This window comes from Lytechinus variegatus, chromosome 15 (genome assembly GCF_018143015.1).
Source record: "Lytechinus variegatus isolate NC3 chromosome 15, Lvar_3.0, whole genome shotgun sequence".
Taxonomy (NCBI): Eukaryota; Metazoa; Echinodermata; class Echinoidea; order Temnopleuroida; family Toxopneustidae; genus Lytechinus; species Lytechinus variegatus.
In genome coordinates, this window is record NC_054754.1 from 32246857 (window position 1) to 32318945 (window position 72089).

Below are 72089 nucleotides of genomic sequence, written 5' to 3' on the forward strand. Positions count from 1 at the left end.
GAATGTGATAACTTTCTTATTTTCCCTTATTTTGCATCCAATTTAGATGAAATTTTCAGTGTTTTGTCGGATTTTTTCTATTCCGTTCTAGTCAATTTTTTTTTTGGGGGGGGGGTGTGGAAGGTACAACGAAATGAACAAGACTACATAGTTTATTAAAAAATATGATTGTATACATACGCATCTTGTTCAGGGTCACAAATAATTCCAGGACAAAGGACATGAAATGTCACCAAAAAAAATTAGCTCGCGCTTCGCTCTCATGCTATTGGGCTAATGGGATTACCCGGGTGGGATTATCGCATATTTATGTAGTTTTATAATAATGAAGCTAAACAGTTCATATCTGTAGGATTTCCCCTTTAAAGAAGATCAACTTTGAGGGGCCGATCGGGGGAAATAAAAAAAATCGCCCCCCCCCCGCCCCCATTTGCGAAGCTAGATAGGCTGGATCCGTCCCCTGGAGCACTACCTAAAGGTTGTTATATTCATTTGCTTAAATGTTAATTGATGCTGAAATTATCCTAAAATGATATTTTATTTTCGAGGCGTCGGCGAGCGAGACAAAAAAAAACGGAACTCGGACATTCCAAGAATAGACGTTCGGGGTGAAAAGTTCAGGCGGACTTCGAGGCGGAGCATGGACCTATTACGGACAATTTCGCTGTTCCCACCCACCCCAGTCCCAAATGATACGCTAGCTAGCGATATGCGCTAGCGAGCTACGCGCTGCGCGCGCTTATCAAAATGACCAGAGTCAGCGAAAATATATGTTACCAAGGTTTCGTGAACGCTTTCGTGAAGGAAAAGGTGAGCTATTGCAGTATATTTTTTTACTTTTATAAACCACAACGTTAAAATCTATTTGATCATAATAAATGACATACTCCAATTAAGTAAAAATGAGTGATTAAAGTATTTTTCTCTAGATTTTGGTGTAGAATTTGCAAAAATGTCCAGCATCCCGATCTCGATCCCGCAATCCGACGACTGGGCTGGGCAGTGCGATCGCGACGAGGTCTGAGCTAAGTAACGGACCGGGTCGTGCGGGGGAAGGGCAGGTGCATGCCGTCGCTCTCCAATTCCACTAAACTCTGCTCAGCACAAGTCAGGAGTTTCCCCGCCGGAACTTTGGGTTGGCCTTGCTTTCACTTATACTTGTTCCATCGTATGCTATATGATCACAGAGATGCCAAGACCAAGACCAAGTTCAAAGACCAGCTATGCATGAGATTTTCTGTGAATCTGAGACTGAGTGAGATCACAGACATTGTGTACGGTACAAAGTACGGACCGTATGATAGGCTGTGATAGTTGCGTGAGCGTGAGACAGAGTTTTTGGTCACCCTGCCCAGAATTTGGTCACATGACATTTTGTTGTATTTTTGTGTAAAGCAATTTTTTGTATCCTTAAAGTTCAAGTCTGCCCTAGAAAAATGTTGATTTGAAACAATTTGTCAATAGACAAATATCCAACAAGCATATTCCTGAACGTTTCATCAAAATCAGATTTAAAATGAGAAAGTTATAACATTTTTAGATTTTGCCCATATTTCACTAAATCAGTTCTATGTACAACTCGACATGAAAGAGTAAGCTCATTACGAAAGAGTCTATGATATCCATTGTATCTTGTTTTTTATACAATATTTCCATTTTACAGATTTGAGAAAAATGACCAACTCGACTGAACCAATAAATGTTAAAACAATGGCAATTCCACTAGTTCAGAAAGGATTTTTCTCTGTACAATGTGGAGAAAATCAGAATATTTCATATTTTATATAATAAAATGCATAAGAAAATTGTGAGTGGGAGATGTCATCAGTTCCCTCATTTGCATCCCAACCAGAATGTACATACCAGTATCACTGTTTTGTGCAATTGGAGTGAAACTTAAAAATGTCATAACTTTCTTATTTTACATTTGATTTTAATGATTTTTTTCTCAGAAGATGTGCCTGACTAGGCCAGTTGTGCAATGGCCAACCAAGAAGGCAGAGAGAGAGAGAGATCAATTCAAGCCCTGAAGTATATTGAGAGATTAAATTTTAAAAAAATCATAATAAGATCAACATTTTAGCTATATACAGTGCGTATCAGAAAAAAGTTTACACTTTGAAAAAGCCCTGGGAATTTAAAAATATACAACATGTGGGTAATTTTTTCACATACAATCCTGGGTTTGGGTCTCATCTATCCAATGAAAGTTAAAGTTTTGACAGAATGTTACACTTGAGTGAGCACTGCCCATTTTTGTAAAGCTCGCTGAAATCTGTTTGCGCAGAAATGCCCGTTTGTACGCTGTGTCAAGGGGAAAGGGTGAAATCAAACTTACCCTGCGAAACATTTCTCATACATTTCCCTTGCACTTTTAGTCAATTGAAATAAAACGGATACATTCAAGCATTTTCTAACAATTTCGCCACCCAAATTGATTTTTTTTTCACTTAGTATACACAAATTTTACCCTTTTTGTGCCTGCTGGATCTGAGGACATAACTGAATCTGAAACAAAGTTTATATCAGACATCTCTAGCACTTTTTCACTAAGTTTTTATCATTTAAAGTGGGTTTACATTTCATTTTTTATTTAATACTTGTTTCTCCACACTTTTTCCAAGCTTGACAATGATTAACAAAATGAAAATCAAGCCTAAGCCATTTCATGTAAATCACAGCTCAGTGTAAAGCAAATATCGTCCCGATGGCCTTGGTGTGTGGGGGATAGGGGGTGGCGCAATGCACTCCTCGAAGTGGTTTGGGCAAAGAAACAAGTTAAATAGGTAAAAGATATCTTCAAATCAATTCTACTAGCTAAATTCCATGTGTTATTCATGAGTAAGGTCTAATTTTATTTGCATAACTATTTCAAAGTTCTGCGCAAATCATTTTTCACTAACTTTTCAAAAGTAAGTGGTGCTCACTCAAGCGGAAGTATTTTTCGCCAGTTTTATCGTCATTTGCTTAAATGGACCTGTACCAATGTTAAAATGTGGAAAAATCTTCAGGATATTACAAATATAAAATTTTACAGGATTTCTTCTGAGTGTAAACTTTTTTTGATACGCACTGTAGTTTTGTAAAGCAGATGAGACTGAAATGGGTATTCTACTTTTTTTTTATTTATTAAATCTAGATTTAGACTAATGGTATTTTTTTATTGTAAGCATACATTCACATTTCACAATTGGTTTTGCTCACTGCTCGCTCTATGTATGAATGACTTGATGACAGACCTGATCCTTTTCCTTTCAGATGAATGTTTTACATGAATTTGCCAATAACTGGACTGATGATTTTGAATTCTGTTGGGTTAATTATTTTATGAAAAAAATCCTTCTTTATTTCTTCAGGTGAGAAGGCGTCTAAGGCTATGGCAGCACATGAACAGTTGTTTGATCTGTTAGTGCAGTAAAGGAGTCGTCAAGATGGCTTCAGATCTACCTAGTCGACAGTGTATAAGTGTTGCAAGCATTGCTGAATTCAGTGAACCCATTAGTGAAACAGATGAGATTGAAAGTGTAAGTCACCTACTGATCATGATTTATACACATCAAGCATTGTTTGATAAATAAAGGTTATGGATGATTTTTGTAACAATTCAATATGTGTAAATAATAACATACTGTATATATTGAATTTTGATTTATTTCTGCTTTCTCATCAGAGATATAAATAACTGTGGTCGTCTCATAAGCAATGAAAATAAATAAATCATTTTGTTCATTTAGCAAAATTATAATGGAAAGGAATGCAGGAGACCGCCATCGTGAGCGATTAGGCTTGATAATGATGGCGGCCTTCTACACACTTCTCAAAGATACACTCTTTTTAAAAAGAGAATTAAATGCAGTGTCTTTTTAACCTATTTGAACTGTAATTATTTGGATGTTGAAAAAATAATATCTACTTTCTCCTCATGTATACTTGGTTAAGATCTATATCTTTTTTTTTTCCTTTTCTTTAAATCTTCAAAATGCTGTTATCTGATTAACATGTTACCAGTCAACCTACTATTTTATTGAATGATGATTTTCCATACAGGTTCGCAAACTTCAGAAGCTTGGAGACAAAGCCTTTAAGAAAAAGGACTATGCCGCGGCAGCTGCCTGCTACAAAGAAGCTCTTGAGATCGATGAAGAGAATGTCCAACTCCTGTCAAAGAGGGCAGTCTCTAACATTGAACTCAAGGATTACCAAGAGGCAAGGATTGACGCTGATATCCTTGTTAAACTCAATCCTCATGTTCCTCAGGTACAGTATTTTTTGTTTCTACCTCGAATAAATATCAGTATTTCAAATGATAAACAATGTTAAAGGGGAAGTTCACCCTGAAGAAGACTTTGTTGTAAAAATAGCAGAAAAAAATCGTAAAAAATATTGGTGAAGGTTTGAGGAAAATCCGTTAAAGAGTAAGAAAGTTATTAGAGTTCAAAGTTTTGGATTTGTGACGTCATAAACGAGCAGCTGCCCCATGTGTTATGTAATATAAAATTTGAATTTCAAATTTTATATGGTTCTTGATGAATTGATTTTGTTTTCTATTCATGATCGGGTGTGAAATGATTTGTCTATTGATATACAAAAGGTACAGTAAAAAACATTTTCAATTTTATGAGAAAATGACATTTCATTGAATTTTTACCATTCGCTATGTAGGAATGCTGCTCGCATATGACGTCACAAATCAAATAATTGAAATTCTAATAACTGTTTAATTATTTGATGAATTTTTCTCAAACCTTCGGCAATATTTTTCATTATTTTTTCTGCTATTTTTACAATAAACTTTTTGTCAGGGTGAACTTCCCCTTTAACTACTCAAAGTGTTTGAACAGATGCACTGCTGTAATACTAAAAAAAAGTGGCATACACTCAATTTCATGAAATGAACAAGTAATATAAAAGTAATCTCAATGTTTTATCTCAAAATTTCAAGCAGTTATGGATTAATTACCTGTGTATTTTATCACTTGTATTGAGTAATATGTAGACATCGTAAATTTAACTTTCCTGTCACTAAGTAAATACATTATTCAAGAAATAGATAAAAAATGCCTCATGATTACTTAAATAACTAACAGGTGCAAATTTTGATTCATCTAGGAGGATAGTCAATTGTAAATAATTCTTTTCATCCTGACTCCCAATTTAGTAGAGAATGATGATCAGATTACGGGTGGGCTTATGAAGCATCGGTGGTCTGACATGAAACTTTCTCCACTTCTATGTAAGTCCAGATGACAAGAATTTTCCACATGTAATTTATGAATAGGTTACAGGAGATAGATTCATAATACTTCTTACACTGATTTCAATAGCTTTGGATATATTTTTTTTATTTATAATATACTAAAAGGGTCATGTTTCTATTTGAATATATTATTTCAAACAGGGTCATTATCTGCTAGCAGTGTGTCTTGATAATCTGGAGGAGTATGGAGCTGCCATTACTGCTTTCCTAAGAGCATTACGTTATGATCAAAACCACCAAACCCAATTGGTTGACAATGTTGCTGTTGTTGCTGCTAATCTGTGTCACTTTCCTGATGATGTTCTTCAAAAGTTAGATGGTGAGTTGAGTTTGATATTTGTTGAATAGAATCTGAGCTCTCAAGCTCTAAATTGTCATGTTTGAAACTAAACCAATTTTGTTTGAACTTTAAACACTGTTGATGGAAAAAGGAGAAACGTATGAGAGTTAAGATACCATCAGTTCACTATATAAATTATTTTGTTACTTTGGTCCTTTAAAAATTCATATGTTTACTGGGTTCTAAACAGCCTTGGTAATGGTTTTAACAATTGTGATCAATTTGTGTTAGCCATTTTAGGAGGTTGGTTTGAGCACAGGATTTGTATCATTTAGGGTATGCATCCTGAGAACTTATATTGTTCAGTGTGCTCTTAAAAAGTGACACTAATGCAGTAAATCAATTTTCAACCATCAGTCAGAAGGCTTCCACAATACAACTTTAATATATATATCACATTGTGTTCAGTGTTCTTTATCAACATTTTCATATGATTTTGTTTATACTTTTCCTTCAGTTTTTAAAAAAGACTGGATTTTACCTTATTATCTTTCTCTTCTGTTTTTACAGATTGCAGCCCTATTGAGAAACTGATGATAGTAGCTGAGTGTATGTATGAATCAAAGCAATACGATGTCTGCATTCATGTCCAGCAGACTATCCAAGATCTGAAACAAACAGACAAAGAGACCAAACTCAAGTCTCAATATCTTCTTGCCATGTGCTATCAGAAACTTGAGGAATTAGACCGTGCTCTGGACCAGTTCCACACCCTCCTATCCCAGTCTCTAAGTCACAAGAATGATATCTATGAGGCTTCGGCTTATCACAACCTAGCTCAGTTGAATCTTAAGGTTGGTCAGATCCACCATGGTATTGTCTTCTACGAGAAACTTCTTTCCATCTGCGAAGACTTGAGACAGAGAAACGACGGAGCTGATGCCACAACTAGCAAGGGTGAGATGGATTATCTTGTCGGGGATAGACTACAAAAGCATGTGCATGAAATTCTAACCAGTGCTTACAGAGCAGCTTCGGACCTTTCCCAAGCATTGTTCCATGCTGACCAGTACCTCTCTAAGACAGTCCAAGAAGATGTCAGCAAGGACAAGGAGGTTGTAGGAAAGGCATATCTGTTGGTTGGATTCCTTAGGGAAGGTTTAGGAGACTATGCAACAGCTCTCAAGCACTACCAGGAATACCTTGCTGTGAGTAAAACAAAGAATGATAAATCTGGGATAGCTCGAGCCTATGGCTGTCTTGGTCGAGTGTACCACCGACTTTGTAATTTTTCACTAGCACAGTCTTTCTATGAACAACAGCATGCTATTGCAGAGAAGTTCAAGTACTTGCAAATGGTTGCTTCTGCTCTGAAAAACCTTGCCAAGCTTTTTACTGAAAGGGAAAATAATGATGAGGCATTCAAATGCTTGGAAAAGTATCTTAGAGTTAGTAGGAAGCTAGATGAGTTCTACACTGAATGTGAGGCTTTCATTGACATAGGAGATTTCTATCAACATCAAGATAGAGTCATGCAATCAGAGTATTACTATGAACAGGCATTCAATCTTGCAGAAAGGACTAAACTGACAGGACACCTTCATAAAGCAGCCTCTAAACTAGCCCAAGTTCTTGTTCAGTCAGACGATGAGAAGAAAATTGAAAAGGCACGATTCCTGTGTGAGGAGAGTATGAAATATTGTCAAAGAGTTCAAATGGTTCACGAGGAAGATGGCACAGTAGTTCCTGAAGAGATTCAACAATGCCTCTTACGAAGCTCTTCTATGTTGAAAATCAGCCTTTGCCAGCTTCAGAGGAACTTGGAAGCTCTAGAGATTGCTGAAGAACAAAATAGTTCTAGCTTCCAGGAGATACTTGCTAAACAGACGAGAGATGATACCATTGACCAGAGAAGTAGTATGACATTCCAGGACATTTGTAAGCTGGTCAATTCTCAGTCAAGTACTGTTGTTTACTATGATGTAACTGATCTTGGTGTTCTCACATGGGTGCTCAAACCTAACAAGGGCTGTGTCCACTTTGTGAGAGAAGTTCCAGAGGGAAGGCAAAGATCTTCAGAGTATCTCAAGGACCTGGTTTCCTCTATTCACTCCAGCGAGGGCGGGCTTGAGAGTATGTATGACTGTGAATACAGAGCACTTCCCATGCTAGATTCGGAGACATACAAAATGCAACTCTACTTCAAGTCAATGTCAAGGAATTACACACCTATAAGCTTCACTTCCAGAGCTTACAGTGCCCCAGGAACTCCCAGTGGAAAGACCACACAAGTACCGCTAAGGACGCTGCACCACTTCCTTTGGGAGCCCATTGCTGAACATGTCACAGAAGGGGAGGTCATCATAGTTCCTAATGATGTGTTGACACAGCTTTCATTTGATTCACTGACTGATAATGAAGGTCACCGGCTAGGGGAGACATTGAATATGACATCTATACCATCTCTAATGGTTCTAAAGCATCTCATCAACAACCAAGCAAACATCAATAATCTATATCTGGCAGACTCTCAGGCGACAGATGATCAAGCATCTCAAGTCACAGGTAAGGCCAGCTCTGTATCCTATCAAATCATTATATATATATGAGTTTGTTTGAGGAAATGTGTAGGAAACCAAGGGATCAGGCTTTAATTGCATTAAGCTGTCTTTTATTCAATCTATTTAGCTATGCATGATGTAACTCAGAAATTTAACTTTCATTTATCATTTGGTATCACCACAATGAAAGGCAGTTAAGATCTCACTTATAATGCCATTTAGAAATATTTGTAAAAGGGTTTTCTTTTTTTGGTTTGTCTGTTGTTGTTTTTTTTAGCTTACTGTTTCTAGTAGAGTTCAGACACAAACTAATGATGAATCAGTTTGGCCAAAATCCAATATTATGTGATTCTTTCATACTTGTGATGTTTCTACACTGTAGGTGATGAAGGCTCCAAGTTGAACCCAGCCTCTCCAATCTACCTTGATCACATGAATCGTGTAGTGGTTCCTCAGTCTACTCTACCTCACCAACCCATCATGGATACTGTCAAAGTAGCACCTGAGATGGCTGCCACCAGGATGTACAACCCAAGCCATGTGGCCTTTGATAGGACCTTCCATGGCACGATGAGAGATGGCAGGGACCCTGTCCTAGCGCAAGAGGAGAGGAGAGTGAGGGAGGGGTGTGCAAGAGGGAGTACCCTCATTAGCAAGACCTGGAGCGGGGGAGAGGTACCTTCCGTCAGGGACGGGAGGGTGGGGACGTACCGACAGAGGGAAGGGATAGCTGGTATCGTTGCAATGGGTAACCCAACATTGCCTGAGAAGATGAGACTGCACGGCAAGGTAAGCATTGGATCAAGGTTTTATTTTATTTGTTGACATCTAAGATCAATATTCAAAGACTCATTTAGTATTCAAATGCTTAGGTGAGAATATGTTAGTGGCAATATGTAGAACACTTTTGGGGTATATCCAATGGTGCAACAAGCATGAGCCTATGAAGATTTTTTTTTCACAGCCTTGCAATTATCAGAGATGTTTGTGTCATCACTAATGTCACAAACTTAAACATTTTCATCATTTGTTTTAGCATTAAATGGATCTAAAATATGAATATGTGACATAAATTTTTGTCATATATTCTGAAAATTCTGAACAATTAAACAAGGCTGCAACTTTCTTTATGACATCCCTACTTTAGTAAAAAAAAATTATTGTTGACTCATCATAGGACTCGCTGTTTTGCTTGGACAAGCTCATTTTAGTTGATTTTCAGGTTCTCTAATTAATCCCAAGGGACTTCAAAACAATTGAAAAAAGGAGAAAAAGATTGATGTGATGTTTGTTCTGATTGTTACAGATCTGGAAACCTAACTCTGATCTGGAAATTGCCCAGATGGAAACACACAAGATTGCAGATTACCTTCACACTGAACCATACCTTGGGTCAAAGGTCACCAAGGAAGCTATCTTGTCAGCATTACCAACGGCAACCCTCATCCATTTAGCTCTGTATGGATCATGGGAGGATGGGGTGCTAGCGTGCACCCCTAACCCAACCACCCAGCCGATGGGGGATGGGGTGTATCCTGAAGGGGCGTATCAGATTGGGGTACAAGACATCCTTGGTATGAAGCTATGCAGTCAGCTAGTGGTACTCAGCTGTGGCTATGGCAACAGGCATCGGACCGTTCATCTTGATCTACCCCTTGCATTCATTGCTGCAGGTTTGTAATATGAAATCATGATTTAAAACACATTAATTCTTCATTGGTATCTTTCAAGGATTTGGTACAGAATTCCATTAATCCTCATTCTAAAATCTTGGTCATCTTACGTTGATATTTCTGGAGCACATTGTATTCCTTGGTACATAAAGGGTTCTAATATAGTTTTTGTTTCTGTCTTGGAAACAAAATGATGGAATGCTTTATTTAATGTTAATGTTGTTTTGCATGGTTAAAAAACAAACTGAATGAAATTGTTTTTGTTTTTTAATTTTCATTATCAAAATTGGTATTTCAACACTATTTTTGTGAATTTGTTAGTTTTACTTGTTTTGTCTTTCTTTTTGATGGGTTTAGACTTGAATCTATGAACTGATAACGAAGTACACATTTATTTGACATTCTTCATGTTATTTTTTTCTGTAGGTGCTCAATGTGTTTTGGTAATGTTATGGGCCGTCAATGATCTAGTGAGGAATAAGTTTTGGCATCATTTCTACCTATCTCTTCAAGAAGGTACCATGGTATCACAAGCTGTACAAGCAGCTAAACAGGCAATCAGACAAGATAATAGGTGAATATTAGTACTGACCTCATGCAATCTTACTTTCTTGAATACTAAATCTACCCCAGCAAATCAATTTGATCACATGAACAAATAGAGAAAAATTAGATTAATTTTGCACCGAAAATTTAATAAAAGTCTGATGTAAAACTGTTAGTTATGGCATTTTCAACTTTCACTATTTCTTTTGAATAAAACTTTTTTTATGCACATCCTGGTTGGTATGCAACGAATTGAGCCATTGATGTTTCATACTCTTACTACTTCTCCAGTATTTTAGTACATGCATATTGAATATGCAATTTTTCACAGATTTGATGATAAAGAGGATATCCACAAAGTCACTGATAACCTCTGGTTTGACAGAGAGCCACTTGTAAATTACCAGTCTATGGAAAAAAATATATTCTTGAGGCATTGCTATACCAAATGATATTTCCATGTTCAAATATTGATAATACTTATTTTCATGTTTGCGTAGGTTCCAAGATGCACGTAATTGGGGTGCCTTCCATGTGATTGGGTTTGATCAGTACATCAATCTTATGACCATCAAACATGCTATGGTTGATCATCAACTGAATCAAACACAGAAACATGTCCTTAATAACATGAAAGAAGATGCTCTTAATCTAAGGGAAGACAATCCCGAAGGTAATGATATATAAAATGATATGTATCACATGATGTTGGTATACTTTGAGATTAATTTAGAAGTTTTTTTAATGATTAGTTATAATAGACTTTCACTTAAGCCCTGTGTAGACGTACTTCATAGTTATCAATCTTCAAGTTTGGTCAAAGATTTTTTTTTAGACAAGTAGATATAATAATCAATGAACTCAAAAGTAATTGTGACCTCTGTCCCGACGCACCCTAGACTTATTACTTGGGGGAGGGGTTAATTGTGACACTTCCAGTTCCGCACTTTGATCATGGAAAATGGGACTTGATAAATCAATCTTAAAGATTAGATGTTATGTGGATGATACACCAGCTTTGTGAGAAGAAATCAAATCCTTGTGATATAGTTGCATCTGATGGATTCATCCCTACTTCAAGATATTAAACCCACAAATATGATAGAACTATGAATGAAAGTATTGAATGAATAAAAATCTTGAAAAATTTTCAACTGAAAATGTTTTATAGTATGAATATCTTTTAATATAATATTGTAGCAATAGTTTCTGAAAATAATGTGATTTCGTAAGAAGTAAAAACATTTTTCATTTTCTCTTTTTCTTTCTTTACTTTCAGATAAGACTGACTCAGCATTGATTACAAAGCTTTGTTCACATATGGCCTCAGCTCTCACACATCATGTTCATTTTCCTACTGTCTTGAGCTGCATCCTAAGCCTGGTATGAACAGGACTTCTTCTGCTCTGTATTTTATTTTGTCTATATATTTTATCTACATATGTACATAATTATTAATTAAAGATTAAATGGAGATTGAATTAAAATCACATTCAGTTGCTTGTAAAGTCATAGTATAAAAGATTATCCAGAAACTGATAAAAAAGGAGTCCCTTTAGTTCAATGGGTTTACAAATACCCAAAAGTCTCATACCAATTTGTCAGTTTGAAAGGGTCTATCAATATCCCTGGTTAGGTGGGGAAGAGTAATTAGAGTTTGTAAGGGCATCTTTGTTGTGCACAGTCCATCTTTGTTTCATGCGTGTCCCTTGTTTATTGAATCCTCATACCAAGAGCCCTTTGTCACACAATTTATCATCAATATCAAATGCCCAATTTCTACAACTGATTTGATTTTGGCAAACAAATTTAACTTGTTGTTGGTGAATGTCTAATGAAATGAAATTTATTATCAGTTACAAATAGTAAAGTTTTGCAATTGATTTGGTGTTGGCCAAAGAAACAAACTTGTTTTTGGTAAAGTTCATGATAAGGGGACCATTTTTCCATAACATTTCAGTTCCCTATCCTGTTCTTCTTTATACAGCTACAACAAACTAAGAAGCTCCTATCATGCCCTGAGGGTGAACCTTTCCCATCTTGGATCCTACCGGTTGAAGTCTTTACCTCTCCTGCAGCTGTTCCTCTTCTTAACCTCATGGGATTTCATTTCCAGCCTCGTGGCCCGACAAGCTATGAACCATTCGTGGTGTTCCCAACACGAGATCTGGATGGCCTTCTTGACCCTGCACTCCAGGCTTTTGAAGCTTTGATCGGTAAGTGGATGGTTGAGGCCTTGGGGATTCTGTCCAGTAACAGGGAGAGATGGAGAGAAGAAACAGAGAGTGAGAGATAGAGAGTTACAAGAATAGAGACTGACAGGCACAGAGGGAGGGGAGAGGAGAAATGAAGAGACAGGTGGAGAAAGAGAGAAGGGAAGAAAAGAGAGTGAAGAAAAATAAAAGAACTGGAGAGGGAGAGAGATTTTATGCCAACATCTACATTTCTGCTTTCTTGCTTTTTTTTTTTTGGGGGGGGGGTGGCGAGGGAAGCATTTTACTTACAGTGCATTTTTACAAGGAAAAATTATGCCTCATTGTTCTGGAGAATATGGTGATTTCTGTTCCCCTAAATGCTCGCTTATTGTTTTTTCAAGTTGTCACACTAATTTGATTTGATGCAGTTGGAGAATTATATATTATTGATTCCCTTGTTTATGTCCATTTAGCAAGGTTTGTGATCACTATTTTTCTTATTGATTGCAGCTATCTCAAAGAACACAGAAGTCAGTCATTGTTTGGCTAAGGTCCTGACAGAACATGAAAAGCTCTCATCAGGTCTTATCGACATTGTAAGTTTACCGAGTTGATGCACTATTTCTTGGTTGCACATCACTAAATTTACTTTGAATCCATTCTAATATTCGGATGTGTAGAGTGCTGCACTGTAGTTATTCAATTGAAGGCCTGGACTAATAAAACTGTTTAGATATAAGATACTTTATATCATGTTAGAAAATATTCACAATACTGCTTTTTGAAATCTTTCTTACACATTTTATCCATTTTTGTCTCACCTGCGAAGCAGAGTGAGACTATAGGCGCCGCTTTTCCGACGGCGGCGGCGGCGTCAACATCAAATCTTAACCTGAGGTTAAGTTTTTGAAATGACATCATAACTTAGAAAGTATATGGACCTAGTTCATGAAACTTGGCCATAAGGTTAATCAAGTATTACTGAACATCCTATTAGAGTTTCATGTCACATGACCAAGGTCAAAGGTCATTTAGGGTCAATGAACTTAGACCATGTTGGAGGAATCAACATCGAAATCTTAACCTGAGGTTAAGTTTTTGAAATGTCATCATAACTTAGAAAATATATAGACCTAGTTCATGAAACTTGGACATAAGGTTAATCAAGTATCACTGAACATCCTGCATGAGTTTCACGTCACATGACCAAGGTCAAAGGTCATTTAGGGTCAATGAACTTTGGCCGAATTGGGGATATCTGTTGAATTCCCATCATAACTTTGAAAGTTTATGGATCTGATTCATGAAACTTGGACGTAATAGTAATCAAGCATCACTGAATATTTTGTGCAAGTTTCAGGTCTCATGATTAAGGTCAAAGGTCATTTAGGGTCAATGAACTTTGGCCGAATCGGGGGTATCTGTTGAATTACCATCATAACTTTGAAAGTTTATTAGTCTAGTTCATTAAACTTGGACATATGAGTAATCAAATATCACTGAACATCCTGTGCGCGTTTCAGGTCACATGACCAAGGTCAAAGGTCAATGAACTTTGGCCGAATTGGGTGTATCTGTTGAATTACCATCATAACTTTGAAAGTTTATGGATCTCATTCATGAAACTTGTACATAAGAGTAATCAAGTATCACTGAACATCCTGTGCGAGTTTCAGGTCACATGATCAAGGTCAAAGGTCATGTAAGGTCAATGAACTTTGGCTATGTTGGGGTTTTTTGTTGAATAACCATCATATCTCTGTAAGTTTATTGGTCTCGTTCATAAAAATTGGACATAAGAGTAACCATGTATCACTGAACATCTTGTGTGAGTTAGAGTAGTATTCAAAGTCAGCACTGCTGCTATATTGAACCGCGTGATGCAGGTGAGACGGCCAGAGGCATTCCACTTGTTTTTTGTTTCATTCATTTTATCTTGAATTGATTATCAAATTAACTGCTTCCAATATTCTATTTAGCCGGGGTAATAATAATAGCAGGGCCCGCTGGGAGAACAGTTTCCAGAACTGAAGTGGCTTCCCTGGGTACATATACCTATATTATTATTATTATTATTATTGTTTATGCTTTTAAAACATATGTTTGTTTACCATTGTCTCCTACCTCAGCTGTCAATCACTAAGCACATGCCAGAGATTCAACTACGATGTAATGATTCTGGTATCCATAGTATGTGGGTTGATAATACAGCTAGAGAGATACTACAAGCCATGGGATTTAGACAGGTTGGCAAGCTGATTCTCTTTGAAGGAAGCAAATCAAACAAGTAAGAAACATCTTTCTTATCATTACTATTTCATTTTTCACTTTAGAAAATCAAGAACATGGCAATATATGCAATGCAATCAAAAGAGTGTGATAAATATCATGTAAATATTTTATAGACCCTTTTGCACCCAACCAGGTAGCTTTGCTACCCTGTGTGTGGGCTCAGCCATTTCGTTCTGTTTGTGCCTTTAAGTAACTAAGAGCTGCCAACATATTGAGCAACGTGGCCATGCTCATGTGCCTGGATTATAATGTGGGCCAATAAATTCAAGCAAAAAATTGAGAAATCCTACTTGGTACTATTATTTACATAGCTGTACTTCAGTGATGAAAGGTTTGAAAGTATAGCTTAATGTGAAAGTTTTGATATATAGATCTAGATAAGGAAAAAATATGGTCCTTAAAGTGGTTGATATTCATGATCTTTGGGAAGTTTCTTCTTTATTTTAGCAATCCACCTGTCTTCACTGAAAAATCATGGGCTTTCACCGGTCCAAAACAAACCCCATAATGACTTGGCCCTATTTTTGTGTTCGAATTCAACCACGGCCTAGTGTCCTTTAGCGGTGAGTTAACCCACACTTTACCACTCCCAAACCCAGGTGTTAAATATTGAGAGCAATTAAAAAGCTAAGTATTATTATTATCATATTATTGGTCGTCTCTTTTTCTTTAGAAACCAGCTGTATGCAGTGCTTCAAGTCCTTTGTGCAGTGTGTGGTGAGAAAGGCAAGAACATGTTAGAGAGACTTGATATGAGATACCTTGGTTTAGCACCCAGTCGTCTGGCAGCCAAGTCCCCTCGTCAATCTCCTTCTAAGTCAGCTCGTCTGAAGTCCAGTAGCACGGTCAGATTGACCACTCCCCCTAAGACCATCAGTCGTCTCCGAACCTTGAATCCTGTCGTCTTACCAGGAAATAAGGTATAGAACTCAGCCATTTTTAGATCAATTTATCTGTCACCTCCAGTATTGAATAAGTATCCTGGTGGATCATTGTAACGCTGGGTTCAGCAAACCTGTATGAGATCAATTTTCCCATCGGTCACCTCTATTGTTGAATAAAATGTGTATCTTGGAATATTGTGGTTGATAATTGTAACACTAGGTTCAGCAAACATTTATTAATTGCAAACAATTTTTTTTTTAATGGCAGTTTTCATTATTCATGGGTAAACATGTACAGCCAGACTCTGCTGAAGCAAACCAGCACTGGTGTGACATTGGTTGCTGGTAGCGGGGAAACAATTCAGTTTGTTTCTTCGAACATAACGAAACTGAATTTATATTTATCTTTATATTCTTGATCAGATGGATTTCTCAACACCGTGGTGGAGTGAAGAAGCAAGACAAACAGAGGTTACAGAGAAAATGAAACTAGCCAAGGAGTGAGTTCATATATCTTTAATAGAAAACTCTGCTCTGATATAGAGTTTATTTCAAGTGAAATAATTGTGAAAATTAAAGCAAAACATTTACTTATTTCTTTATTTATTTTGGGTTTTTTTAAGCAGGGTAGGCCTATCAATAAATCAAAATGGACCTGATTGAAAAATTATTTGGCAATTTACTTTGGTACTTTGGGTAATTGGTGTATTGTATTCACTGTTACCACGAGAATCAATTGTGTTTTTGGATTCTATTGTGGGGGGGGTGGCTTAATCGCAAGCTCATCTGCATTTTTAGACCTCCCGGCAAAAGGTCAATCTTGTTTCTTACACATTTATATTTGGTATTTAGATGAATAAAATTATTTATTCATTCATACTATCATCCATCTACGTTCATGTTTCTGCTTGTATTTCAGTCTGAGTGCTGTTCACGTTGGTTACTCTCAGAGAATGCAGAAGAACAGAAGATGGCATCTAGAAGCCATAGCACCTCAAGCAAGGGAAGAGAGAGACAAGGTCGGTCTTGCTCCTTCCAAACCCAGGAAGGTTAAGATGAAACCTGGTGCCTCACCGTCCATCCCCAGGGTACCCATAGACTACGTTGAACCACTAACTGCAGAAGCTATAGAACAGCGTAGAGACTATGCTCATTTCCTTTCGAGGGTACGATCACTGGATTTAGAGAAACGGCATCAGGGCTCGGTGCAGGGACTTTTCCTTCCATATGTGAACAACACAAAGGCTGAAGCAAAGTGAGCAGCTCTGAATAGATACTACAATGATAAGGAGATGCTTGGTCTATTATGAATGCAGTGCAATGATGTTTAGCTTTCCATCAGGGTTTTGGAACTTGACTTTGGTAATGCTCACTATTTGGTAATGCTCACTAGTGAAGGGACAGTGAATGTTGCTATTATGTGTGTTGGAAAGAGGAATTTAGCCAGATTGTATCGACCATATTCTGTAATGATGATAATACCTACTGCTTGTGTCTAGAATAAACATAATTAGGGTTGGATTTAGATTCAATGTAGGGTTTTCCTATGAGATAAAATAATTACTGAGCTGAATTTTGAAAGAATGACGTGTGTCTTTATGTAATTCTGCAAAATTGACTCCAAACCTACCAATGGTACTGGGTATACCATTCAAAATAATATATTGTAGTAGATTTCATAAGTTCAGGGACCTGTGACACAAAGATTAGTGATTAATCGTTAATTTGAAAGGGCTATTCCGATTGGTTCCTAGTCAGTCTACGGAGCAAAATGTACATGCAACGATGGTCATGATAGGCCAGTTCATTTAACGATTGTTCACTAACCTTTGTGTAATAGGGCCCTTGGGTTTGTTGTATTGGTGTGATGGTAGCATTATATTAAAATGGATTGATTAATTCATTTTATTATTTCATATTGAGTGTTGACCCATTTGGTATTGGTGTCAGGACAGTTTTCACATCAGTACAACACCAAAACTTAGAATGAAGCTGGTCTTGGATGAATCACTCAAGGTATTCAGTAAAGTCACATTAGAAGTTATGATAGGCAAACTGAGCTGGGCTTCCAACACCAACACAAATCCAAAATCTCCCATTGTGTATTGTCCTTATCAGAAGAAGAAATAGAGAACACCTCTCATTTTTTGTGGGTTGGTATTGTCATTCAGTTAGATGACAGTGTGATCATAAATTCAATCTGATTTTGGTTCCTTGAACAAACCAGAGAGGTGTTTGATTTTTTTTTTAGGGGGTCGGGGATGTTTGCAGATTGATTGGTACTCTATTAATTTTGAGAGGCAAAATGATATAGTGTCATTCACAGAAATTTGAAAGTTTTCAAAAGAAAGGCTCTGTTTATGAAAGAAAATTTGTTTTTAGCATAAACATGGCTCATTGTAATGGCCCAGAAATCACTGAGAAAAGTTAGGCTTTCACACAATCCCATGGTTAATGATAAATGAATAATTCTCTGAACAATAGTACAAGAATCGAAAGTTTATTTTGAAAATAGACAAGCTTCAATATGGTCAATGATTTTAAAGATTTGTGTTACTTCTGATTCTGCTTCTTGTATGCCTTTTTATAAGATTACCGATTTTATGTAAATTGGGGTCTTTTCAAACAGAGTGGAGAGAGTTATTTGTAGACCTTGAAGATCATTAATCGAGTAATTCTATATATTTATATTACATAGGTTATGTAGATTCGAATCAGTGATAGGTCAATACGCCATCATGTGACCATTGCTGCAAGGATCGCATTTGTTATATTCTAGGTTTTGACGTCACTTTAGTGAATATAACTGCGTTGTATTGTCAATTGTGGCGTTATATTCACTAAAGTGACGTCACTCGCTGCTTACAAGTTTTGTAACGATGTACGCACTAGTGTTAACGCATCGATTGCATGAAGACCGCGCGTATTTTCAAAGACACTTTATTATGACGTAGATGGATCAGAGCTGTAGCAAGAATTTCGGGTTGGAGCCAGATGATGAATGCAATTTTCGATGGCGAAGTCACATAGACTATATAAAATAACAGATATTGCCTGGTCTATCGTTTTAATAAATAACATTTCAACTCCCCTTCGAAGCTATATTTTTCCCTCGGGAGAATATTTTCCCTCAGCGCGGTGCGCTTCGGGCAAAATATAATCCCTTGGGAAAAATATAACTCCGTCGGGGAGAGGAAATGTTATATTCAAACTCTAGGTAGGCAATATCTGTATAATATTAGGAAAATGTTTGTTTGATGAATATTTTGAATCTTATGTGAACTGAAGTTAACTAAAAGTACGCTGTAATTCACTGTCATTTGGCCATAATAGGAAACTTCATCTCTATGATTTTTCTTTGAAGTCTTAAGTTAAACATACTATGATATAGGTTGACATAGGCTTTCATTAAAATTGCATATGTAAATGCTGAATTCAAAATTTGAAAATGGATATGTAGATTCTTTTGCAAAATTATATGTTGGAAATGATCATATTCTGTACATATCAATGTTAAAATTTGTACTTTGCTGGTAAGCTTTTAGCTGAATCTTTGATATTGTTTTTGAGTTGAGGTAATCTTTGCTGACTACAGGGCAATATTAATCATTACCTTCTTTGCAAGGTACATATCCTTTCCGTCCGTGATTTCATGAAAAAAAAATCAGTACCAAAATATGAATGAATGCATTATTCAAGTATTTTTATTGTAAAATATGTAATATATCTCTATTGATGACAGTTATTTTTTGTAGATTATTTGCTCCAAGAGTGTATTTCATGGAGATTTGTATATTTGTTATATTTCAATAAGCACCTACTACTGTACATTTTTGAAATAAATTTCTAAATTTATTGATTATCAAGAAAAAAATGTCCAGATGTGATTTATTCAATAGTAATTTTGTTTACATTCCTCATGATGCCATTGAAGAAAGAATATTTATTACATTATTAATTTAATTCTCTCTGATTTTCATTTTTATACCACAGGAGTACTTCATGGAACAAATGAGTGATTTTCACCGACAACTGTTGACTGTGTAAAGCCATGCATCTGGGCCCCATCTTACAAAGATTTACAAATGATCCAATCAGTTGTAACTCTATGGAAGTCCATCAGTGTCATAATTTTTTATACAGGAAATTGCATAATGTCCTTTTTAAACAAATGCACACTAAATTGTCAAGAAATCAATGAATTTATGGATATACATTCATATCTAGAATTTTCTTTGAACAAACATGTATTTTATGTTCTTTGCTGGCTTCCCATAGTTGCGATTGATTGGATCAATCATAGCTCTTTGGAAGACAGGGCCCCTGATCAACGAAGAACAAATTAACAAGTGTAATTCACTGATTTTCTTCATAAAACTCTGAGCACAAATATGTATTTCCCTTCATCATTCCTTTCTCTTTTAATATAAATCTGTGTCCCATTCCTTCATGTCTCCTTCCACCTCCCATATCTACTCTCTCTCTCCCTCTATTTTTCAGTCACTCTCTTAATAACCTTCCTTCCCTCTCTCCAGTTTCTGTATCCTTTCTTTACTCTTATCTGGCCTCCCCAATACCCACACTTTATCTCATATAAAAATTTACTCTGCCTTTCCATTTATCTCTTCTGAACAAACACACTTTTCTTCCCCCTCCCTTCTCTATCTCTACTCTCATTCTATTGCTAAATCCTTATATCTCTCCTGCCTTACATCCACTCACTCCATCACTCATTTCCTGATCTCCACTTCTTTTATGCTACAGTTCAAACGGCAACACTGACTCCAGGGGTCCATTGCAGAAAGAGTTGCGTTTAAACGCAAGTAAAAAAATCAATCGCAAGTCCCAAATGCACGCTGTTAATGGTTGAAAATCAAGTTGCGCTTGATTTTTAGAGTTGGGATTGATTGCAACTCTTTCTGCAACGGGCCCCAGACCCACAAATCCTATTACATTTTCAAGGATATACAATCAGTCAGTTTGGAGTCTGTAAGTGCACCTGTACTCCCTGTAGCATGAATTTCCTTACCTCAGCCCCCCCCCCCTCCCAAGTGCTGTTACCCCCCCCCCCTCTCTTTCCCAACACACCATGTATCCTTCTGTCATATCTACCCCCTTTCTTTCTCAATCATCACTTGTTCATATTCTTCACCTCTAATATTTTTCTCACCCAATCCCTCTATCTCACTAATCTCTATCCATCCTTACATACTGTACTCAATGAATACACATGATACATTGATATTACTGTATTATATTTCATTTCATAAAGTACAATGGCACACAATGTCTTTTCACAAGCCGATCTTTCAAGATAATGTCAATAATCACCTCGTTTAAAGCAATGATTTCACACTACATTATGGAAAACTAGTGTTATATATATCTCTTTCTCCTAAGTCGGATAGATTTATGTGGTCCAAATAAATTAAACTAAAAAGAAATTCAACTTAGAAGAGGTATATAACAAATGTCTTGCATAATCTGCTCAAAAATATTGCTTCACTTGGGTGAATATTCAACTTATGTGACACCCAGTCACTAAAAGTCATACACTTTTACACTTTACATATGGAAATTCTTGAACCTTGAAATGTGATGTCACAATGAGGGGGTTGGACATAGTGTATCTGATTGGCTTAGTGTGTTTTTCATGACATCATTTGTATCTTTGCTACATGATGCAGGGATAGAGAACAATGGACTCTCAACCAGAGAAATGGTGCATCACAGAAAGCTGAGTGGCAATCCAAAACCTACTCAATAGAATAGACCAATTGTGTCTTACCTTTTTTCTCCATTTAGAAAAAATGAAATGGGTACCTACAATTAGAGTTTTGTGTACATTAATAAAACAAATCAAGATCCCTTCATTGCTCATCCAAGGGAGAAACAAGTAATACAAGTTAATAGTCATCAGCTAGAGAAATATTTTCGGTAACAAAGAGCACAAATTTGTTATCATGGTAACTCATATTGTTTGAAAGCTTATTTTGAAAATATGTGTCATGTCCTATTCAAGTCTGATTCCAAATCAAACAAGTCATGTCCTCTTGGACCAGACCTTTCCAACTTTCCTGAGTGCAGCTCTATGAAACAATCATTATAAGCACAAAACGGTGAATAAACTTACAAATTGGTATTTCATTCATTTGATCTCAGTGTAAGCACTGCTGGGATTGTTCATGATTCAAGTTTCAACCAGGTACAAAGTCAGGAATACCATTCTGCATCCTTGAATAGTTTTGTAAATCTCATACAGGAGTTTCATCAAGCTCTTTTCTCTTCTGTTTGCCCAGTAACACAGCTTCTTTGAATAATCTCATGTAGAGTTCTACTGCTACAGGGGTGTCATCATTTCCTGGGACAGGATAAGTGATGAGGTTTGGATTACAATTAGAGTCAACCACTGCAACGGTTGGTATGTTCATTTTAGCTGCATCGGTGATGGCTTGGTGCTGACTGAAGACATCGTTTAGTGTGTTGAGGAAGATGATGAGGTCAGGAAGACGAGTACCAGGTCCCATCTGAATCTGAGCATTGGTGAAACAACCTTTCTGCCAGTGACGAGTGTGGGCGTACTCACCACATGCCCGTGCCATTTCCTCTACTGCATGCGCAAACTGGGGCACTCGGTTCACAAACAGGATGATGCCGTTGCGATAGGCGATGTGCGCGGTGAAATTTAGGGCGCTCTTTAGCAAGGGTACTGTTTGGTCGAGATCCATAATGCACTGCTCACGGCGTGTTCCGATCAAGTATTTCTTCATGCGTGGGTCTAAGAGACCTTCTTTATGACCCAGATGAACTCGCGACTCAAAGAGTTCTGTTCTGGTGAAGAGCTTACTGACATCAAAGAAATCCTCATGGTTCAAGGACTCCTCCAAGGCATCTTTGCTTGTTGATTCTCCTAGGTATTGAGGTCAAATAAGAGAAGTATGTCAAGTAAAACTAATTTGCAACACATTACAACATATCTAGAAAGTATGAAGGCAACTAGTTGGGTACTTGAACTATGAAAAAATAGCAAACTAACACTAGAGTGTGACCTCATGGCAAAAATCTGGCATTGCATGGGCCTTACTGTGTAATGGAAATTTTCATTAAAAAATCAGTTCTCAAAAAAATAAAGGGCAAGAAAATGAGAAATTGTCTTATTATTGTTTACAATTTCATGACCTATTTTGGTATAGAGGAGTAACCTAGCAAAGCTAGACTATAAATCTACCTGATACAAAATAAAGTGTACATGCGTTTTAGTCACAATTTTGTCTGTACACTATAGGACTACATGCATGCAATGGAATAGACACATATTCCTAAATGGACACTCATCCAATTTCTGTTCAAATTCAAACTCTTTTCGTGGTTCACATGAAATCAGGATAGTTAAGGCTATGCCTCGTCAAAAAGGGAGAACAGTGCCACAGTAAATGAAACTGAAGAACATTTTAGCAACAGAATATAAAAAGAGAGTAAAAAAGAAATGTATAAGAAAATAATTGATTTACCTTTAAGTTTGAGTGAAATATCAGATAGAAATTCTTCAATTCATAGTTTACATTTACAAAATAAGAAAAGTAGAAAATATCAAAATTTTTTAAGTTACCTTCCAATGAGTTCTCTGTGGGCAATGTTTCAGGTTGGGCATGTGAACACATCAGTGCTCCTCTTACAGCATACCATGACTGATCTAATGGTTTCTGCTGACGAACCACAGCTATATATTGGGGGGATAAACAAATACAAAACCAAGGGGAAATCAATTTTAATTATAAATTTTCATTTGGTGGCTAAACAAATACATGAGGATATATTTGGCCTTTGCAAAATTGGTTCTGATCAGAAATCTGATAACCAAAGGCCACGACTAAAGAAGAAAACATAAACAAGTTGAGTTTCAGCATGTGAATCTATCTCTTTTTTAAGACAGTCATAGGGATATTAACTGTCAAGCTGTTTTAAGCATAGAGCAAAAGCTTTAATCTCTGTTTTGTTGGTTGTTCTGATGGACTGTCTTGTTTCATTTACTTTTCCACAATAAAGCTGGAGAAACAAAACAAAAAAAGCTAAAAATGTTTAAGTCAATAGAGTTGATGCCAGGGTTTCATTGAGAATCAGAAATATAAAACATATACTGAAAAATTAGATTAAGCCACTGGCCCCACATATTTGTAAAATTAATTACTGTAGGCAAAGACCATCCACATTTTCAGACTTCATAATTAATAAATATTTGTGCTAGATATATGTTAACAAAAACCCTAGGCCAGTAGGCCAAATGTTTAGGCCAGAGTCACAGAGTTAGGATTTTTTTCAGAGTACTTTTAAACTTCCACTATCAGTACCAGTCAGCTATCTTTGAATCACTATTATTAAGTACCTGTAAACACCTGAGAACAATTTAGTCCATTTCTCTATTGTTCTTGTTTTTTTTACATGTATAGGTAATAGTGATTCAAAGATAGCTGACTGGTAGTATACTTATAATGCAACATATTAACTTGAGTCTTGTGACTGACAACCAGTAGAGGCACTGGTCCAAAAATTGGGATTGTCCCAGAAAACAAGGATACCCTCATTAACCAAGACAAATCATGTCTTGATAAATTGAGATAGTCCTTGTTTATGTGGGATGTTCCCCCCCCCCCCCACTTAGGGCCTAGCCTGCGGGACATAGACGGCAATTACAGAGATATAGCATGATAAAAACAAATTCAGGGACTTCAATTCCACCCAGTTCACCGTCTATTTTTCATGAAGTACCGTCTTCCAATAATCTTTTAATGAAACCTTACAATATTGACGAGCGCACTTGAATCCCAATGGCGATCGCAAACGCAAATAATTGCCCACGGATCATGTGCAATCGCGTTCGCCATTTTGGATTCGGCGGTGAATTATTACATGCAGGGTATTGCAAACCAGCTTCAAATCACTGATTTTGAGACCTTGATACTTGAAACGATAATTCCTCTTGCAGCTCCAAAAAGCTAAACTGGAATGAACTTTGCAATATGTCGTGAAAGGTTGGTGTCATAATGAAGATCTCTATTTTACAATAAAAGGAGAGTGTGATGTGCAAGTAAAACCTGGATATGTCTTAAAGAACAAGAGATCTGGTTGGAGGCTGCAGATTTCTAATAATAATGGGAAGCACAGCGTCTTTGAATGCTGGTAGACCTGTTTTGTATACAACTTCCCAAGGCAGGTAGTTCCAAAGGAATCAATTGACGATTCTCACACAGCAAATTTCAGTGTATGGTCCTTCCTTGCAAGATATGTTGCCAGAGTGACTATACCTGGCATTGGCATGTTGACAAGAAAGGGCAAGGAGTGAGTCTATGTAGTAAGTTTAGCCACTGTAGAGTAAGCTGAATGTATGTTTCGGTCATATTTAATTTCTGCAACATTTTAGCTTTTTTTAATTTGAAAAATATATTAAATATATTTTCCTTTCTCTCCTTTATTTTGTCTTTCACACATTTGTTCATCTTTCCTTCCTTTCTTTTTCTTTCTATATTCATTTGAAAGAATGACAGAAACCTTTTTCTCCTTTTTTATTCTTTCTTTCTGCGAACTTGTACTGGGCTGGGAGAGATGCCTGTGTATGATGCTGCGATGTTTCATCTGATTTTTAAGCTTGACAATGTTTCACTTTGAAATTTTATTCATTTCTGAAACATTTTAGCTTTTTTAAATTTCACAAAATATAAATCAAAACATACTTTAAAAACTACATAGCATATTAGATGTTTGTATACTCAAAGTTTGAACTCTTTTCTATCCTTCCTGCTTGCCCTTTTTTGTTCCATCTATCTTTATTTCCTGATCCTTTCTCTCTTTGATCATTTTTCTTTCTTTCCTTCTTTCTCTTACTTTCCTTCGTTTATCTTTTTCCTTAAACTTTTCTTTGCTTCCTTCTCCCTTCCTCTCCATTTTCTTTTCGTTCTTTCTCATTCACTCCTCCCTTCATTCTTTCCTCCCTCTCTTTACTCCTTCCTTTCTTTCATTCTTTATTTCATTTTTTCCTTCTAATTCTTTCTTTCTTTCCCACCCTTCCTCCCTCTCTTCCTGTTTTTCTTCTTTCTTTCCCTCATTCTTTCATTCCTCCTCCTTTTCTTACTTTCTTTTTTCCTTTCCTTAATTTTGTCTTTCACATATTTATTCATCTCCGGGGGGGGGGGGGGGGGGGGGGGGGCACTCAGTATATAATGCATAGTAGGTATGTGCCGCGGAGGGGACCCCCATTTTTACACTCAAATTTCCGTTCCAAGGCATAGCATTTTTGTCTTGTTGAGAAAAAGAACAAAGAAAGCCGCTCCAAGGCATAGCATTTTCTTCTTATCGAGAAAAAAGAGAGAAATCCGCTCCAAAGCTTCGCATATTTTTCGTTACGCCGCTCCGATCGCATTGAGTTAGCTGCAATTTTGGTGAAGAGCCGCAGAGCTCCCCCGGCGGAGGCCGCGCTAGCACGCATGACCGTTCCATAGGGGTGCATACGCACTCACGCTGGCGATCCATTCCAAGGACCCCCGTTTTCACAAACATTTGTCGTTCCGAAGCCCGTTCCGAGGACCCTCCTTTTTACAATAAGCCCACCTCCAAGGCCCCCGTTTTTTGTCTTGCCCGCGGCACACCCCCACCATGCCCACCACTTTTTTGGTCGAGTGCCCCCCCCCCCCGGATTCATCTTCCCTTCCTTTCTTTTATCTCTTTCTATACTCATTTGAAAGAATGACGAAAACATTTTTTCTCTCTTTTATTCTTTCTTTCATCCAACTTTTATTCTAAAGTTCTTTAAAATTTATTCTTTTTCCTTCATTTTTTTCTTTTCAATTCATCTCTTTTTTCTCTTCTTTCTCTCCTTCATTCTTCCAATGAACCACAATACATTGTGGGATTGAAAAGGTGCGTGCAGCTAGCTTGATTGCCAATTGCCCCCTTTTCGATCCCATATCATGCATGCCATGCCATTGGCAATTGTGGTTCCGATTAGCAAATGAAGAAAGTGTTTAAAAATTGCCAAGGTGTGCGATCTTCCCCTTGTACTTTGTAGTATCATTGTTAAATGTAAGCCTGCTTTTCTTAAGTGTCCAGACATCACACCCCATCTATGCTTTAGCGTGCAGTTTCGCTGGTGTGCAATTCGGATTAACCACCCACGATCACGAAAACGTGATAGCACCCGTTCACATACGTGCATAAGATATCGCACACAAGTGAAATAGTAAAACCTGTTAAATAATGGTCTCAAGTCTCAACCGTCTCATTGAAGGTATTGCCGTTACAAAATAGAGTGGTGAAATCAAACGTACTATAAATGGTGTATTCTAAAATTTACATGTTGTTTCTGTGTTTAAACTTGATGACTATCAAATAAAAACACATTTATACTTACCTTTCAAAATTGAAATTCTGTTCATCATGTGCGCTGCCATTTTCCATTCAAGAAGAGTGATAACCTTTTTCATAGCATTGTACAATTGCATACCATACGCTATACGGCCGGACGTACGTAGCAGGACGTCGCTGCTAGCACGTTGCGGACTAGTATAGTGAGAACAATCTTTCCAACAGACAGCTGTACTCAATCTAAGACACGCCCACGTGCTCGCATAGCTAGCGGTGATGTACAAATTGGGGAGCTTCATTCCAGCTGCAAAAGTTTGTCATCAGCTAAGAAGAAGGGGTATTTTCTATTTACAAAATATATTGGAGAAGGCGGAGTGTCAAACTGGTACAAACTTTGTTGGAGCAGATACAATTGCTCGGGGATTTAAGAGGTCAGTAAAAGAGCTCAAAGACAAAGTTTAACTACTGTGTCAGCACAAGTGTTGATGATCCACCCGGGCACTCACGCGCACCTCTCCTCGGCCTCGGGGATTCACCACTGCCCGCCGCGCCACGACCACGCCCACGCCCACGGAGGGAGAATCTCCCTGATTCTGATTAAAATCACTTAAGATTTTATAAGTTACACTTGGAGTCCCAACTTTACATTCTCTTTCATTAGGCGAGACTTCCATATGTCCCCTCCACTAAATTTGAGGAAAAAAATATGGAGAAGGTTATCTGTTTTTAATCATGAAATTGTGTGCTGTGTTTGTGTCAGACTGAGTCAGTAAATATTCCAGATCGAACTATTTTTCTTGAATAACAAAGTGATCTATATCAACAATCGTGTGTTCAAAAGTAGACCTACCCACAATTTTTTATTGGTGTAAATATATTCAAATTCCAAACGGTAAAAATTAATCAGCCAATTTGCCAATGCAATTTTGAAGGAACGATTAAACAGAAAGGGAGTAGAGTCTACAGTGAAATCACTGAAATGTATGTAGATCTATTTACCAGAATATGTTTTACAAATTACGTGTACGGTAGATCTAGTTGAAAATTCAAAAACATTTTAGCTGAGATGTGTCCGTGTCTCATTAAAGAATGCTACAATTTAATCTATTCTTCAAACTTCATATTAAATTGGTATCATTTTGTTTTCTTCAAACATACATGTTTTGTTCTCTAATAAAACCCTATACTTGCAATTCATTCCTAGGTTCAGAGGATTGATAATTCTAGATTTTATTTTTCATTTTTTCATCAGCACCACCATCAACCAAAGGAGACTTTCAATCTCAACCAATATGGCTCAGAAGGTAACAATGATATTAGACTGTGACGTTGGTGTTGATGATGCTACAGCCCTGATGATGGCTTTAGGTCAATCTAATGTTGATTTAAAGGCTATCACCTGTGTCAGTGGGAATGTAGGAGTTAACAAGGTGTCCATCAATGCTCTTCGAGTTTTACAGGAGTGTAACAGATTGGATGTAAGTTTAAGGCAATCTTCCCAGAAGGATCCACGATGCTGATTTTCTCAATTTTTTTTCCTATAATTAATTTGGGTAAGAGTTCCATATGCACCCCCACTAAAATTGAAAATGAAAACATGGAGAAGGTTCAGAATAATATATCTAGCCCTAATATAGAACATATATGATGGGGAGTGAAAATACATACCAAAATACGGCTTTATTCCGTCAAATTTTGAGCATAATTTAGTGCGTGTAATTGTTCATAGACATCGGTTTATTTAGTCAGTAAAGGGTCTGTGAGTCAAGAGTCAAGACTAGTCGAACTATCGGCTGATAATTGTTAAAATAACCATTCCAGTATCAGCGCTTTTCGCTAGCTTAGCTCTAAAGGTCTTGACTGCAGATAACATGAGGTGAGTTCGAGTCCCAACTAAGGTAAGTAACAGTAAAAAATAATGATAGAAAAATCTGAAGTGAACGAACAGGAAGTCTCAACAATCTTTTGTTATTTTTGGTGGGGGGTGCATATGAAACTCTTTCCTTAATTTCTTACTAACTTGGTGTATATTTTAGTCTATTGAAGAATAAGTTATTCTTGAAGTTTTCAATTGACATAGACAAAGCTCTTGATAAAAGAAGATAACAGAATGAGAAAATCAGCCTCTTGGATCCTCGACATAATGGATTTTTCCTTTTTAAATAACTTGGATATGTTTGCTATTAATATATTTTATTTATGGCAAGAAATTCTTAGTGTAGAAAAAAATAAAAATGCAAATATGAAAGGAAGAAAGAAGCAAAACAAAAAAGAGATGAGACGAGAAGATACATTTAGAACATGAGTAGTGGGGGTGAAGTGGAGATAGATATCAAGAGAGGGAGGCAGGCAGGAGAAGGTTATTAGGTAGTGATTTAATTATTCTGAAATCTATGATTTTGGGATAATTTTGGAAAAGTACTTAAATGAATACATACATGGGCCTCCAGGGCCTATAAGTATAACAGTGTTTGAATCACTGACAGATTCACCCTGGTAAACTAAGCATAAATAGATAAATAAATATATAAATAAATATTGCATTATGGATCACAAAGTGAAGTCAAATTTTATCAAATGATATATAAGTAAGAAAAGTTATTTAAGATACTGAAAAATCTCTGCCAAATTAATGACAATGTGAAGTGAAAGGTATTAATGTTTAATTAATTTTATTGGCATATTTTTCTCATTGCAGATCCCTGTCTATGTTGGTGCGACAACAAGCATTATAGGAACCAACAGAGATGCTGTGTGTGCACATGGAGATGATGGTCTTGGAAATATCCCCAAACCAAAGGCCCCACCCCCTTCAGATCTGCTCCAATCAGAACATGCCGTTCAGGCCTTGATCCGCATGGTCAACGAGCACCCTCATAAGATAACCCTAGTGGCCATTGGTCCATTGACAAATGTTGCATTAGCTATAAGGCTTGATCCATTGTTTACAAGTAAATTGAAAGATCTTGTCATCATGGGAGGCAATATCAAAGGTGAGCTTTTTAAGTTATCAATACTGCCCTCATTGGGATGAAAATAAGGTAGTGACATCCAACATGATTTAAGCTATTGATTTTATTTTTCTTTACATAGTATGGTAATCTTGCTCTACTTCTGTTTTAGTTTAATGTATAAACACACATTCTACTAAAGTAGCTGTTTTCTTCCTATTTCCATTAATATACATGGAAAAGCATACAATATTTACAAAATATTCATATAAAATACAATATGCAAGACACTTGAATTGAAACTGTGGAAGGGAACTGCAAACTTTGTTTAATAAGCTAGACACCATAACATTGCATTGACATCAGATTAAAGTACAGATAAATTTTGCTCTCTTTATAGAGGAAATGTTATGTTTATCACTTGCTTCCTTTTGCAATTGAGGGCAGAATACTTTAAAAAAAATTAAAGTATTTAATTAAATATTTTAATTGGATTAGTTGAATTTGTATTTAAATAATTTGGGCATATCCTCCAAGTTGATCTTTCAGAGGATACTGTAATGGACCAAATGGGTTGTGGATTTGAAGAAATGGTCAATGGACGAACTGATAATTTTTCCATTCAGTGATTGGACAAACAAATTATATTAATAATAATAGTTATTCATAAGTTTAGAGAATACAATATGTAAAATAACTTATATTTCTTCTTGACTTAACTTGACTAGGAAGGGGCACAGGATTCTGGACTGCCGAGTTCAATTTTGGATTTGACCCAGAGGCTGCTCATATCGTCTTAGAAGAAACCAAATGTCCAACACTCCTAGTACCTTTAGAGACATGCATTGACCATGGTTTATCATTGGTAAGTAGATGAACCATCTCCACTTTCATTCCTTTTTCTCGTTATGTGTTGTCCCTTTATTTGGCTTTATTCTGGCAGATCACCTGCAATAATATAGAGGAAAATAATTATTTATGAAATGATCTTATGATTATAGCTAAAAGTTGTGAAATTGCATAACATCACATTTTTCCTCTTCCCTAAAATGACCTTGTAGGCTGCATAGATTCTGCAGCTTGCTGTACAGTAGACAGTTCTGTTTCAGGACTCTAATTTTAAGGTGACCATGGCCATATCCTCAATGCTTCTCCGATTGGCTATTGTTGATGCCTTTTTTAGTATTTCCCATTTTTGCTTTATTACAGAATGTGCCCTATGAAGAGTGGCCATAGCCCTGAGAATATAATCATCAAGCCCTGCTGTTTTCCTTCTTTTTGCAGGATTGGTTTGACGAGCTTGCGTCAAAGGATTTACCCAGGGCGCAATTCATGCATGCCATCAACAAACGATCTACCACTCGCTGTAAGGAAGTCCAGAAGCTACCCACATATATGAACGCAGATGGGTGCGCCATGGTGGTTGCGATCGACAGAGACTCAGTAGAGGAATCTGTTCATTCTGTTTGTAAGGTAGAGTTGCAAGGTATGTTAACAAGAGGACAGGTGGTGACTCATAAACTCAATACACCATGGATACCTGAGCTGAAGGGAGTGGAGGTTGAAGTTGTGACAAAATTTAACATGAAACTCTTTTATAAGATGTTGAATGATGCTGTCGTCTAGTTTGGTCTGACATAGCGCCATTTGCCTAACAGCCAGGGTATGAGCTTATGAAATAGTTACTGCTGAAATAAAAAGTATGTAAGTATAGAAGTATGCTGTTGAAGCAGTTGTCATGTATTCCATTTCATCAGCAGATGCACATAGCTGATGAGCTTGAACAGAGTTATAATGATAATTGGATTTACGTATCACTTTTTGCCAGAGGATACAAGGTGCAACTATTATTACCCAGCTTTAGCTTGAGCTACCTCATCCTTAGAAGTGTTAAGTGCATTCAAGGAATTAATCCCACTTGGTACCCATTCATCTCTCCTGGGTTGAGTGCAGCAGAATGTGGATCAATTTCTTGCCAAGTAAAACATGCCTTGCTTGGGATTTGAACCCTTGACCTTTTGTTTGAAAGACGAGAGTGAGAATCACTAGACCATGAATATGGTAGTGTCAACAAAGGTTTTAGGTTTGGCTGAACTTCAGAGTTGAACCATTGTAAGTCAATCCTCCAGTCGCTAAGTCTATACTGTTGCTGAACTCCTATACGCTTCTTAGACTTAACAGTTTTGTAATTAAAAACCTGAATGTAGTTTTCAAATATGTGATGAAGAATTAAAAAAGCTGTTTAGTTTTAATAGGGATTGTTCAAATCCATTGTTGGCTACCTTGGTATGTCAGATCTTTGAATGAATATAATATATTTCACCGTCTATTTGTAAATAATCTTTTCTTCTGTGCATAATTAATATCAATCATGTGCCTTGTATCATAACTCATTTAAGTGTAAATTAAGTTTACCTGTTAGTTTATGACAGACCAGTTATTGAAAGTACCATTGATTATGTTTTGATTCTATATCTCCAAAATTTCCCTTACAGGGTAATAGTATTTTCATGGTTTATTATTGTGAAATATTATTTTTTTCTTCTTTTTTTTCATTCATTTTGTATTCAATTAAAAGTGGGTGATTAGGGAGTGGTGTGAGAAAATGGCCTACCTCATTTTCAATTGCTGTGACAATGAATTTTCAGAATTAACTGCCTTTTCATTAATGCACTACTGACTACTGATGCATTGTGTTTAAAGATAAATGAGAGTAGTTGCAGTAAACCCTGATTTCACGTGAAAGTCTGTAAAACCAAGGATAATTGTCATTATATCATTCTCGATCTGGATCTGGTACAGTTACATAAACTGAACTTTGTGAAATCTTGAAATCTATGCTGAAAAATGTTCATACTGAAGATCACCAACACAGATTAAGTGCACGTGGGACAGTGTATTATTATTGCTTTGAATGTCGGCCCGATGCTTGACCCAAATCCCGTGCTTATTTGTTAATTTCTCAGCAATTACACAATTTCTTCCAGAATCCTTTGGCACATATTTTTTATTTATACAAACAGACACTTTGGTGGTCATTTCATTGGATTCTGTACGAACTCATTTTGAAATTGTTACCACAACTGGCATTTATCTTTAACATGCCACATACAGAGATGTAATTTGGAGATATTTTTTTTGTCCAGCTTTATCCAATCTTCAATAATTACGTTGCAATATTATTGCCTTGGGCCATTAATATATATTGTTGTGTATTCGTTAGCTTATAATTGATGGTAAATATTTACTATTGGTTTAAATCATTGACAATAAAATTCCATCAAAAAAGGTATGACCTGCCATTTAATAGCAAAGAGCAATTTTTAGCTCATCCAGCCCGAAGGGCAAGATGAGCTTATGCCGTGGCGTGGCGTCTGTCCACAATTTCAAAATGCTACTACTTTGCCATTTCAAGTCCGATTTTGATTTTGTTTGCTTTATATGATAGCACTAGGTGGGGGATTCAAAACTTCTACACAGAATTTTGAAATTCATTAAATATGCTAATTTATGCGCATTTGTTCAAAATTCACATAAAATGCTTCTTTTTCTTTATTTGTGGAACGATTTTTTTTTTTCTTCAACCTGTAGAGCTTCATGAGGTTCACCAATCTTTTACACAGAATTATGAAATTTTGATTAGAACAATTTTTATGCTAATTTATGCGAAATTAATTTATGCATATTTTGAAAAATTCACATAAAATGCTCCTTTAAGTTATTTGTTGACCAATTATGATTTTTTTTCTTCCATCTGGTAGAGCTTCATGGGGTTCACCAATCCTCTTCACAGAATTTTGAAATTTTGACTAGAACAATTTTTATGCTAATTCATGGGAAATTAATTTATTCATATTTTTAAAAATTCGCATAAAATGCTTTTTCTTCTTTAATTGTTGACCGATTTTTACTTTTTTTCTTCCATTTTGTAGAACTTTATGAGGTTCACCAAACTTCTACACAGAATTACAAAGAAATGTTTTCATTTGTTGATCAAGATATCGAAGCTTATAATGAATTTACGGAATCTTCTTGATTGGATATGATAGGTATTCAGGTCATGTATCAAAGTTTTGTGCAAGCATGCTTGTTTGTATTTGTTTGTGCGCTTATGTGAGTATAAATATGCATAAATACTTTTCATACATAGCTGTAGATGTCTGTTTTATACTGTTTACTCTTATATGGTTGAAGTCTTTGATATCATTAAAGGAAACCAAAACCAATTAAGAGAAGCAATCTTATTAGATGGAGTAAAACAAGTGGAACAATTTAAAACAAGTTTCATCAAAATCGGTTATGAAATAGGCAAGTTATGGACGTTTAATAAGTCTAATATTTTCTATGGGGATCCTCAAATTGGCAAACATGCTTTAAAATGGATGATTTTGTGGACAGCCCTCCATTTGTTTTGTACACAAATTTTCAGATTTTTTCCTTTACTTTCTCCTGACCTTGACATATGCGGTATGAATTATTTTTTCCCATGACATATATTATGCTCAGAATGAGCAATTATGCTATTAGAAAGATAATGGAGAAAATCTGAAAAATTATGTAATCAGCCATTTTGAAGCATGTTTGCCAATGCAAGGATCCCCATAGAAAGTACAACAAGGCCTTTCAAACATCCATAACTTGCCTATTTCACAAACGATTTTGATGAAACTTTTAAATTGTTCCTCACATTTTACTCTTCCCAATAAGATTGCTTCTCTTCTTGGGTTTCAGTTTCCTTTAAATCCTGGTTGGAAAATATCGGTAATGCTTCAAGTTAGGCGATTATTAGACTTGAGAAGGTCCACTTTATATGCAAAGTTACAAGAGAGATATGACTTAGACAGAGTTACCTGTATTTGAAATCACCGTGTCCATGACAGTATATAGAAGTGATTATACGATTATGAAAACAACAACTTGGAAAAGAACATTTACAAGAACAAGCGTTCATTTTAAACTTTTTTTCAAACTGATTTTATTCATCATCTCAACAGCATTTGTGTTTTAGCCATTCATGAAACAGATTCTGACTGACTTTGTGTATACGATGGTATTCCAGTGTTAGATGTTCAAGTGTATTTGGACTGATCTTGACAACTTTCTTAATGCAGTAAATGTGAACTATAACATACAAAAATCTGGGTCCGTAACACAATGCTTAGTGATTAATTGTACGATTGATTTTTTATGTTGATTGCAAATTGAGGTCAACACATTCGATCATAAAAAATTGCTTTACAATTAATCACTAAGCTTCGTGTTACTGGACCCTAGTCCCTACCTCATACAGAGTTACGATTGATTATCAATCTAAACTTATGTCTAAACCCTGAAAAGAATGGAAGGAGGTCATTATCATGGTTATGTTCATAAATTAAGCACATATAAAAATATTTCTAAAAAGAATAAAATCATGATTAGAAAATAAAGGCAGAGACAAACATTTACAAAAATCAGGAATTGGCCCAAAATTTTTATATATGAATATTCAGATTTAGAATCAAATAACAAATAATTCAAATTTATAAATTATTATATAAGGTTCATGTATTTCAATAAAAAAATTAATCAATAAAAACATTAAAAAAATTGATTTGCATAATTAAGCATAAATATAGAATTGATTACAGAAGCTATCAAATCTGAAAGTGCATTCTTGTAGTTTACATGACTGTGCGTATAATTACAGTTAGGTTTGATTCTGGCGAGAATATGGGGGAGTGACGCATCGCCCCCACCCCCATCTTTTTAGATGACAAAATAGCCCAGTCAATTTAGGATTAAGCAACATCTGGGATTAATTTCAATCGTAACTCTTCAGACAAGTCCTGAGCTGTGATTTTCTTAGATGTAGCATAAGGGAAAAGTAAGCTACCCCAATACATTATATGATTACACAGTATACCCAGGCCAAGGTTGATTCAAACAAAAAAAATTGACCACCGCAAACTTGGAAAGAACCTCAATAAATTTGCTAAATTGTACAATGTCAAATTCATTTGGCATCAACAATTTTTTTTTTCTTCAAAATAGCGCCTGTTCAGAAATATCATTTTTCCCAGCCCCCTATTTTTGTTTTGGTTCCAATGGCTGGGAAACTCATAGATTTATCAATTCCTCATACTAAGTATATAACACTTTGACAATGATCTCAAAACCATAGCAAATATCAGAGGTATAATGTACAATATATTATATGAATGATGATGCAAACAAGGCTCATAAAATTCCTAATTTGAAAAGCAGGAATGGGATGATATGAAGCACTAGAACTTGTATGAAAAGTCATAGAGCTATAGCACTACCAACACCCTAATAAATCAGTATTCTGAGAACCATTCAAACAGGAAAATAACATGCTAATAATATATGTATAATTGTTTTATGATTTTTGTCGTTGGAATCATGGACATCAACAAAACATGAATATAATAGAAAAAAAACTGAAACGGGAGCTTGGCACTTCCCATGTTAGTAACAGACACAAATGAATGTTTCACAGATTAATGTTCAACCCCCTCAGAATTCAGCTGTACTGCACATCCCCAATCAAAAAATCAAATGTCTGAAAATCTCAGGTATTATTGCAAAGGAAAAAAAAAGTTGTATTTAAATGAATAAAAATGTAAACACAAATTTGTCTTTTATTTCTCTTTTCAGTCTTGTTTATAATATGACAAGCAGTGTTTTTATACCAAGAACAAGAGATGTAGTCGTGGCCAATAGTTTTGAGTCACTAGGTTGCTAAAGAAAAACTTCTCTAAAAGCTTTGTACTTGTGACTCGGGCCAAGATTGAGGCCGGATAAACGTGGCCTCGACTATATCCCTGTCAAGAACCTTTTGTTACCATGACAACCACTTATTGACAAGAGCTTGATAATGCCATGAAAGGACTCTACTGGGTGATTATCTAGTTGATAATATGAAGAGTAGGGTGTTAATCAAGAACCTTTTTGTTACCATAACAACTACTTATTGATGAGAGTTTGATAATGCCGTGAAAGGACTTCTACCGGGTGCTTACCACCCAAGGCCATGTATAAGAAGATATCGGGGAGCAAAAGCATAGCCTAGCCTTATTTCTTCTTGCCCCCCAGCGGTTCTCCAATGTTCTTGCCTCTTAGCTTCAAACCTAAAAGAAGGGAAAAAAAAAGATGCTGATATTTACAGAAGGTCTAAAAGTGCTGTCTTCTTGACAAAATATGTTATCCAACCAAGGTGACTTAGGCCGTGTTTATGCTTCCACTTTTCAGGCCAGAATCAGCGTTTCCAAACATGATTAGTCCAAAACATGGTTGCGTTCATTCTTACTTTCATTTAAACGCTGTTTCAAAACGCCGATCGTAAACTCACAAATAGGTGCGTTTGTAAACGTCGTTTGACCAGAATCAGGCTTCCTGGGGAAGTACAAACAGAACCACGATCGTAAACGTGTTTAAATGACGTCATTTGGTACATGCTTCCGGTGAGATGAAAATCCGCGGGCAAATAGTCGCATTGCTCCATGTTATCTCTACGTAATAACAACACTCGGAAAAAAACTTACAAAAAAAAGGCGCGCCCAATTTGACCTCGCTTTCCTGCTCAATGAAAATTACGATGCGAGGCCAGCTGGAGATCGTGATTTCACCTCTAAAAAGTTAAGCATAAACAGCCCTCCCAGAACCATTTTTATGATCGGTGTTTTGAATCGGCGTTTGAAAACGCTGATTCTGTCCTCACTATGGAAGCATAAACACACCCTTATCATTATTATGTTGCCATAGTGAGACACATAATCTTACCAAGTTGACATGTTGAAAGTTATATGTTTTCATGGCCAGTTATTACGTTATTATCTTTACGTATCATGCCATGTATGGGTCATCCCCCTTTCTGTAAATCAACTTGGTGAGACAATGAATCTTGCCATAAGTTGACATGGCAAGATAAAATATCTTGTAAAGTAGATGGCACTTTATTTATATGGAAACCTTGCGCATCCCGAGAAAAAATTGTGATACAAAAAAATCTTGTACTGGTTATGTATAACCCTAAAGGACTGGGGTGCTATAATGCCCCCCCCCCCCCCATCTCATCTCGGCCACTGTTCATGTGTTCACGCCGTGATTTAGCATGCACATCCATTATAACATTATTTACAAGCAAGTATAAAAAAATCCCAAAATATTTTTTTCTTTTTGAATAAAATATGCAAATTTATTAGTAAACAACATTTACAGATTTAACACACAATTTCACATCTTTTTCCAAATGTCTTCAAGTAGTTTTCAATCTAGTGAGTTATGTAAAGCAACAACATATTTGAAGCCAAATTTTTTGTCAATAGCATCTCTTTTATTCTTATTATTTGTTTTCTATCTGTTTATTTTAAAATTTTTCTTCTATGAAACGCACCCCTAATCGAATTATCTTTAAGTAAATGTGAATAACATCAATTTTTACTAACTTGCATAAGTCCACATCATTAATCCTAAAAACAAGGGTTAATATAGTCTATTCTGAGAGGGGGGACTGCAAAAAAGATATGTAAGTATCAAACAGGATGGGATTACAACTTGATGCATACCAGCATATCTGGTGAGTACTTTGCATATTGTTGCATACTGTACATGCAATCAACCATGGCCATATTCTCATCTAGTGAGCGATATCAAGCAACAATAGATTGAATTTCTACACTCAAGGAATTTGAATTTCAGTTGTGATGCATGATCTCGAAAAAAAAAATATTCATAAAGTTCTGCATATTTCCTGGCCAAAGTTGTATCTCCAGGTCAACTGGGCGAGAAATATAAATCTCTCCCATTGACTTTGCTTATAATCATAACGGATGGTGTAAGGACCATAAAACAAAGAGTGGGATATATACCAATCCTGATTTAAATAATCCGGGGGATAACGATTCATTATATGGCAACAAACTAATGATAATGAATAATAAACTATGTAAGATTTCAATGTTTTTTTTTAATTTTGAAATATGAATACCTACCAATAGCTCTTTCTATTTTTGCAAGAATCTGATTATTAGTAACTGCCTTTCCCGATTCATATTCATTGATGACCTGCTGCTTTTCATTGATTTTCTGTAGGATTAGAAAAATTGTATATTGGAGGAGTTAAAAAGTTTGAAAATAAATGATTTTACTACATTTTAATTGATGTCTCCTCCATTTTTTGTGTGATTATTACTCATGCCAAGAGGAGTTACATGACATATCTTTTACCGTCTTATAAAACAAATTATGCACTTTCATAACAACATTCAACATCTGTAACTTTGAAACTGTCCACAATGCACTCAGCTGTGCTCAGGCATATCTAGCAAAATCAAATACCAGGGCTAGCACTAAACTTGCACTCCTTCCATCATCTTGATACTGGTAGAAAGCATCAATGAAAATTGAAAAAGCTACTTTTATTTCTGCATACTGGTAATTGGGGTGTGTTTCCAAATTCCAGTCAGATCATTTGTTTGCTGTACATAGAGTACCGAAATGTGATGTCATAAAAAATAACACAATGGATTTTGCATTTATCCACAGCCAAAATGTGGTTGGAATCAGTTCATCGTGTCCCAAGATATGACAACATGAATACCTAATTAGCCCCATAGATGTAAATGCTATAATAATAATAATATAGGGTTTTGTACAGCACACATATCCACCTTGTTAGGTGCTCAAGGTGCTCTTACATCATCCTGGCTATAAAGCTAGTCTCCTGATTCCAGTGCTCACAGCTTTAAGAGGAATTCCTTCCTGCCCGTACCCAATTACGACACATGGGTTGAGTGCAGTACATTGTGGATCAATTTCTTGCTAAAGGAAATTACGCCATGGCTGAGATTTGGACCCACGACTCTCTGTTTCAAAGTCAGAAGACTAATCCACTGGGCTACAATGCTCCATTGGCCTGGAATTCTAACTGTTTAGAATCGGACCATTCATAAATTGACATTGATATGGTTATAGAAAGGCCCCATTGATCAACCAAATCACAGCAAAGTTAGGCAGGGGATGTTTTTCATATCATGCTCCTCTGAAATATGAAAGAAAAATGACATCATTTTGGCAGACAATATTTTTCGATTCAATCATTTGTCCCTATTTATCAACTGGCAGGGATGGCAGACATGGTATCCACATTTTATGGACAGAGTCTAAACGCGTGCATACAATTATACAGTAGGCTACTGTTCACATTATTTAACTCGATAGCACAGAAAGACGAGTTGATAACTTACAGTGGCTAATTCCTTCTGAGTAAGATTCTTTGCCTGTCGACCTCTCTGGATTGCCTTACCCACATCTAGACTCACATGCGCATCTGAATAGAAAAAAGTTTCTTTCATCTGTGTTATAAGCTACTGAAATCTTGCCTTTCGATTGGCTGAGATGAAATTTGTCACAGAATTATAAGATTGTATTTGGGGCTTGAATCTAAGCCAGTATATACATTATAAAACTATACCTGCAAAGAATAAAATTTCTTTCTTAAAGTTCCATTGAATGAATAACATTGTAACAACCCTATATTAAACAGAACCGAAAAATACAATCAATGACGAATGAAAATGTAGAACTTTTGTGAAATTTCAATGGTGCATTGAATAGAACCAATATTACACATTAAATATTACAATGAAATACATACGATGAAGTTCCTCCGTCTCCCGGTCTAATTTGGCAGTGTCTTTAGACGAAGAATGCTGCTTGTTTGTCCCAGCGGAAACTGCAAAGAAAAGGAATAAAATGATATCATGGTAAATACACAATACACAACCAAGAGGATCAGGATATTGACACAGGGCTAATATTAATTTTATTTATTATTTTTTCATTTTATCAATCAAAAGCCGTCAAGGCAATGCCCATGGATGCCCTCTTGTACTGAACTTGATTATTTTTGGGACCCATTTAAATTTCACCTCTTTGTGCTGACATAAAATGTGCCTTTAAAGGGATGGTCCAGGCTGAAAGTATTTATAGCTTGATAAATAGAGTAGAATTCACTGAGCGAAATGCCGAAAATTTCATCAAAATCGAATAACAAATAACAAAGTTATTGAATTTTAAAGTTTAGCAATACTTTGTGAAAACAGTTGTCAGACTCGTCAGACTCGTCATGAATATTCATTAGGTGGGCTGATGATGTCACATCTCCACTTGTTCTTTTGTATTTTATTATATGAAATTAGGTTTATTCAAATTTTTACCTCCAAGAACTAGAAAAATTGGATTGACAACTGATTTAGTGCATTAGATATGTATTGCTGCAACTTGTTTCATTATAAGGGAGACATATTATTCACACAAGTAAGTATAAAATAATAAAAAAACTATGATTTTATGTAATAACATAAGCAAACAAAAAGTGGAGATGTGACATCATCAGCCCACCTAATGAATGATGACTATTTTCACAAAATATTGCTAAACTTAAAAACTTCAATAACTTTCTTATTTGTTATCTGATTTTGATGAAATTTTCAGCATTTTGCTCAGTGAATTCTACTCTATGTATTAAGATATATAAATATTTTCAGCCCAGACCATCCCTTTAATACAGAATCGAGGCTGTGGCCGTAGATGCCTTGTTGACTGGCCTCAATGCCCCTCTTATTGGCCTTGGGAGAATTTATACATACCCCTATATTTCCCTTTTATTGTGCTGATATAAGGAAATGTGCCATACAGAGTAATCGCTATCCCCAAAACATATCAAAATATCATAATAATAATAATATCAAAATAGCATTTATAAAAAACAGATTATCTAGATGTCTGTATAATGGCACATTTTAATTATATTACCGCAGTTTTAACTCCACCTGCTTGAAAGAAATAATCATGCTGCATCTAACCATGCACCTCATCAGGTGCCTGTTAATTACAAAAAGTTGCGATTGATCCTATCAACCACAACTATGGACGGCCAGCAACATCAACATCTAAAATGTACCGTATGTTTGTTCAAAATAATAGCATGCATTCATCATTTTCTTGAAAATTCTGTGTTTACTAAGGACATTGTGCAAATTTTTTTGTAGAAAAATCATGACATCAATGGATTTCTATACAGTTGAGGTTGATCGCATCAATTGTAACTCTTTGTAAGACAGGCCCCAGGCCTGTCAATACAATACTTGTAATTCACTGTTCTTGATTTTCAATGAGTATACATCACATTCAATATACCCTTCAAAAGCATGAATGGGTTTACTACTTTGAAAACTGGAATATACAATGGGTGATGTCAAGTCCAGTGTTGGTGCTAGGGCCAGTTTCATAAAAATTTCTAATAACAGTACCAAGCCACTGAGATTAGTCAATTTGATGGTCCGACATCAAAATGTCAGCAAAGGTCTCATAATCGCCCAATATTAGGGAGCTTTCATTCAACAAACAAGTGGAATGCCTCTGGCCGTGTCACCTGCATCACGCGGTTCAATATAGCAGCAGTGCTGACTTTGAATACTACTCTAACTCGCACAAGATGTTCAGTGATACATGGTTACTTTTATGTCCACTTTTTATGAACTAGACCAATAAACTTAGAGATATGATGGTTATTTAACAAAAAACCCCAACATGGCCAAAGTTCATTGACCTTACATGACCTTTGACCTTGATCATGTGACCTGACACTCAAACAGGATGTTCAGTGATACTTGATTACTCTTATGTACAAGTTTCATGAATCAGATCCATAAACTTTCAAAGTTATGATGGTAATTCAACAGATACACCCAATTCGGCCAAAGTTCATTGACCTTTGACCTTGGTCATGTGACCTGAAATGCGCACAGGATGTTCAGTGATACTTGATTACTCTAATGTCCAAGTTTAATGAACTAGACCAATAATCTTTCAAAGTTATGATGGTAATTCAACAGATACTCCGATTCGGCCAAAGTTCATTGACCCTAAATGACCTTTGACCTTAATCATGAGACCTGAAACTTGCACAAAATTTTCAGTAATGCTTGATTACTATTATGTCCAAGTTTCATGAATCAGATCCATAAACTTTCAAAGTTATGATGGGAATTCAACAGATATCCCCAATTCGGCCAAAGTTCATTGACCCTAAATGACCTTTGACCTTGGTCATGTGACGTGAAACTCATGCAGGATGTTCAGTGATACTTGATTAACCTTATGTCCAAGTTTCATGAACTAGGTCCATATATTTTCTAAGTTATGATGACATTTCAAAAACTTAACCTCAGGTTAAGATTTCGATGTTGATTCCTCCAACATGGTCTAAGTTCATTGACCCTAAATGACCTTTGACCTTGGTCATGTGACATGAAACTCTAATAGGATGTTCAGTAATACTTGATTAACCTTATGGCCAAGTTTTATTAACTAGGTACATATACTTTCTAAGTTATGACATCATTTCAAAAACTTAACCTCAGGTTAAGATTTGATGTTGACGCCGCCGCCGTCGGAAAAGCGGCGCCTATAGTCTCACTTTGCTTCGCAGGTGAGACAAAAATCCTCCCAGGGGTCTGTGATACAAAGCTTACATGTAGCTATTTTTCTATGATTGATTACAATGACTACACTGTACAATCAATCGTAAAAAACAAGCATACAATTAATCCTAACCTTTGTATTACAGTGATCAATATCAAATTCGGGTTGTGAAACACTGAAAAATATTTCAAAATACTGTATAAACACGATCACTTGATATCTGTTTCTATACAAGGAGACTCACTAAAATTTATTTTGAAAGAATCTATTAAGTTTTCCTTTTTCAGATGGAGTCTACATTCCTCTTTAAATAAATTTCAAGAAAATTGACAACTCTATCAATGTGAAAAGAATCATTAATCAACTTACAAGTTGTGAATAATAGTTTTGAGTGGTATAAAATAACGTAAAAGTTACTTACACTTTTTATTTGTTTCTACCTGTTGACCTTGCCTCAATGCACTATTGACAGCCTACAAACACAAACAAAAATGAACAGAAATGCACTCTGATTTCAGAAAGTCAAAACTTTTGTAAGTTACAACTGCAGAAAAGGTAACTAAAAAGGTGTGGAAACAAAAAAAAATTGGAAGAAATGTCAAATATGTCAAGAAAGTATTAAGTAATATCTGACTTCAAGTTCAGAACTGGTCATTTTCAAATGTGAGTGACACGACAATCAGAGAGGTTTAAGGGATCATATCTTCAAACTTAAAGGTTATGAATCAATCATGACTACTATATTATATACAATGTAGGACTGGCATGGGCCACTATGAGTTTGATTTGAATTCAACAATTCGTTTAGTAGATATGATTAAAAAACGGTGCGTGAGTGACACGACAAATTTTGGACATGGGTTTCTGACCACTAACACATATGGTTGGATTCGTGCCCAAGTAGTTGTCATGAAGTACTGTGAGTACCAGTAAATGGACATAAATAGTGTACCTATCTAACACATATAGTCAAAATCAATCAAACTTTCTCTATGGAAAATGGTACCCTCCTATATACCGTGAGTGACACGACAAGTGCAAAAACTCAACATTGAAAGTATTTTTTGCATGATGTAGAAGAGTAAAATACCATTAACCAAAAAACAAGCTTAATTACATAATAACTGCTATCTTTTAAGTTCATAATATGTCATCCTGATGTTTTATTCTTGGTTTATGGTCATATTTGCCCATCAACTCACATTCCCTATACCATACCACATTGTCACACTAGGGCTTCTACCACTCTCCTCTTTAGAGGAGGGGGCACTTGAAGGAGGTGTTATGAGGTCTTGGCATTGACATCAACTCAAACATTCTTTTTGTGGCCTGATATCATTCAAAACTTTAACTCTTTCTCCCTATCTGTATATGAAAGTTTACAGGTTTATACAATTCAGCATCCACAACGGATGGAATAATTTTTCCTTGTAAGAAAGGTATTCTCAATAGTCACTCACATCATCTGGCATGGTCTGGTAGCCAATGATGTCATGTATGACTCCCTTTTCTTGAAATATTGGATTACAATATTATCCTCCTTTAATATTTTTATAGGCATTGTCCAAATAGGACATGGCAGTTTAAATGTCTTTTTTGGTACCAAACCACAATCACATTGCTGCACACTTCAGATGGACTATCAGCAAATCGCCTTGAGAAAATTGGAAATTCAACTAAACAAGCATAGGTTTTCTCCTGAACACTGCTTGTATGTGGACCCTCCCAAGGCAGTACATGTAGGCACTGTACCAAAATTCAGAGCTATGCTTTTTGCTGGAATTTGTAAGCGCCTTTTCATTGCTAATTATTTGATCATATACCATACCACGGGAATCCAGGGAAAGCCACAAGGTGAAAGACGCAGTCAGTACCTGATTCTTGCAGTCTGCTACTATTACATAACAACTACAAGTCATTAGCCTTTCCTTTTCTAAGCCCTTGGATGTCACACTAAAATCCAATTCAACATCCCAACCAGGCTCCCTTTACACCTCAATAGCTTTTTCCCCTCGAGGTCCAGCTCTGTTCTTATCAGGGTACCCCCCCCCAAACAAAAATTGATCTACTGGCATGACTGGTACATGGCAACCCATCCAAAGTTGCTCAAATCAAAATGCGGTCTCGGTTGGGACTTGTTGGGACCTACATGAACATGCATCATTTTGTTGTAATGAATGTGTAAATGCAAATCTGCTCTGAACACACATCGGCCCACTTACGGTAGTTTGCTGTTCAGACCCTACATGTAGTTAATCACTAGCGGTATGAATGGTGGCCGAACAAATAATGATTTTGAACTTGGCATGTAGCTGCTTCAAGCAATATCCAAAATGTTCTATCAAATCTCAGTACATTCTCACCTGAAATGTTTGTTTTCTTGCAAATTTGTTTATTTCATGTCCTGGAATACAAGCTTTATGGCAAATGAAAAGGTTGATTTAATCAATCAGAAGGAAAAGAAAAATATTTTCTTTTCCGAATTTGAAAAAATGTTTGGTGTTCATGGTGATCTCTTATATCTCATGTACACTACTTTACCACTAAAATTTCTGCAAATTTCAAAAAAGGATCCGTGACTTTTCTAGCTGAGTATAACAAAGAAATAACATTACTCAAAAGAAAGGTGAACTTTCTGCTCATTTCTGTAAATGGAGACAGAGAATGTTCGAGTAATACCTAGGTATGACTTGAACCATCACCATCACCAACCCTTTATGCATTGTAAATATGTCCATTGCTTAAGTATAGTGGTTTTTCTCTTGATACATTCATAATTTTGTGTTGATTGATTATGTTGTTATATTCTTAATCACAGTACATTCACCAAAATATGAATTAGGATCCGAGTCTTCACACCAATGGAAAATTGTCAGGATTTTTTAAACCAAGGCAACCACGGAGTGGAGAGAAAATAGATGAACTCAATGTCAAATTCAATATTTCCATAAAAAGGAGTAAAATTAGGAAGATGGAGGAAATTATTAGCCTAAAATAGGCCTAAATGATGTCAGGAACAACATTTTGACTGTATCCCTGGTAAAACGCTTCAAAAATTACTGGATGTCCTTTTTTATACACAATATAATGCTGTGAGTGACACGACATTTCGTGAGTGACACGACATTGTGAGTGACACGACACAACTTTGACAGTTAATTTAAGCTTTACCTTAACACATTGGACCAAGTTACTTTATATACAATAAGGTACAGATAAACTGTATTTGCTCCAGTACTGGGATAAATTAATTTTCAGAATACACAGCTCTCGAAAACTTTTTGCATTTAAAACGTGAGTGAAACGACAACCAGTTTTGAAAACTTCGAAACCCAATTTTTTTCAAAAAAACACTTCACAGAATTTTTTTTTGCTTTTTAGGAGTTAGATACAATACACAGCTTGTATCTTGCCAAAAAATGTGCTTCTAATACAAATTTTATATTGTGATAGGCAATATGTGAATTTTAATGCAAAAATCAACATTTTGTAACATTTAATTTCCCTTGCATAAAATTCACTGTATCTCAAGACATAATTAATAATTTTATGTAAATGAAATGGAAAAATATACTTTAAGATGTCTAGTTTCAAAAAACATTGAAGCCTAATGATTTCTAGCAAGTTTTAATTTTCACCCCCATGTCCACTTTTGTTTGAAAATGACCACCTGTATCCTGCATTTCATTTACAAATAACTGTGTATCTGTAGGTAGCTTTCCTAGATCCATCTATAATATCTATAAAGTACAGGACAGTTCCTTCTGTTTTCTGTGAAAAACTTTACAAGAAAATTCATAATAGTGCAGAATTTAATCTGTTAAATTTTTACCTCGAAAGTGACATATTTTGAAACCTTTAGTCAAGGATTCATGTAGAGGAATGGAAAAACAAATTATTGTATTATTGTCCACCATCATATTACCAGTACATAAATATTGCTGAACACACCCATTTGTACTCATTAGAAAACAATATCATAAAATTAAAACTTTGCAACATCTTCCCAAAGTTAATTATAAAGACGACGGCAAAAGGCCACAAAACATATTTCAATGCCTTTGCCTGAATCTCAAAATATCAAAATATGGTCAAAATAGCTGATCATTGACATGTATTGTCCAACTTGTGCAGAAAACACATGTTCGATAATACAAAACCATTTTAAGGTCACTCAAATATTGCACAGTATGCTAAGCGCATTAAGAGGGGTGCAATTGGAAGTCGGTGTGGGGGGTACATAGTCTGCAGGCACAGACCTTTGGTTTTTGCAATTTCGCATACATGTAGTTCATAATACAGAGTCTGAAGAAGTGAGACTAGATTAACTATGTACTGTGTTTGGCTCTACCAGACAGGCCTTTGGCGTCTAGTTTTTACTCTAGACCTTTTATTGGTAAAATTTAGTTTAAAGTGTCAAATACATGTATGGGTCTGCTTACAAGGGTAGACAACCATTTGCAGCAAAAATTCTATTATTTCCTGTTTCAAGGCATTTGCAATGGAAGATTGATGAATTTGAAGAAAATTATGAAAAGTCTTGTACTTAATAGGATACACCTGACACATACTTGCAGGCCTGTACATTTTTCTGGTAGTTTACATGCAATGAACTAGGATACATTATCAAATAATTTTCATTACTTTAATACTGTTTTCTTCATTTCTTGAATTCCTAAATTTTCCACAATATTTACACAAATACCTTAAGAAGATAAACAAATTAAAGATGTACTTAATTATGCAGAGATCTATAGTTGTTTTTATGTAGGATATCTCTTCAATCGCATCCCTCTTTGCATACGTGCCACATTTTAGTGACTTGAGATTGGTATTTGACTTTACTGGCTGCCGGACATATTTGTTATCTGTTAGAAAAATAGAGAAATTTACAAAATCAGCGATTCTGATCATTATTTCTATTTCAAGAAAACAAAGACCATTTCATTAGTTTAACTTCTTTTTGTCATCATTCTTTTTGCCTTGTTAGACCATGTTTGAACTGGAATCCTGCACATGCTGGCTTTTGCTTATTAGCTAATGTAGGAGGCATTAAGATTTTTCTTTAATGTTTGTATGCAAGGTTACTCTACTTAACATGACATCTGGCACAATGTGTATCGATCTCCCGTCAAAATAATATTTAAAAAGAATAAGTTTTATTATTTTTAAAGTTAGACTTACTAAAAAAAGTTAGGTCCTGAATAGATCTAGACTTAAGTTAAAAAAAAAGATTTTTTTTTACAGCTGGCAGCCGTCTGTTTGGAGGAGTTTTGAATTTTTATTTTTTTTCTCCTCGTACACAGACAGCTCTCTATATTGTGCAGCAGCCATTAGGGGGTTAACAATGCAAAATCCCCCCCCCCCCCTGGGGCTCATTGATTTTGTCTTTATTTCATAAAAATATATGAAAAGATCTGGGCCAAAATAAAGATTACTATTCCGTTTTGGCCTGAATTTGTGCACCAAAACAGGAAAAAATAAACTCTTAAGGGAAAAAACAGTGACTTACTTTGGCTGTCATGCAACCCCCGCTTCTTGGTTTATCCAAACCTAAATACATATGGCCACTGACATATTTATGTCAATAAACAGACTGTAAAGTCATCCTGAATTATGTGAAAAACAAAGAGATTCAAATAAGAATATTCCACAGATCTCTCTCCATCTCTCCCTCCCTCTTCCTTTTGTTCTGATGATTATATTTAGTGATGTTAATTCTTATAGACTACTAAAACTAAGCTTCTACCTAGCTTCTTATAAAAGTTTGCATACTATTACTATGAAGTACAAAAACGCACAATTTAATGGTGGAGGTAACTAATTTTAATTGTATTGCACCTCGCTATGTCATGACAGGTCAGACTAGTCTAACGCCAAGGACATTGAAGCGGGAATTAAGCAACCAACTCGGAAACAACCTGGCGCAGATAATCTACCAGATTGAAGAGCGCCAACTTAACTCCAACACCAACCAACCATCGAGTCCCTCTACAGATCAAGTTAGAACTTCGGTCTCTGTAACTTAATGCCAATGCAGTGGAGCCAACATACTACTAGTTCAGCGGAACAGAAACCGAAGCTTTTGGTCTAGGCTAACTTTTGCTCAAAATAAATATGTAGACTGTAGGAATTAACCCAGGGAGCCCAGGATCGTTAGTTCAATTTGGCATACTCACCTGACAAGCGTGAAGTACCGTATGGTCAAAATAATTCTACAAATAAATAGTTAAAACAGAAATCAAGCACTTACCACGATTATATGGATGATGGTCTAACGAGTACGAGTGGCAGTTTTTCTGACATCTGGGCACAGACTGGAACCTCAAAAAACGAAAAGTTCTCTCCTTCTACCCCCGTCTCGATCGGCCATTTTTGTTATGAATTGTAACAAAATGGCCGATCGAGACGGGGGTAGAAGGAGAGAACTTTTTGTTTTTTGAGGTTCCAGTCTGTGCCCAGATGTCAGAAAAACTGCCACTCGTTAGACCTTTATCCATTTAATCGTGGTAAGTGCTTGATTTCTGTTTTAACTATTTATTCGGAGCATTATTTTGACCATACTTCACGCTTGTCAGGTGACTATGCCAAATTGCACGTACGATCCTGGGCTCCCGCCAACTACGCGGGCGGGAGTTCCCTGGCCTGGGTTAGGTAGGAATGTAAATCAATGAAATATCAAATTTTAAGTAAACTGAGCTTTAAAAAATGATCCCCTTCTATTCTGTGTCAATCTCAATCATTCAATGAACAATTTAACTGTTCGATCCCAGTCCCAGATCCGGGTCGCGACCACGTCCACGACTGAGCATGATTCACACTGACTAGTCACAGGATAGGACAGGATCACAGCTCCGAGCTTCTACGGGGTTCCAACTGAAGTCGTCGGAATAGCGTCCCGATAAGTAGCGGCGAGAACTCGACCCAACCCATGGCAGCCAGGCCAAGCTAGCTCACGATCTCGATGCGCGATCTTCAACAGAGAGAAAGATAATAATTCTGGAAAGCGAAAACCATACTTACTTTTTGCGATTTTGCTTGCTTTGCTGATGGTGCTTTCTTCCTTAAGTAAGTTACAGTATCCCAGTCAGCTTCCGCCATGCTGAGATTTATAAAATAACGAAAATATGGTGCCCAAAATAATTATCCACTTCTTCTTCTTTGCTTCGCCACGGAAAATCTTTAAGGTGTTGGCAAGCACCGTTTTTTTCACAAAAAAGGAAAAGAATTAGAGCGGCTATGACCAGAGTTGAAATAAAAGATGTGTATATAAAGTTGGGTTTTTTTTCCACATTGATATGCAAAATGGCTCTTTTACTATGGCCCTTTTTCATGAATTGAATTGAAGGTCCATTATCATTTCATCGCAGCCAGTGGCTGAATTGAGAAAGATTTACATTGTAAAAACATAATATATAAACATAAACAGTGAAATATTTGATGTAAATCATAACCGCAACAGTGAAAATTAACAAATATTTTTTGAAAGAAATGTACAATAACCAATTAACATTGTAGTAAACTTTGGAGACATGATAAAACAATGCGTATAAACTTACTATTATAGAGTTTTACTTGAAGTTGATAAAGTAAAATGTTTTAAAGACATAAATTGCAAAAATTTTCATTCTCATTTTCTGTCCTCTGCCTCTACTCTCTGTTAGATGTATTATTGGTCTTTTATCTTCTTAACTCTTTTCCCACCTCTTTCTTAATTTATTCTTTTACCCACCTCCAACGCTTAAAATTATACCACTTTATTTGTGCATCTTTATTCTGTTTTCTAGGGCCTATTTAAAACTTTATGATGTTATACTGATAGTTGTATGCAGTGGATCGAAGTTCATTGAATCCATTTTGAGGGTCATATATTGGCAAAATAAAAAAATGAACTTTTCAGAATGCAGCCACTTTTGAAACAAAAAGAATAAAGAGGGTAAGAACAAACTCTTGCAAGCAGTATTGATCTTGAAGAAGAAATGTCAGACATTTGTCCTTTTTGATACTTTCTCTCAATTTTGGTTTCTTCTTTGTACCATTACTACTGAGTTATTGTGTAGATAGATAGCTAATTTGTCCAAGGTTTGCTTGCACAAAAACAAATGAGAAAATTTACATATCATCCAATTTTGATGAAATATTCAGTGTTAATTGATTTATTTTTTTTGTGTTCATTTTTTTTAATCTCTGGATGGACTTGCCTTTTAGAAATAAAATGCTTGGAGCAAGTTGACTTGTGTGGCAAAATCAAAGAACGCCATCAATCTCAGTTTGAGAAATAATTGTAAAAAAATATAAGAGTGATGAACATATGAATGTCAAGAACGCAACCCCACCCATTGATGAAAAAAATAGATGTTAAAAAAACACAATTTAGCTCATTCAAATGACAGTGCAACCTCTTCATCCATGATATATTTTAATGATGAAACCAGCTCCCCGTCTTACAAAGAGTTATGACTCATCCGATCAACCTCAATTATACGAAAATCCATCAATGTCATAATTTCCCTACCAAAATTTTGCAGTCATTTTGTGAACAGAGAGGAGCACATCCCCATGCACATCAAATTCCAGTAGCCAAAACAAAACAAGGAATATAAATTAGCACACACCATATCTCGAAAATATTTTGAAAAAATTTTCATTTTAGATGTTGGTCATCCAGAGTTATAGTTGATCGGATCACTTGCAACTCTTTGAAAGACGGGGCCATGTATTTCATTTTTTCACATAAAAAAAACGCTGACCTACACTGACTTTGGTAATGTTTGACATCTACATCTTGGTCACATTTTTACATTGGAGTGGCATTTGTTATCTCATCATTCATATGCTCATAACTTTCATTGATCTATTTCTTTAATGTTTTTATTTTATACATTCCAGTTTTGAGGATTCCATTCCCATTTACAGTTGACGAGATGAGGTGCAAATAAATCATCTGAATTTCAAGCAATTCCTGGAGAATATCTGTTTCACCTTTTTTATTGGTAACAATAAATAAACAGCAGAACAGGCGTGTACGCAGGGGGGCGGGGGTGGAGGGGTTAGGGTTATGGGTTCACCCCCCCCTCAGATTTTTTTGAAAACTTTTTTTGCTTGTCAATTTTCATTCAACTCGAACTCCCCCTTTCAAAAATCCTGCTTACGCTACTGCAACAGAAAACAAACTTTCAACACTAACTTGATTTTCCAAAGAGCTATAATTTATGCACAATTTTACTTTTTTGTACAATGGTATTAAACATGTGTGGTATAATTCTTTGATACATTAATAGAGATAAAGGCCCGAATTCACAAAGGTGATTTACAAACCATGGTTTACATAGACTTCATGCATTGATTAAGCTCAATTCAGCACATATGTTGAAAGAGCATTCAATATAGAATGCACAATTTTACTCAGCAAGTATAATTGATGCTTGTTTACAGCATCAATCTTATTTCAACAGGGCTTCTTCAGACCAGATCTTTACTGGGGAGGAGGGTCTTATTAACCATCCTCCCAACTAAAGGTTAATGAGCCCACTGTTATGAGTTGTACTCAATGTAATGAGTCCATTCTAGTAACGTTTGGCTCATTAATAAAGTATTAAGCATAAATTTAGCATCACACAGCAAAAACGGATATTCATTATTTGATGTTTTCTCAACATGCACGCTGAATTGAGCGTAATTTTCAAAACCACCTTTGTGAATTCGTGCGGCTATTACTGACCAATAACCTCACAGCCAAAATGCCTGACGCTAAAGATGAAAAATGTATTGAAATGGGATAGCAAGTAGCCAGCCGGTTTCACTGAAACCACATTCATATCAAGGAACATTACTCCAGACCAACTAATTGGTTTGTCAGTGCTCATAATGCAATAGCTTTCACTGGTATGGGGGTGTTTAAAAAGAGTTAAGTGTGACTTAGTGGGTGTTGTAAGAAAACATTTATATCTGATTCGTCTAATGCCAATTCTTCCAATTGCCATCTCGTCTACTATCATTTGGTCTACCATCAGTCCGTACACTCACCACATGGTCTACTTTCATTTAGTCTAATGCCATTCCGTCTAATAACCAGTTGGTCCAATAGCCATTTAGTCCAAATACCATTTGGTTTGATTGGACTTTGTGTTAAATTGTGCAACATGAATGAAAATGAAATGGATTTTAGACCAACTGGTTATGAGACAAAATGGTCATAGAGGAAATAGTGATTAGACGAAGTGATGATTGGACCAAATGTTTATTAGACAAAACGTTGATAGACAGAATGGCATTAGACTACCAGGTAAATGAAAGTAGACGATGTGGTCAGTGGACGAGTTGGCAGTAGACAGATTGGCAATTTACCTTTAAAAAGAGTAAAGTGTGACTAAGGTGGTGTTGCAAGAAAATATTTGTGACCAATTCCAAATATTCTGTTGCAATTTTACAATCAATATATCAATTTCAGCTGTAGCAAATAAGACTACATTCCTTACAATTAATTGCAAGACATGTGATTGATTTAGGGACTGAAAATAGACTTGCAATTGATGACAAGTTTCCTGCAACACCCCCTTAGAGTCGTGATTAAATGCCGACACACACATTTATTAAAAATCGCAATTTTTAATATACAGTAATGCGCATCCCCTTGGCATATAATTTGACCGATGTAATGATGCCTTTTATACTGCATGCAACTTGGAATTTAAGTGCAATTCATCTTCAAATCTTTGTGAAACACCTTCTGGATTTTTATATTTTTGCTTGTGCATCACTAGCATTATTCAGGATTTACTTAAAGGAGAATGAAACCTTTGGAACAAATAGGCTTGTGTAAAAACAGAAAAATCAAAGAAACAGATCAACAAAAGTTTGAGAAAAATCAGACAAATAATGAGAAAGTTATGAGCATTTGAATATTGCGATCATTAATGCTATGGAGATATCAAATTGGCAATGCGACAAAGATGTGTGATGTCACTTGTGAACAACTCTCTCATTACTTTATTATATATTTCACTTGAATTGCCTCTTTTATCACATCTATCCATAGATCATGTGTTCTTTCTACATGAGGGCATGTAATAAATATTTTTTTAGAATACATCAAGGTTAGAGAGTTTGTATCATCATAAGAAAAAGCATAAAGAGACATTTTGAGGGTATTTTATAGTCCACCAAAGGGAAAGTTGTTCATCAATGACATCACACATCCTTGTCGCATTGCCAATGGGAGGATCTCCATAGCATTAGTGATTGCAATATTCACATGCTCATAACTTTCTCGCTATTTGTCTGATTTTTGTCAAATTTTCTTTATTCTTATTCTTTGATTTTTCTGTTTTCACACAAGCCTATTTGTTCCAAAGGTTTCATTCTCCTTTAAGGTTTCATTAATATCCAGGGTAGAGATCTAAATCAAATTTTGCACTTCGAATATATCCCCAAGGAAGGTAAATATAACCTTGTAATATGGCTTTCTCTTCTACATCGACAAACATGATCAGTGGACTGAGATATTCAACTCATCCTCACAAGCTAAAAAGCTCCTAACATAAACATAGGTGAATGGAAGGAAATGCTTAAAGATAATAGTTGCAGTAAACACTGGTTTCATGGTGGAAGTCTGTAAAATTAAGATTAATTGTCACTATATCATCTTAGATCTAGATCCGGTACAGTTGTACATAAACTGAACTTAATGAAATAATGGACTCTAAACTGAAAAACGATCACACTGTAGATCACCAACACAAATAACTACATGTGGGACAGTGTATTATCATTGCTGGGGAAAAGACCCAGCAATTGGAATGAATCCCATGCTAAATTTTAAAAACAAGGAATATTGAATTCTCTAGCAAATTGTGTTAAGAACTCTAGTGACAAATATGAAAACTAATTTGAGATTTTTAAAATTACATTAAATAAAAGAACATTTTAGAGTATATGATACCAGGAGAATATGACAATGATAAATAGAATATTGAGAAGAAATATACTTAAGCTGTATGAAAAGTACCATAAGCAATGTTATATCAGCACTTTTATCCCTCGAGACATCAATTTTCTGCAATTTTGGTTTCTTTTAGTTTTAAACATTCAGATTATCTTTTGCTGCATAAACAGATGAGTATTACATTTCTTCAGTAAATCTCTTCTTTAGACTCTTTAAAATAACTACAGTAAATCATCATTTGTATTCAGTTTGAAAATAACATTATCAATCAGTATCACATGCATGATTATCAGATCAGGGGTGGCACCAGGGTGTTTTGATGGGGGGGGGGGGGGCACGATGACTCAAAAAAGTTTTTGTTTTGACACTTGTTTTAATAAAATGACACTAAGACACTTTTATTAATAAAATGACAGGGGTAACATAGATTTACATGGTTCAGACCTCTCTTCCAATAATTTAATCTTGTCTTCCTTCCCTTTTCCCACTATTTTTGGGGTCTTAGTTTACCGCCCTTGTTCTTTTTTACGACTTGAAAATTACAGGGGGGGGGAGGCAGTCACCCCCCCCCTGTGGCGCCACTCCTGATGATGTTCAATAACAACCATGTCTGACATAATGCTTGTAGTATATTGTGGAAATTAAATTTGATATCATTGATGACAAGTTCAACTTGATCCTCAGTGCTGGTGTCCAGATGGCCTGTTGATTTAAAAAATATAATGAAAGTATTCAATCATGAGGTTTTATTTCCACATTTTCCTATGAAATAATTATATTCATTTAAACCAATCATTTTCCCTATTGATTTTGACACTAGCATTTAAAATAATACAACAAACTGAGTAATATTAAAGGAATTGTACCATAAACAATCAATTCTTTGATCATCAATGAAAGCATATATTTAAGCACTTATTAGAAACACCTGGGCCCATCTTACAAACAGTTATGATTGATCCAATCAAATCCATCATTGCCATAATTTTTTTTTCAACAGGAAATTTTCACAAGGACCTTGATAAACAAAGAGGAACACACTGATGAATTGTCAAGACAACAATCAATGATATGAGTATTCAACATCATCTTGAAAACACTTTGAACAAACATGCTTTTTAGATGATGACATTGCTGGCTCTCCTTAGTTGTGGTTGATCGGATCAATCATAACTCTTTGTAAAAATGTCCAGGGGGCCGGTTTCATAGAGAATTAGCTATTAATGTAACTACCATACCATACCAGATTGATTGTACCATTGAATTTTTTACTATTGATACACAATAATCAGTGCAATTATTCAGAATCCAGCTCCGCGATCAATTGCTAAGCTTTATATTGCAGGGCCCAAGGCAACATCCATATTATAAAAATATCTTCGCCCACTAAAATTGATAATCGGAGCAGGTATCACAAAGAGTTACAACTATGGCAACGTCTCATAGAAACAATGCTCAGCAATCAATCATAATCAAGGTTCTATGGTAGTTACATTAATAGCCAATTCTCTATGAAACTGGTCCCATGGACACTAATAATAATAATAATAATAGACAGTTCTTGTATAGCGCATAACACATTATAAATAACGTCTCTATGTGCTTCCAAAGGACTTGGATATTATTACCCTGGCTTTAGCCTCGCAGCCTTTTACAGCGCGCTGGCATTTCAAGGAATAAATTCCTGCCAGGTACCCATTTACCTCACCTGGGTTGAGTGCAGCACAATGTGGATAAATTTCTTGCTGAAGGAAACTACGCCATGGCTGGGATTTGAACCCACACTATTGTTTAGAACACCCTAAAAACATTTTATAGTGTGCCACTTGTATCATTAATCTATAATTGTGGGTATGAACCGAAGGACGTATCCACACACAAGTTTTGGTATAAATCGTTTCCACCAGGCCTCAGTTCATAACACAGTAAGCTTTGCCTAGGTTGAATCTATGGGGACCGTAGAAATCTATTAGACTTTGGAGAAATTTGATTCCAGAAGCCGTCACCTTTTAGATAATCTGGTCTAAAAAAATGCTTCGGCTGACAGGTCAACATATGCAAATTTTGCCTCATTCAACTTTTTAATTCATGGATTTAGGATTCAGCGTTTATCCTAAAATTATACAGATTTTACTCCCACTATAAGAATCAAATATAAAATCCAAACACATTTGAGATTTATATGTTTATCTGTAAAGGATTCCCCTTTTCTCAGAGACAAGGATGAAATAAACTGAGTAAATTTAATGATGGGGCATAGTGGTCTAGTGGTTATGAATCTTGTCTTTCAATCTCATGATAAAGTAAGTGTTAACCGCCAGTAGTATACAACTTGAAGGGAAATCCAGCCTTAGCCATAAAATTTTGCGTTGGGAAGGAGAAAAATAAATCAAATAGAACGGTGAAAGTTTGAAAGAAATCAGACAAGCAATAAGAAAGTTATCGCTGCTTTAAAATTGAGATCACTATTACAATGTAGATTTCAGATTGGCAACTGGGTAAGTAAATTATGACAAGGGGCAAGGACAACTTTCCCATAGGCTAAGTATTTTATTATCAGGGATTTGTGGTTTTCTCCTAAGTACCCATTCCCCTGGGGCAGTAATCTTAATGTAACCCAGGTAGTATATTGTTTTGTGTCCTCATGAAAGTAGAATATAATTTGAAATAAAACTTTTGGAAAAAATGACATTTTAGCCATAATATGTATTGGAGTACATGGAAGAGTAGTCCTTGCCTTACATCACTATCACATCCCATATGTGGCTAATTTGAAGTCTCCATGGGTATAGTGATTACCAATATTCCAACTTTTAAAAATTCATAACGTTCTTGTTGTTTGTCCAATATTGTTCAAACTTTCACCTATCAACTTGTCTGATTTTTCTTTTCCTTAGAAAACCAAGTTTTTATTTGGGTTGGATTCCCCTTTAAGCAAGTATAATTACTATTATTATTGTGACTTACTTGGCCCATTCTACCTTCAAGATTAAATGATCATATCCATAACCTGACAAACATTCAATGGCTTTGGCTGCACTCTCCCGGAAAAAGTAATTGATGAAAGCAAAACCCTGTGGTATGGTGAATAAAAGAAAAAACAAACTCATCAGTTGCGTACATGCTCCTTTCAAGTAATGAAAGCAAATCCCTGTGGCATTATACCCCCCCAAAAAAATAAATAATTAAAAAACAAGGCGAAGCTATCAACAGCATAGCTTGGTAATGTCATTCATTTGAAATGTTGCTAAATCAACCTTTTACGAATCTGTAATCTATTGACCTGGGTAGGATTGATTGGTGGAAGGTGCAGGCACACCCGAGGAAGACCAACATTAAGTCGCACAAAACAAATAAAATAACATATAACTTGTCAACATTGATCAACAGTATCCCATATAAGTACTTGATTGAATGAAGAAGTCGAGAGAAAACAGTGTTTGAAGTTTGGGGTTCACTCAAGCATAAGATGTGCACCATGTGCAATCTCAATGAAACTTCCAAGCAGACAGCAAAAACTTTTTTAAAAAAACTCTTGTACCTTGTTATCTATTTGACATCACAACTTTGAAACTTTAATAGTAGGAACATAAAGAATCACTCTTTCAGATGAGCTGATTTTCTCATTTTTGTTTTTTGAAGACCAGATTACTATTTTTGCTATTCACAGAGAAAGAACCTTCCCTACATTTGGTTTTGAGGTAGCTGGTCACATAAATAGTGTAGCCCGTAGAATGCCGAAAAATGTAAGATGACCTCTTTTGGGTTGCCAAATTTTTTAGACAAATTCGCACCCCATAAAAGTCCAACAGTGGATCTGTGCCTGAGATAAGTGATGACTTCTGTAACTGGACACATTCATATTTACAAACCCTGCTTTACTCAAAGACCATAATTAGTTTGCTTAATCATGCCCACCTTAGACTGTCCAGTGACTTTACATTGAGCCAGGAAGATTCTCTGAATAGCACCAAACGGTTTAAACAGGGTCTGTAGATCACTCTCTTGCGTGTCTTCTGACAAGTTTGTCACTCTTATGGTGGCAGCTTCATCTGAGGGTGTTGCACAAAGAGATAAGATTAGTACTTACAATTGATCTTTGCTACTTATTGCACATGGTTTGCCACAAATATACAGTAGTGCACTTATCAGTATGAAAATTCTGTCGATATATCGCTAAAAATATCTTACCAATATCGACAACTGTCAACAAAAGAACATTTTATTAATAGTTGAAAATTCCATTTATTACATAGAAAATCAATATGCATTGCATTGATAAGCAATGTCACAATACTGGTCAAAATTTGTAGCTGCCACTGTACCAACAAAGCTTTAAAATGGGTGGGTGAATGAATGAATGAATTAAAAAAAGAATGAATGGAAGAGTGAATACATGCAACTTAATTGAACAAATGAATAAACAATGAGTCAAAATAAATTGATAAGATAAATAAACAAATCCTACATACCTCTTTTGTTTCCTGCCATGGATTCCCCTCTCCTCTTTCCTCCGTCCCTTGCACCAGGTGGAATGTATTTACCCACCGAGCCGGTTCCTGATCCAACTTTAGAGCCTTCCGTACCGGTATTACCGGTCTCTCCATCCTGTGCACCTGTGGAATCCCCTCCACTGTTAAGGAGCTGCTGTTGAAGCGGTTCCAAGGATTCCTTGTAGGGACACTTCGTGGTCCAATGCTCCCCCTTGCACACACGGCATACCATGATACGCTTGGCTTTGAGCTTCTCTAGTTGGTCTTCTGTAGACTGCTGCTTCTCATTCTAAAGGGGTAATCATCACAATTGCTTTTAAAGATAAAATTCTGGATGATATGAATGGACACACCAAAGACCACTTTTGCTGCTTCATTATGTTGCCAAATTTTGTTTGTCCTTTCTCCTTGATACATTGTATATAGTGTGTATATGTACCACATACCATGAATTTGTAAGCTCTGAATTGTATTTGATGCATCATGACTGAAATTTAAAAAAAAGTTTTTCAACATGTCTTTTCATATAATAAAACTTTATCACAAGTTGGCAATAAGACCGCTGGATGGTATTGCTGACAATTTAAGTTGACCTCATATAATTTCCTGTGTAGAGGAAGGCAGGTTAAGTTGAGCATAGGGGCAAGTTGAGTGACCACCCCCAGGTCGATAATGAATGAGCCAGATATTGTGTTGGTGTCATGCATTGATGACCCATTGCATAACCCCTAACCCCACCACGTTGTTTTCAACTTAGAAACAACAGTACTTTTTTAGAGGGAAAAATACAAATTTCAGCCAAAAAGAAAAAAAAGGTATGAAATAGATGCTTTTTACACACACACAGGGCAATTTGAGACCAATAAATGTCTCACAAAGCTATGCAAATATTATTTGACTTTGACAAATTAAATAATTATTACATTAGCTCTTTCAAATTTTTCCCTTTTGTCTCTTTCAAATTCAATAACTGAAATAGGCTGAAAAACAAGATAAAAGATAAAGGATTTATTTTGAGCATATCAAATTTGGAAAATACTTCAACGCAAAGCAATTTAGCAATCATATACCTTGAAACCTTTATAATCTGAATTTGAGACCTTTTCCCCTGGCAACTGTGTGAATAGTGTGACATCATTTTTAAGTCGACGCCTTCAAATGTTTCCTAACAAATTTAAAAAATGCTATAGAAATGCTATCTATTATCATCCTTACTACCTACATATGGCATTATCAAAATGGAGAATATCTATGCCCTTTGTAAAACAGTCAAAACTATAACAAAATGAATCTCTTAAATGATCTCAAGATATCTTCAAACTTTGTGACAAGCTAATAAGATATCACTGGGCGATTCCATACGTGTCGTACCGGACATTTTTCAACAATTTCTAGTCTCTTAGCTGATTGCTTGAGCAATGAAAAATTATTTTTGGTCACTGATAAAGTTATAGTGGGTAGTCATGTGAAAAACTGATTACCAACAAAAAATATTTGATTATGGCTGAATTAAGGGCGAAAATGTTGTGTGTCGTACGTGACTCAGAAATGTCCCGTACGACACGCAAATTTTCACCTCTAAGCTCTTTATGGACAAAATATTTTTTGTTGGTTCTCATCTTTTTATATAGCTACTCCAAAGTACTTAAATATTATCACAGCACAAACTGAAGTTCCTTGTTTGTTTAGACAAAAATAGGTTGAAAAATGTTGCGAAAATAGCTGATTTTTCTAGCATGGAATTGCCCTACTAGTACTTACATCTTTGTTTGACACAAAGTTCATGAAGACTTCATCGTGTACAATAGCAGTAGTACTTGGATTAGGACCAGGTGGATCACTTGCTGAGTTTCCATACTTTGCCCATTGCTGTTACAACAGAACATTAAATAATAATAATCATAGTGATTATTATTATAATGATTACAACAATAATTCTAAAATAATAATGATAATTATACTAATAATAACAATAATAATGATAATAATAGTAATAATAATAAAAATAATTAATATAGCACATCACAATCGGGAAGTCTATGTGCTTTACATGTACATCATATCATTAACTTTACATGAACAATATTATAGCCCTAAAACATTTAATACAAATTATATACATATATATACATTTACATTTACATATATATATAGTCAATTACGTATAACAGGAGTGGCTTTAGCTCTGGTTATTTATTCATCAATCTATGATTTTCCAATAGGGGTACATCAATACCATAAAGAATTTATGTATCAGGCATGGACTCTGTGGCCTGTATTCTAAAGTAGGGTTTAAAGGGGAATCCAACCCAAATAAAAACTTGCTTTTATAAGAAAAAGAAAAATCAGACAAGTCCATAGGTGAAAGTATGATCTATATTGGACAAACAACAAGAAAGTTATGAATTTTTAAATGTTGTAAATATTGGCAATCACTATACCCATGGAGACTTCAAATTGGCCGCATATGGGATGTCATAGTGATGTAAGGCAAGGACTACTCTTCCATGCACTCCAATACATATTATGGCTAAAATGTCATTTTTTCAAAAAGTTTTATTCTAAATTGTATTTTTCGTTCTTGGGGACATAAAACAATATACTGCCTGGATTATATTTAGATTAGTACCCCAGGGGAATGGGTACTTAGGAGAAAACCACAAATCCCTGATAATAAAGTACATGGCCTATGGGAAAGTTGTCCTTGCCCCTTGTCATAATTTACTTACCCAGTTGCCAATTTGAAATCTACATTCTATTAGTGATCTCAATTTTAAAGCAGCTATAACTTTCTCATTGCTTGTCCAATTTCTTTCAAACTTTCGCCATTCTATTTAATTCATTTTTTGCCTTCCCAACACAACATTTTATGGCCAAGGCTGGATTCCCCTTTAACCCTATCTAGGCCGAGGGGGGGCCTCGGAGGCCCCCCTCAAGGAATCGCGCAATATTTTCGCGGTGCAAAATTTTTTGACAGCGCCGCTCGCTGACTTTTTACTTTCAAGTCTTGCGCAACTTTTGAGACCAATTTTGCATCCGTCACCCAGGTACGTGGTTCCGAAATTACGCAACATTATGTAAGTGCATGTCCGACCGAAAATTGCTCAAAAACGTGATTTCATGTACAAAGTCAATGCAAATTGTGTTTTCAACCAAAATTCATAAATGTATGATTATTTTTAGTTTTGCTTGTCTAAATGTATTCATTTCATGCTTTTTATGATCACAGAAGAGTCCCAACATATTTCATTGAAAAAACAATGAAAAACAAAAGGTTAAAAAAACAAAGAAATAATAAGAAATTGCAAAAAACAGTATAATACATAAGAAAATGATTTGATATCACAATTTTTTTCATGTACACTTGCTAAGGACACAACAAAGAGTTTCTATACCAAAAATTAGTACGTTTGGAGCTCTATTTAGGGAGTTAGAGGAAAAAGTATGATTTCGCATACTAATTACGCATAAATTAGCATCATCACTTAATAACGATTCGCACGAAATGAATTACTATACAATCTTGTAGATTATGTCCCAGGTAACCCGCATGCCAATTTTCGGCGCGATCGCGCGATCAACGGCCAAGATTTTAGGGGGGGCCTGGGAGGCCCCCCCCCCGCCATAGGAACTCCCAAAATACCCCGGCCTAGATAGGGTTATCTTAAACTCAAGGTTTAAAGTTGTGGTTTAAGTATGGGAAGCCAAAAGTTCAAATTATTATTAAGTTGTATGTTGCTTATGTTTACTGTGCTCTTTCCCGATTCATCGATGGTGAAGACAATAATCTTTTTATACTTTTAGACAGTTATGAATGATTTGAGAGACAAATGAGCTGAAATATTGTATCTCTACTGTGATTTATGTAACAATTGGCTAAACCCTACTTCAGAATACGGGCCTGTGTGTTGCATTCTACTGTGCAGAGCCACCCATGATGTCTACCAGCTGGGTACTCTCAGGTAATGCTGTTTATATATTTTGTTTGCTAATTTCATATTCATACCTTTCGTTGAGCTACTGACTTGGAGGCTTTCCTCTTCTCAATCTTAAATGTGCGTGTGATCTGAGAGAGAAAAAAACTTCATGAGTTAAAAAAACTAAATACATATAGTCTGTTAGGTAAATCACAAAATATAAAAATTTCTTTTACGGGCCGGTAACACAAAGATTAGAGATTGATTATACAATCGATCCCTTTGACTGATTGCACATAATGATCAAGGTACTCAAGGTGAAAATCTGACCTAGATCAAGCACTAGGTTTCGTGTTACCGACCCCTGATCATCATGTATTGATGAAATACAAGCAAAAAATAAAATTTGCGGTTCAGAGAATTTGCATATTTTGAACGGAAATATTGCAAAGAACAAATCACTGAATTTTTGTTAGTAAATTGCAGCACTGTGCTGTTTGGTACTGTTACAGTGGCAGTTAAGTAGGATTCACTTACTGTAGATGTTAACAGACTGACTTTGTAGGACTATTTGTTCATTTTAAAATAAATGAATATATGATAACAAAATGACTTGTATGCACAACCAAAACATGAATACATGTACATAAGAATTATTTGTAGAACCTTCGATACACAGGCCTACATGTAGATAATAAACTTGTAAATAAACTTGTAAATCCATAGACTTGTAATTTTTTTTACTTCATTCCATTTAACATTGAATTCACATCTTGTAATCCTGTGTAACTACATTCTTGAAATTTTTTACTTGACATCCTAACTGTATAAATACCAATGACTCTGTTAATTTTCAGGCTGAGGATGAGGTGCGACACCTCGAAACATGTTCCGTTTATTAAAATGTTATGTTCTATTCTTTATATTCGTCTTCAATTTAGTATCGTGTCGTTCTTTTAGATAATAAACATAAAACTTGTGTAATATTTTGGGTACCTTTATCAATTTTCCATCTTCATCTCGTTTGTATTCAATCAACTTCTTGAAATCTCCTTCAAACAATTCTTCAGGAGGTGGAATACTCCCTAGTTAGATAATAGGAAAGAGACATATAAAAAAAGATTTAGCATACACTGTGATACACTCCTGCAACTTGCCTGATTTTTAACCCCCAAAATGTGGAAAATAATGCTCAGTTGAATTCCTTTATTGATGATTGTACTTTATTAGTGTACAATGGATTCAATAAACTTTCAGTAAAGAAATGCAAACAATTTAGACACCTGCCCTGGCTCTTAATTCTGGCCTGGTCTATTGTACATCCAAGCTAAAATGATAGCAACCTAGTTTTTACAAATAAAATAAAATAACAAACATTGATATTTTGACCAAAAAAAGTTCACATATGCTCATCAAGGTCAGCTTTAAGTTTTGGGATTCATTCATCATTAATCACACAAGTTCAAGCTTTAGTGAGCACTACAAAGGAAATTCTGAAAATTGTCTTAAGAGAAATATTCTTGTATCTTTATACCATGGTCACATTTGTTCTACGGCGGCCGTACGGCTAGTCGAAAACAGCCGTTTTATCCATTTTGATTCAAACCACCTATATGTAGTTGGACAAAAAATTGTTAAAACGGCTGTTTTCGACTCGCCGTACGGCCGCCGTAGAACAATGGTGACCATGGCATTAGAGTTACAATAAAATCTGTATTCCGAAAATTGTCTTAACTTTTCTTGTAACTTTCACAAAGAGTGTATGATGTCAGAGATATAATGATGCATAAATATATAATCGACGCATATTATGTCTTAGAGCATGATATCGAGTTACAAGTATTCTGAAAATTCCCTTATCTTTGCGTTCTCTTCACTTCTTTGGAAAATACAATAAAATTTACAAGAGGTGGGGCTTTTGTAACTTATTGTTGCATGCGATATTTGTCCATCTGCAAGAATTATTTCTTGCTGCATCCCGCAAAAACATGTTTTACAAAAGGAGACATTCCAAAGACATTATAACAGCAGATCGGTAGACTTTTCAGCAATTAAAAATTGGTGTTCGCAACAAAGAATCTTTTCAGAGAAAATCTTTGAAAAGAGACACGTGTATTTTTAGCACAGAAGTGCACAAGCGTCGGGGGCGCAAGGAAATTACGCCTCATATCAATAATGCGCTTCATTATTTTTCACAAGAGACGCTTCTATTGGTTGACCTAAGCATATAACAAGCTCAATGATTGGTTGATGACAGAATATTGGGTGTGTCAGAGATAAAATAGGGGACGTCCTTACAGAGATAACAAAATTTTCAGAATACCAATTTAAGAAAATTTTAGCGCGCTGTTATCTTGCTGACTTGCAAGAAAAGTTAAGACAATTTTCAGAATACCACCCCTCAACTTTTAATCATGTGCAATAAACATCCTTTAAAGAATATTTTGCATTGATCATTATCTTTGCTAGTCCTTTTTTAGGTTGGTTTCCTCTTTATAAAAAGAGGAGACATCAGTCAAAATAATGAACTTACTCAAATCTCCTTCCTCTACTTGGTCTGCCCAGCTAATGGGTTTAGATCTGTAAAGCAAGAAGAAAAGTTTATTTTCATTTACCATTGACCCTCAAGTGTCAATCCACAGCATACAAAATAAATATAATTCTTTTGATAAGTTGCCAATATACTGGTGTATACTTATTTCTTTAATTTAAAAAAAAAATCTCAGATTTTAGATGACTGACACTTGCACTGTGGAGAAAGTTAGGGGCTTGGGGATGTTTCTTAAAGCTGTCCGTAAGTGACTTAAGAAATACATGTACTTTGATCCTTTCTTGTGGTAAATGATATTGACCATTAGCACATAAGATCGGTACACCAGTCATTCTTAAAGTCGCTCTTAACAGCTTAATGAAACATCCACCTGGTCTTATGTCACAAAGAAGTGTAATTTGGGTTACATTATAGATAATAGATGCTATAACCTTCTTTTAAATCCAACAAGTTTTTGACCAAATATCACCTTTGTTTTAGCATGTGGGGGCATGCAATCTATATAAATCACTCATTCAATGAACAAGGTTATGATATAACCTTGTTCTCAGTTACATCTCCATGTGTGACAAATTAAGGGTGGCAATGTTTGGCTTATTTTCTCTTTTTTCATGCTTGATTTTCTTACACTGTCAGTTTTCATTACAGCTATTTATCATAAAAATTGGCTCTTATGTAAATTTAATTTTTTCAATTATTTTTTTCTTAATTAAAAATAGAGATTGAAAAATGAAAATTTTCTTGCCATATTACTTTTAACCAATAGAGGGCGTACACAAAAATATGCCCAAAATTCAAGTTTTTGAGCGCTCTGGTGAATGCAAAAATTATTCCCAATTAAGTTACTAATGAAAAATAAATTGCAACTGTATGGAAATCAGTAATTCTTACTTACTTACTTACTTACTTCCAGGATACTGCCCAACTCCCCTAAAAGGGGTCAAACGGGCAGGGTTGCTGGTCACAATTCTGGTCACAAAAGTGATATTTTATTGATTTTTTAAAGTGTGTGCTCAATGCAGCATTGGCATACCATAGTCCTACCTGTAGATTCTCCACAGGCAGGATGGTAGCACTCATTCAATGAACAAGGTTATAATATAACCTTGTTCTCAGTTATATCTCCATGTGTGGCAAAATAAGGGTGGCAATGTTTGGCTAAACTTCTCTTTTTGTTTGAAGCAAATGCTTGATTTTTTTACACTGACAGTTTCCATTACACCTATTATTCATACAACTTGGCTCTTATTTAAATTTGATACTTTAAATCATTTTTTTCTTAATTAAAAATATAGATCAAAAAATGAAAATTTTCTTGCCATATTACTTTCCACCAATAGAGGGCGTACACAAAAATATGCCCAAAATTCAAGTTTTTGAGCGCTCTGGTGAATACAAAAATTATTCTGAAGTTACTAATGAAAAATAAATTGCAACTGTATGGAAATTAGTAATTTTGGTCACAAAAGTGATATTTTAATGACCTTTTTAAAGTGTGTGCTCTGGACAAGGCCCTCGCTGCCATTGAGTACAGCGCCACGCGTAATTCAATTTTGGAGATTTAGCGCCACGCGTAAATCATTCCATCGATGAAGCGCCACGCCTAAAAAAATAGCGCCACGCCAAATTCCGCGAGCGCCACGCCTGAATTGCTCGAAGCATTTTCTACCTCCATGCTCGAGCATGGACCTATTCCCGTAATAGGTCCATGCTCGAAGCAAGCGCGTGGCTGACCGCTACCATGCATCCCAAACCCGGGGATGCCAGCGCTAGCGCGCTGCACCCCGCTCACCACGGCACTGACTGACTCCAGCACACCTCCCTGACAGTGTAGGCATGGCGGTTTTAGTGAGCGTGTTTACGTTATTTGCCTGCATGGCGAGCTGGTATAGCCAGAGAGCTACACATTTTCTAACAGAGGTACATGTACACAGACAATCAGTGACTGAGAAAGAATGTATTGCTATGAATTCAGTATCGAAGTCTGTACATGATCGAGTATTTTAAAATTGATTTTTTATGATTGTTTTGAGTGACCTGATAAAGAATTAACTCCATCAAATGTTATTTGAATGATTTTGTTTACCCTTATTTTCCGACCTACCTTTTTCATCTTTGTCAAGTTTCACAACTACAGGATGTTTGTTTTTTTTCTTAATCATATGGGCCAATAGATTGGCGCGGTTCCAAAATTTTGAGGGGATGGTTGTGTCTCCTAAATAAGACGACCTCTCTCCACTATAAAAATAATTTTTAAAAGTGCCATCATTCAGAAAGGAATTTTGCCCCCGCCCCCTCCGAAAAATGACAAGCAAATAAAAAAAAGTCATCAATTCCAAACTTATTTTGGGTACATGCACACACCCCACCCCTGGATCCGCGCCTGTTATGATAGACCCGCTTTTATTTTCATTTTTATTTTTTTAATGACTTAAATTGATTGAGATATTGTTATGTCACTAATTTATAATTTCTCTTTCTTTGATGGTACCCGTGACGGTAATGAAATATCTGAGTGAAGTAATGAACACTCACAAAATAGAAAACGCCAGCTTAATTCATACATGCAGTTGGCGTTTACAAGGTAGTACACGGGTCATATAAAAAAAGTTATTATTTTTTTTTCTAAAGTGTAATACAAAGAAAGTCAAAGTTGCAATTTTTAGTGTTAGTGGTAAATGGTATTCGATGGTTGAATGTTATTTGAACTGATTTATGAATGTGTAATATTTGGGACTTGGGTTGAGGTGAGGTTTTAGTTTTTTTTTTTACCTGCACGAATTGTCAAATCAATCTTGAAACTGAAAGATATGCCTTTGTTTACAATTTTTCAGGGTGCAAAGTTTCGAGTGTTGGATAATTGTGATTTTTTTTCAAGCAAAGATAAGTTATACATTTTTTATAAGTGTTTGACAGAAATTGCAATGTATGAAATAAGTTGAGTTTTTACCAAAGTTAGGCAATCATAATAGATCATGAATGCCAATATTTTCCATGTTCGTACCATTATATTTCATGTCTCACTGTTATGCTAAAACGGGCCAACATTGAATAAATCCCAAAATACATCATCATGAATGCTCAAGAAACCTCGATATCTAAGCAATATTCCTTCAAAGTCAAATAAGCTTTGTCTCGCCTTTGCGTATTTGATCTGACGGTATTTGCCACTCCCCCCCACCTCCCATCTAGAATGAAAACCCCAGACAACACAAGTATCAGATTTCTGATGACCATGTGGTTCTCGATCAAGATTGCGCAATTTGTACTTTTCCTTAAACAAAAGGGAATGGGAGGAGGGTTCGTGAAAGGGGCTAGTCTACGTTTTCAGTCGGTTCTAAAATGTCAAACTACCAAAATGCATATTCTTCAGTAAACTATACATGTATTTAAAATAAGGAATAGTTGGATGAAACTAAAAACGTTTGCATTAAATATGACTGGAAAATGTCCATAATTGAATTTGAACCACGACTATTATTATTATTAATCATATCGTGCTATCATTGATTTCTTGCCAATAAGGCAAGTCTCCAATCTAAGACTAGCAAACAAACTTCTTCTTTATTAACATACATGTACTCGTCCAAAAGAATGATGAAAGCTGGAACGTAATTTTCTCAATATGGAAGAGATAAACAACTCGAGGGGTGGGTAACTCTGAAATAAAGTATATACAAGGATATGAAATTTAGAAATATATAGCATGTGAATTGAAAACAGATTTAAAGAAATAAGATCAAAAGTGGCAAAATATGTCATGCTAAATATATTATTCAATTTGATTTATTCATATACATATGGTATCCTGTTCCAAACTCTATTAATAAAAGAAGTACAACTTGTTAGAACAGAAATAAAGAAAAATAGAGGACTAAGCATGGAAGAAAAGATGGAATGGAGGAGAGACCACTCAGACCCTCTGATTCATGGAAAGTCAGATGAACTGATGCCAAAAGGAGGGACATATGGAGTTGGAAATCGGTACAAAATATTTTTTTCCAGGGGGGGGGGCTTGTTATCATCTACCAATACAGAAGATCAAGTTGACCAACTGCTCACACAATCCACACACAAATTACAGCGCAAACATGTGGTGTCACTCAATGGTCAGAAGAATTTTAAAAAAGTTTTACGACCCTCGTAACTTACTCGCCACATCGAGCCTGGGGATCCACTTGTTAAGATCACTTGATCGACTGTAAATAAAATGTAACCTACGAAAATCCTGGGGGACAAGCTGTCCTTATTTGACCTATAGTCAAAACACTGAGGCTAATCATTTGTACGAGAGCCAAACCAGAGAAGGGAGATCATAACAAAATGTACATATAAAACTAATTCTAAGCCATTAATACACAAAAACAGTTCTAAAACATTCTAAATCGATCGTTATTCTGAGATGTTTGTGACTTCTGTTCGAGAACGGGATTTCATAACGAAATCAAATGTATATAAAATATATTTTTACTTGTTAGCACAGGTCTCAAATCAATTTCGAAATGTTCCTGATTGTCCGTATATCTGAGATATTTACGACTTCTATTCTGTTTTATTTCCCTTTCCACCATTGTCTAAATAATATGCCATTTATATTTCTTTTTGGAGAACGGGATTCATAACGAAAGGTATAAACAATATATTTTTACTTGTTAGCATCTCAATATATTTTTACTTGTTAGCATCTCAAATCAATTTAAAAACGTTCCTGATTGTCCGTTTAGTACTAGTATTCTGAGATATTTAGGACTTCTTATTTCTATTCTGTTTTATTTTCCATTCCGCCGTTCCTTTTGGAGAACGGGATTTCATAACGAAAGGTATATAAAATATATCTTTACTTCTTAGCACCTCAAAACAATTTTAAAACGTTCCTGATTGTCCGTTTAGTAATCTGAGATATTTAGGACTTCTGTTTTATTTTCCTTTCCGTCGTTCCTTTTGGAGGACGGGAGTTCATAACGGAATGTATATAAAATATACTTTTACTTGTGAGCACCTAAGAACGATTTAAAACGTTCCTGGTTGTCCGTTTAGTAATCTGAGATATTTACGACTTCTGTTCAGATTAATTTTCCTTTCCACCATCGTCTAAATAATATTATGTCATTTATATTTCTTTTTGGAGAACGGGATTTCATAACAAAAGGTATATAAAATATATTTTTACTTGTTAGCAGTTAGCACATCAAATCAATTTTAAAACGTTCCTGATTATCCGTTAAGTAATCTGAGATATTTAAGATTTCTATTTCTATTCTGTTTTATTTTCCTTTCCGCCGTTCCTTTTGGAGGACGGGAGTTCATAACGGAAGGTATATAAAATTTATTTTTACTTGTTAGCACCTCAAAACAATTTTAAAACGTTCCTCGTTGTCCGTTTAGTAATCTGAGATATTTACGACCTCTATTCTGTTTTTTTTTCCTTTCCACCATCGTCTAAATAATATTATGTCATTTATATTTCTTTTTGGAGAACGGGATTTCATAACGAAAGATATTTTTACTTGTCAGCATCTCAAATCAATTTTAAAACGTTCATGATTGTCCGTTTAATAATCTGAGATATTTAGGAATCTTATTTCTATTCTGTTTTACTTTCCTTACCGCCGTTCCTTTTTGAGGACGGGAGTTCATAACGAAAGGTATATAAATATATTTTTACTTGTTAGCACCTCAAATCAATTTTAAAACGTTCC

At 35.6% G+C, this 72089-nt stretch overlaps 5 protein-coding genes across 5 annotated transcripts in view; 2 read left to right on the forward strand and 3 right to left on the reverse strand.

The window, feature by feature from the left end:
• The first annotated feature begins 718 nt into the window (after positions 1 to 718).
• On the forward strand, positions 719 to 18071 carry LOC121428490 (tetratricopeptide repeat protein 28-like). The gene is made up of 16 exons (XM_041625122.1): positions 719 to 810; positions 3357 to 3524; positions 4048 to 4257; positions 5399 to 5576; positions 6108 to 8102; positions 8481 to 8887; positions 9405 to 9771; positions 10198 to 10345; positions 10818 to 10990; positions 11597 to 11700; positions 12305 to 12533; positions 13023 to 13108; positions 14642 to 14799; positions 15478 to 15724; positions 16112 to 16188; positions 16608 to 18071. The coding sequence occupies exons 2-16, from the start codon at positions 3432 to 3434 to the stop codon at positions 16945 to 16947; spliced, it is 4812 nt and encodes a 1603-aa protein (XP_041481056.1). The 5' UTR covers positions 719 to 810; positions 3357 to 3431; the 3' UTR covers positions 16948 to 18071.
• A 2862-nt stretch (positions 18072 to 20933) lies between these two features.
• Positions 20934 to 27199, reverse strand: LOC121428725 (28S ribosomal protein S2, mitochondrial-like). Its single transcript, XM_041625536.1, has 3 exons — positions 27090 to 27199; positions 23298 to 23408; positions 20934 to 22598 (listed from the first exon to the last, which is right to left on the reverse strand). The coding sequence occupies exons 1-3, from the start codon at positions 27178 to 27180 to the stop codon at positions 21943 to 21945; spliced, it is 858 nt and encodes a 285-aa protein (XP_041481470.1). The 5' UTR covers positions 27181 to 27199; the 3' UTR covers positions 20934 to 21942.
• A 20-nt stretch (positions 27200 to 27219) lies between these two features.
• Positions 27220 to 32132, forward strand: LOC121428724 (inosine-uridine preferring nucleoside hydrolase-like). Its single transcript, XM_041625535.1, has 5 exons — positions 27220 to 27474; positions 28296 to 28521; positions 29742 to 30036; positions 30723 to 30859; positions 31279 to 32132. Exons 1-5 carry the CDS (start codon positions 27320 to 27322, stop codon positions 31618 to 31620), a joined length of 1155 nt encoding a protein of 384 aa, XP_041481469.1. The 5' UTR covers positions 27220 to 27319; the 3' UTR covers positions 31621 to 32132.
• Positions 32133 to 34967: 2835 nt separating this feature from the next.
• LOC121428669 (endothelial differentiation-related factor 1-like) lies at positions 34968 to 50670 on the reverse strand. The gene is made up of 6 exons (XM_041625458.1): positions 50509 to 50670; positions 43907 to 43958; positions 40655 to 40732; positions 40245 to 40327; positions 38991 to 39084; positions 34968 to 37127 (listed from the first exon to the last, which is right to left on the reverse strand). Exons 1-6 carry the CDS (start codon positions 50584 to 50586, stop codon positions 37072 to 37074), a joined length of 441 nt encoding a protein of 146 aa, XP_041481392.1. The 5' UTR covers positions 50587 to 50670; the 3' UTR covers positions 34968 to 37071.
• Positions 50671 to 55251: 4581 nt separating this feature from the next.
• The window catches only part of LOC121428562 (eukaryotic translation initiation factor 3 subunit G-like), an 18743-nt gene continuing 1905 nt past the window's right edge, over positions 55252 to 72089 (reverse strand). The window contains exons 2-9 of the mRNA XM_041625269.1: positions 66373 to 66419; positions 64836 to 64924; positions 63929 to 63988; positions 61684 to 61791; positions 59902 to 60211; positions 59348 to 59481; positions 58397 to 58503; positions 55252 to 56131 (exon numbers count right to left, since the gene is read on the reverse strand). Of these exons, the coding sequence (XP_041481203.1) occupies positions 56110 to 56131; positions 58397 to 58503; positions 59348 to 59481; positions 59902 to 60211; positions 61684 to 61791; positions 63929 to 63988; positions 64836 to 64924; positions 66373 to 66419 (877 nt within the window). The 3' untranslated portion in view covers positions 55252 to 56109. The remainder of the gene's footprint in view (positions 56132 to 58396; positions 58504 to 59347; positions 59482 to 59901; positions 60212 to 61683; positions 61792 to 63928; positions 63989 to 64835; positions 64925 to 66372; positions 66420 to 72089) is intronic.

Bases quoted from the DNA above. Each gene is read 5' to 3' on its own strand.
- LOC121428490 (XM_041625122.1), top strand. From the start codon at position 3,432: ATGGCTTCAGATCTACCTAGTCGACAGTGTATAAGTGTTGCAAGCATT. The intron at 8,103-8,480 runs GTAAGGCCAGCT...TCTACACTGTAG, and splicing joins TCAAGCATCTCAAGTCACAG to GTGATGAAGGCTCCAAGTTG. The intron at 10,346-10,817 runs GTGAATATTAGT...ATGTTTGCGTAG, and splicing joins GCAATCAGACAAGATAATAG to GTTCCAAGATGCACGTAATT.
- LOC121428725 (XM_041625536.1), bottom strand. From the start codon at position 27,180: ATGCAATTGTACAATGCTATGAAAAAGGTTATCACTCTTCTTGAATGG. The intron at 23,409-27,089 runs GTAAGTATAAAT...CCCAATATATAG, and splicing joins CAGAATTTCAATTTTGAAAG to CTGTGGTTCGTCAGCAGAAA. The intron at 22,599-23,297 runs GTAACTTAAAAA...CTCAATACCTAG, and splicing joins CACAGAGAACTCATTGGAAG to GAGAATCAACAAGCAAAGAT.
- LOC121428724 (XM_041625535.1), top strand. From the start codon at position 27,320: ATGTACAAATTGGGGAGCTTCATTCCAGCTGCAAAAGTTTGTCATCAG. The intron at 27,475-28,295 runs GTCAGTAAAAGA...TTTTTTCATCAG, and splicing joins ATTGCTCGGGGATTTAAGAG to CACCACCATCAACCAAAGGA. The intron at 30,860-31,278 runs GTAAGTAGATGA...TTCTTTTTGCAG, and splicing joins TTGACCATGGTTTATCATTG to GATTGGTTTGACGAGCTTGC.
- LOC121428669 (XM_041625458.1), bottom strand. From the start codon at position 50,586: ATGGCGGAAGCTGACTGGGATACTGTAACTTACTTAAGGAAGAAAGCA. The intron at 40,328-40,654 runs GTATGTATTTCA...TTTTCTATTCAG, and splicing joins GGAGACGGAGGAACTTCATC to ATGCGCATGTGAGTCTAGAT. The intron at 37,128-38,990 runs GTAGGTATTCAT...CCCTTCTTTTAG, and splicing joins AAAAATAGAAAGAGCTATTG to GTTTGAAGCTAAGAGGCAAG.